Source organism: Mercenaria mercenaria, unplaced genomic scaffold (assembly GCF_021730395.1).
Source record: "Mercenaria mercenaria strain notata unplaced genomic scaffold, MADL_Memer_1 contig_3728, whole genome shotgun sequence".
Taxonomy (NCBI): domain Eukaryota; kingdom Metazoa; phylum Mollusca; class Bivalvia; order Venerida; family Veneridae; genus Mercenaria; species Mercenaria mercenaria.
Genome location: NW_026461895.1, coordinates 1 through 70,412, shown reverse-complemented (window position 1 = coordinate 70,412; position 70,412 = coordinate 1). Strand labels below are relative to the sequence as shown.

The window sequence follows — 70,412 nt, the reverse complement described above, 5'->3', positions numbered from 1 at the left end:
TATTATTTAATGGCAAAAAAAATCTTTGCAACGTATTAGTTGACGTCCGTCGACGTGATATTTAGCTCCATTTTTGTGCATCGAGAAATAGCGCTTTCAAATTTGATCAATATTTACTTAATTAAAGGCATGTTTAAAACGAAATGCCACATAACATTTACTGTCTTTCAACTGTTTTATATACACAAGGAGTTGGTTAATAGCGGCTGGAGACGTATTACCATTTCCGGTCCTGGCGGTACATGTATAAACAAAAATAGCACGACGACCTACCGTTTGGCGCTATACATGCGCCAATAAACAATTCTAACATATTTTATCTAAAGTTTACAATAAAAGATATATAGTTGAATCGAAATAATTTATAGCAAAACCATGTTTGAACACTATTTGTACGCTCGGGCGGTTATACGCCGTACGAAATAATTACGTCTGATGTTTAAACACCAATCGTGTATAGATAGTTTTTGAAATACAGTTTTCCTGTAAATTATTTCTTAATTTCATTACTCCCTCTCACCGGTGAATGGATGAAGTATCGTTACAATAAAACCTCTCGCTGGTGAAGATAAAGTATCATTTCAATATTCCACTGATGAAAACTCTAGTTTGCGGGTCAAATTATTACAATCATGGCAATATTCGGCTATTATAACTATACTTTCATTGTACTTCAATCACTATGTTGCTAAAACGTATTAAATACATTGTTTCAATTATATCAAAATACATTTCCTTCATAACAGTCTTGTGTTTAATGATTAGCAAATTAGCTTTTCAATATGTAATCTTACATTAACCACAGTGTTAAATACCGGCAGGTGTTTCTCATTTTCTGGAAATGCCAGTTAAACTGTTGTTAGGACTGTGTGATAAAATCTGTAACGAGTTAGTAAGCAATCAGAATACCGTCTTTATTTAAGAGAAGCAAAAGTGAATGAACGTATTCCGTAATGAACATTCTCATAACATGTGTTTGTAATAACATTATTAGTAATGAACCGAGTCTCATGGTCCATCCAATTCATTTCACTTTGCAACATACAGACAAACAGAGTAATAGATCTATAGTCGATATTATTCTGTTGTTTACTTTCGGTAAATGTGGAAACATAACGATAGAGTTAGACTGTCTAGATCGCAATACCCCTCAGTGTACCTATGAACCTTCTGCACAGACCAAGTCTGTAGAATTTCATGTTGTAGACATCCAGTTACTGCCTTTGTTTAGTTTCCAGACTTCCATAGATGTTGTCCTTGTTAAACTCACACATGCTGTCACTTCCAATTATGTATCCTCCATGCTTAACAAAACAGCCGTGCTGAATGAATATTCCCAGGTTTTCAAGGGCATTGTCTCCATTCCAGGGCAATGTTCTATATATCTGAAACATGATGCTAAACCTGTGGTTCACCTTTCACGAAAGATTCCTGTTGCATTAATAGAAAAAAATTAATAAAAAAGGTGCTAGATTAGAAAATACGGGTCATTACGAAAGTTAGTGAGCCTACAGAATAGGTCAATTCAATGGTGACAGTACAGAAAAAGTCAGGTGACTTGAGAATAGTACTGGATCCGGGTGACTTAAGTAAAACCATTCGACGTCCTTATCATCCTACGAAAACTTCCCCAGCTAAACGGCGGTAAAATTGTTCACAAAATTAGACGCTAGGCCATATATTGTGCAATCCTTTTTATTGCAACGTTGTTCATTTCCATATTCAGTACCATACTTGAAAGGTACATATACTTACTAATAGGTATTTCGTCGGCCGTGGACCTGTTCCGAAAGAAAATAGATGTGGTATTTGAGGGTCTCCCACGGGTAGCTGCCATAGCAGACGACATTTTAGGCTATGACAACACAAGAGGGTAGCATGATGCGAGTTTGAGAGCAGTGCTCCTAAGGGCACTAGAAAAAAAGGTATACGCCTTAACCCAGATAAACATGAAGTTGGGCAGTCCCAGTTATATCGATCATATGATATCTACATAAGGTCTCAAGCAAGATAAAGATAAGGTTTTTTGCAATTTGAGAGATGCGTATCCCAGAAAACAGGTCAACGCTCAAAACAGTACTCGGCATGAGTCAGCATCTCCCTAGATATGCTTTCTGGGGTCACTTTACCCTTAGTGAATTATTGGCAAAAGATGTAGAATTTCTTTGGGGCCAATCACAGCAGCAAGCTTATGATTAGTTTATTGATATCATAACTTAATTAAGCTCCTGTCCTTAATTTCTATGGCCTGGTCAAACCCTGTGCCAGTAAGAGTCTTACACCAAGCCAAACTAACTATGCTACAATTGAGTCAGAGTGTCTTAGACTGGTATTTTACTTGACGAAATACCCCCAGTGGGTATATGGAGAAAAGGTCAAGGTCGTTACGGACCACTTACCCTTAATAGCAATATGCAAGAAATCCTTCTTTGCTGCACCTTTTAGGTTACAGCGTCTGTTCTTAAGTATTTTGTAGTATGATAAAGATGTCACTTATAGGCAAGGAACTCAGATTCCTGTACCAGATTTGTCCAGATTTCCGATCGAGGTACAGACCCATCCCTGACAGACACTGTAGATGTCCAGGTAAATATTGTGAAAGAAAGCTTACCGGTAAGTGGCCCGAAGCTGCAAGAAATCAAGGTCAACACTGGCCGAGACGAACAACTTTGATCTCTAAAACAAGTCATTATTGAAGGTTTGCCTTATGAATGAAATCACTACAAGTCTGATTTGCTTGATTTCTGAACTACAGAGTTTACCGTCGTGGATTGAGTAGTCATAAGGGTCACAAAAAGTGTTGTTCATTACTCCCTAAGGACAGACTTGTTGTCAAAACTTCATTTTTCAAGTCATATAGAAATAGAGAAAACAATAAGTAGAGCAAGGGATATTGTTTTTTAGCCTAGAATCACCCAGGAAATTAATTAAAAATCTTGTTTTAAAATGTCCTGTATGTTTGGGACACTGAGACTCAAACCAGAAAGAATCTCTAAGAATGTTTTATAAAAATCAATTGGCAATTATTCCGTAAACGCGTCGAGAAATTAAGTACTAACCCCTTAATATTTGGAAATGTAATATTTCAATGGCCTAATAATAATGATAATATTTTTTAGAAAAGATGTTAGGAAACGGATTCTCATATATATTTGATCATCCTGAAGGCATAAATAAGCTTTTGTCTATGAACGAATTTAAATGTCGCGTGATTGACACTGTTAAACAAGAATTGTATGCTAATATTGAAAACAGTTCTGTATTGTATATGTATAAAAACGTTAAATATCTTTTTGAATATGAGGGGTATTTGGATATACTGAAAAGATGCTTTAGATTTTATTTTTGTAGACTAAGGATGAGTGGTCTTCCACTCGGAATACAGACTGGCAGATATAGTAGAAATCGAATTCCTCGTGAGGAAAGATATTGTTTATGTTGCAACAATTTAGACATTGAAGACGAATACCACTTTGTTTGTGTATGTAAATGTTACGCTAATATTAGAAAGAAATATTTAAAAGTAGAATATTTTAGACGTCCATCGGTGTATAAGTTCATACAGCTCCTTAATTCAAATAATAAAACCGAACTTATTCAATTATCTAGATATGTAAAAGAAGCTCTAACCATCAGAAATGCAATTCTAACTGTCGAACGTTGATATCTTATGTTCATTCTCCACACATTTTCTACTGTATATGTAATTATATTCAAGGATAAAATACTAAATATAAATGATCCATTATGCCATGTTAATTGTCACGTTGATATTATATATGTATAGAATATGTATTATAGATGTACTATGTACAAGTCTTAAAAAACTATCTGTTCTGTTCTGTTCTGTCCTTGTATACTAAGTCTTTACCTTACTGAATAAAAATCAACACATTTGTTATTGTCATGTGAAATACTCTTCATAGGTAAAACTAAGCTCACAATTTGCAATAATTTGCAAATTTATTTATCAATGTTTATTAATGAAAATGATATTTTATTTACTCAAACATGCATTTTCATATAATTATACGGGTACGTTTTCTATAAGTTTTTGTACGCATCTTAATTCTTATGTTTGTTTGAAAGCTTTGATTTTACTATAATTTATGATTGAAACTGACCTGTTTTTTCGAGAGGGCGTTTCAACAACACAAGCACATTCCGCAGTGCGATTGTTTTATATCCAGTAAAAGTTCTGGACGTTTATTTCCTGCTCATATAGTATCCATTAAATTAGTACCAAGTAATTTTTTATTAGCTAGATATTTCAAGATTTTTGCTCCAAATATTTAACTATCAAGCCGAAATTTCGACATATAAACTCAACAGTTTTAGTTATCTCTAGGTTCACATGTCCAAATCATTGACGTCTAAACACTGAAAAGAGTTCCCGTAGCATTTTTTTAGAAGCCTTTTACCTGCACCCTTCAAACTTAGTGGGGTGATTGGCATAATGGAGTAGAGAACCCCTATTGCTTTTAAGATCAATATGTTAAAGGTTAAGGATGCAACAGCCGGAATGATTCCTCTCTGTTTCTTCGTTTAAAAAAAAAGTTTCTTCAGTCACACATTCAGCGAGTTTATTCAAGAGGTTCCTCGGATGAGCGACCTAGTGCCATTTGATTTTCTTGTTAACGATCTTTGCCTTAAGCTATGGACAAACACAGAATACTTTAAAAGATTTTGGCTGAATATATGCCCTTGTTTGAAATAAAAATTGATTAAGTATTCCGTACCAGCCTGCGTTCTATAAATGCCCGCCACAACCCACCTCGATGTAATTTAATTTAAGCCAAATCTATATGGTGACCTATAAATTTTCTTTTTGTTTTAGATTAGGTAGACATAAGCAAATACATGTGCAGAGTTTGATTTAGTTCTGTTATGTAAAACTCGATAAAAAAGCAGAAATACCAACTTAGGATTGACAAAAATATGAAAAACTAACCATCGGTCTGCTTAACAACTATTGCTTTTTTGTTTTATAAAGTCAATTTCTTTTGATTTCTCTAAGCATGTTTCCACTAGAAATATTGTTTTCTGTTGTAAAAAATGCTTAGATTTCATATTTAACATAGTAATTGTACTTAACTGAAATACATGGTAGGAATATGGAAATTTTGAAAAATATTAAAAATAGGATCATATCTGAGGACAAATAAAAGTGAAACAGTGCTCGTGACCTAGTATTTTTATTTCATTTTTTCAATACATCATAACATGTTCTTGTAATACAGAACATTTCATCAAAATCTATTATTGCGAAAAGAAAATCACGAAACTGCCGCGAGCGTCTTTAAGCGAAAACCGTTTTCCTTCTATTTCAGTGACAGTGACCTTAACCTTGACTCTAGTGAACTTTTATGCAGTCCCAAACTCCGTCCCTATACCAACCACTTATATACAAAGTTTCATTGCAATCGGTCTCTCCTAATTAACGTTATTGGGCGGAAACCAAGGATTGCAATGCATGACCAACGACATCCGACAGTCTAATATAAGTACTGGAATACCGTTTCACTACTGTAAATTACACGTTTATTTCTTCAAATTATAAATTATATCATATAAATATTTTTTCTATTTCGTGTGTGAACTGTCGTTTACAAGGCAAATCAGAAATAATTTTGTGTAGAAATATTATGTACAAAATTTTTACAGGCCTCACAAACAAACGTTTATAGCATGGTGCATTTAAAACATTTCCGAGTGTTTATAGTATGAGCATTATGACAATATTATTGTTTCCATATCAAAATCAAACATTTGTCTATCATTCCGACGGAAATCTCTCGCTGGAATAAGGAGAAACAGACGTTGGTAATTTTCTTTGAACGATCCATTTCACAAAGAAAAGCTAATTATTGTTTGTCTACTTTTCTCGGTTAATGAGAGACCACAGTAAAGAAATAATAATAGATATTTTTGTCATACATGTGTTTGCAAATCACGTTTTAACAAAATATTATTTTTGTTCATTTCTGTTTGAGAAAATCACGCGAGCATTGTATAATTGATAAGAATGTAAGAAAATATTCCCGAGAAATTTCTCAATTTGCCTTTGGAACATATGCAAGCATGTTGCTAAAACTAATGCTTTTAATTTCTGAAGTGAGTTTATAGATGTAAATATAGATATTATAGTTCTTTCGTTTGCGCGTCCGATCAAACTGAAAAGTTCTATAATGTTTCTAAATGAAAATCCTCCATCAGATCTCCTATACATCACTCGGGGCACCAATAAATTCGGTTGTGTGAACTATATCAGATGTTCTCATTACGTTTGAATGTTCAACAACATGTGTACAGGTTTGAATTTATTAAGACATTTCCTGCATAGGTTCTGTTATTCTTGTGAAATTTTATTGTGTACATCTGTTAATTCAAGAATATACCTGGCAAAGCGTTTGTCTAAACATCTTTTTATCAATGCTTTGGTAACTCTTTTTCTAAAACTCCTAACAACACTGTTGGTCTGAATATTGCATTTGTTTACTTTGCTAAAAGTATTTAAATCAAAAGAACAAGATCATATAATGGGAACCCCTAACAAGTGCTAACCCGGGTTTCAATGATAATTATCATTATTTTCAGCATCAGTGCTATAGTTATTGCAACTGTCGGCTAGGGGACGCATCCAGCGTCTTGAATTATTACTCGGATTGTTCAGTTTTTATTCCAGATGCAAGGTGCGCGTTACTCTAGCAACATTATATATTTATATCGACACGTTTTATGAGCAAAATTGAATAGGTCAGGAAACTGTTCTGTGATCATTATCAGATTTGAACCTGAAGTTAATGACAACAAACAATACGTTTACTTTTCATAATACATGTACATAGAAAGCGAACGTGCATTTTTTGTAAATTTAGAAAGTCACAAAGTTCTGAGAAGTTAATTCAAATTATCTAAGTAAACCTTTGAATTAAACAGACAAATATCAATTAAGGATTTCCAGACGATACTAAAATAATACTACATCAGATCAATTTTGTGATTTTATGAACATATGCTGCACAGAAATAAAATGTCGGGCAAAGATTTTCAACAGGATACGGACTTGACGAGACAAATGAGTCAACTCTTTTGATGGCGGCTTAATTTAAATCTAATCATACATGACATGGGAAACAGAATATTATCATAGCAATATTTATTGAAATAATAAGACTAGAATGATGAAAGTTGTTGTCTGCTATATGGTAGATATGGGCTATCATTCAGTACCATTTAAAAGTTCAAAGCTTTTGTAGAAGTACTTGACGTTTTTGCCAATTTTTGTCCGTGGCAAATTAAAATTGGCGGCCATTACAATATCTCGTTATATTTCAACAGCGATTACTGGCAAAAATTTCTGCGTCTGTATTAAGTTTCATGTTTAGTGAAATATCAAACTATATGACATATTATAAAAGATATATTAATGGTCAATAATGTGCGATAAGAAATTCTATTTAGGTAATGGAACCGCAATGACAATTGATGAATTATGCATTCTCAGTTCGCAATCTCAGCATTTTCTGGTTCTTACGGCAAGGCCTGTGCGCGTTGAGGTACTTTTACGTCTGGGGAATGCTGAGCCGCCCTAGAAGAATACACAACCACACGGATATTGCCTAGTGTCATTACGGGTCCACCATCCCAAAGCTAGCAAGCTAACTGAAACTTGACATTATCTCTTTACACAAGACTGCCAATTTAAGTAAAGTCATTTTATTTTCACAATGCGTATCTTTCAAAAACTTAATTAGGATGTTCAGTCATCTACCTATATTTTTTTCTATCAGCATAAAAGTAAGAGCAATTGTAGAGATAATGTAATTCACCACCTAACAAGCTATTGTTAAATAAATGACAGAGTCTCCGTTCTCTAGCAGTAATATAAAATAATCTTATTTTTTACAGACAGTTTGTGATTCTTACACCTAAATTTACATAGTGTGACAGCAATATCAATTGGCAGAAGACTGCAAAATTTCTCAAATACCAATTATTGCTTATACATTCTGTAATTGAGACATTTACCAGAATTATTAACAATACTGTTCCAGTTTGAAACTGAAACTAAATAATTTGATTAAACGCCTATTTTTATGCAATGATATATTCAATGGCGTTGTGCAGAATAATAATAATAATTATTATTATAACAATATTAATAATGACAATAATAATTATAATAACAGCCTTATTGTAATAAACAGTCCTGATCGCACCCATCCCCTTGAGGTCATTTTACCCCTACTGCCAGTACCAGTGCTTAAAGCATCTGGTTCGCCCAGACGGGCTGCATACAGAGGTTCAACCCCCCCCCCCCCCCCACACCGGTTAATGTTGCTATCATATACTATTTAAGAAAGAAATACTACACACTTCTCTACCCGTAGAGCCTTACCAACAAGTGCGTTTATTAAACAAACCTTGAAGATATAAATGTTGAAATGTAAAACCTTTTACAAAAAATTAAGAACTATCACCTGCTGTTTTCACATGATAAAGAGTTATCAAATATTTAAAACAATGCCGCGAAATCTCTGAAATACAGTGTCTTAAGATTGTTTTTGAATGTGTCAAGTGATTTACTTTTGCGTAGTTCTAACGCAGTTCATTCCAAAGTTGTAGACCAGACCAATAGTACCGAAATTTCTATCATTGAATGTTTTGCACTTGTTGTATGGAACAACATAACGGCATTTCAGAATTTTCAGACGATCTCAAACCTTGCCTACTTGGAATATCCTCTGTAAGCAATTCTGTTAAGTACAGAGGTGCTCTGCCAGTGTGACAGCTATACATGAAAAAGAGTATCTTGAACTCAATTCTTGCTTTCACCGGCAACCAATGTAAGTGGTACAATGCTTGTTTAGAACTGTCAAATTTCCTCCTGTTAGGGACAAACTTTGCGCACATGTTTTGAATACGTTGAATCTTACAGTTTTGTATAAACTGGTTGTTAAGCCTAGAATAATAATCCTTTTTTTGTAAACTGAGCTTAACGATGGCGTTTTCTGTTCTAACCAATAATTAGACGTACCCAGATTATCCAAATTAGCTCTAACTAAGGAGATGTAGCTAAAATTGATATAGCAAAAGAGATGTACTGTGTATATTCATGTTTAAATCCGTTTTATCGGTTTTCCTTTGTCGTTCCTGACAAACCTGTCTCAAAACACTAATGGGGACTTTAAACTTGTTAATGGTGCGCACCTACCCTAATCCCACTTTTAACACACATCATTTAGAGGGCAGTGTAAATAAAGTCATCAACGCCAGCTGAATCAAAGATTAAAAAATATACACATATGTGAAATGGAAATGTAAACCACAAAAATGCCCACGTAAAAAAAGAAAAAGTAAAAGAACCATATCAATAGGCTTTGACATTGTCTGTCATGAAGCTTTACATCTTTTCTTCAAATACAATCAAAGAGCGTTGAATACATCAACAAAAGGGATAACACCAAACATACAGTGTGTCTCCAAATGGTTGCCTTTTTGCTAGACAAAATAATTTATAGCAAATCAATCACTTCCAAAAAATAACGTTTTGTCTACAATTTGTAATAAATGAGATTGGTTTCATTTAATTGCCTAACTTTTGTGAATGTTCCAATTTCACCTTAAGATCACAGTTTCTTTATTTGTTAAATCAGCTTTTATTTCTTTACCTTACTGCACATGTGGCATTTATAGCCAAACTCAAAAGCCAATAACAAGAAGGATTTCTGGTGATAAAATGTAACGAACTAGTTATTTACTGTGTAAACCTTTGGTTTTGATGCCAGGTGTTGTTTAAGTATATTATAAATGCTATTAACTTATTTCCCAGTACCTGCAAAATAATGATCCGTCATTATTTCATTCTTCACTTATGAATTATAAAAGAGATATATCACCAGGCAAATCTTTTTTAAAGAAAACATTATTTCCCGGGTGAACATATACTGGAAACTGACTCCGCGGTAGATAGCATTACATAATACAAAGTGGTATCATAAAACAATCAAAAGTGATGGAGTGTAACGCAAAAATATACGTGTTCTAAACATTATTTTCCCATTCAATGTTCGAAACTTGTTTCCTCCCGTATTCTAGTATTAATGTTGTTGTTTTTTACATTGATAAAAAGACGTTTAGAACTGAATATCATTTACAGATATTTGGCAGTATTTATTTGGTCACAGATTTCAATGAGTTTCACTTATCATCCCGTTCTGTTCGAAATGTCTTATGAATATTCGGAATAATACTCTAGTAAACTGTAACGAAAGAACGAACTGTCATTTGGAACATATAGCAATTGTCATCAAATACTGAAGCCATTTCAATGGAACAATATGCCATTGTTGAATAAGTCTGTTGGCCAATAACATTACAAAATAACAGTTTTCAATTCTTTAATTATTTTTTTTCGAATTTACAGTGCAAAATAGCAATGTAAAATAATTTGATGATTTAAATATGTAGTAAACAAAAGGTTCCTATCAACAACGTTTTATTTTTTCATAAATATATTTGAAATTATTTTATTGTTACAGATATCACCATGTTAAAGCCCTTGTTAAGAAAATAATGAATAAAGCATTACAAATATTAAACAGTTAAGTTGTGGTCCTTTGGAGCATGAAAGATAACCCTAAGATCATAGCACTAAATTCCTAGATTTTTGTTTCAAGATGATTAATCGATTTAGTGATTATAAAAGATAATTCTGTTAAAACTTGCAAAAAATGTCTCTGAAATTCTGGAAAGTTCACTGAACTGCATTCTTTTCGGAACTGCATACATTCCCCCTCCCCACCCCCAGAGAAATACCTCCCTATCTTAAAGGGCTGCCTAGGTGCCTGTAAAGACTACTGCACACATTCATCCTTTCCTACAGTTTTATAATACCAGAATACTTATGTTAAAAGGTCTTTAAGAAAATTAATAACTTACACATGCCAAATACTAAGCCTTTTACGATAATTCTTGGCAGTTTTTTAGAACTTTATGGTTTCCACATTAAAAAGCTTACACATGCATTTTGGACGGGAAAGAATATGATCAAGACCCCTCTCAGAATACTATGAGCTGCATTAATCCATACTATCAAGAAATATATTAGCCACGCCATGTTAAAACCAACACATCACAGACAACCATCAGGATCTATGCTGTTCGCTAATGGTTTCTCTAATTGCAATAGGCTTTGAAAGCGAACAGCATGGATCCTGACCAGACTGCGCGGATGCGCATGCTGGTCTGGATCCATGCTGGTCGCAAAGCCACTTTGTTGTTTTTCTCATGGCACGGCTCATATGATAATAAATGTTTTATGATGCTTAAGGGTAAGATACATAAACCATTATTAGAAACTGAAATTCGTACTCACAGATGAAAATTAGAAAGTAATCATGTGGATAAATGGTTTGTAATCTTAAAAGCTGAAAATATTATACATGTAGATATAAAAATAATTACTTGTACAAAAATTGGTCGGTTAGGTTATTGTTACCGCTGTTCCTATCTTTTTTAAGGTTATTAATATTCAGTTCCATTTCTAAATATAAAGGACTGAGAAATCAATTTCTAGGCCTTTGTCTTGTTCTGGTTTTATATTTTAGCACACTTTCTATAAATATACTTGTTCACACCTATACCCGAAAACAGTTCACAATAAAGATTATCTCGATCTATCAACTATCCTAAGTTTTATACATTTCAACCTGAAATCAGAACATGGACGAATTATTGTGTTTTTTTGTTTAAAGATGTTTCATTATTATGTAAACTTGAACGAAAATGTCTTTCAATTTGCTTGCATACATTTCGTAAGTGAAGCAATTGACTGGTCACGCTCCTTACATTTACAAATCAAAGCATCTTCTTATATTTCATTTTAAATTACTTCCTGTCATAGTTCTAACATGGTTAACTTCTCCTGCTTCCGAATGTGATAATACAGCCAGATAATCAACAGGTAGCAATCTATAATGAAAGCTCTCTGACTAGGAAATATGAATTATCAGACTAGCAGCAAGTTATTGAAAAATGCACACGAGAATTTGTTTGGGTTTTTTTCTGCGGACAGTCCACAAACTGGCCATCAACTGTTCTGCAAAAGAATCAAATAAATATGATGCTATAACAAATCAATCTGTTCAATCCTGTACCCAAACAAGTCATTTGCAGAAATTCATAACTGCCCTTACCGCCTGTAAAACATTTTTGTTTTCTACCGTTCATTCGTACATAAAACGTTATTGTTGTTGTTTGTTGTTTTTTTTTTTCAGTCAGAAAAAAAGTTAGCAAGTTCGTATAGTTTATATATTTATATGTTGTTGATATTGTTCGTATATTTTCGCGGGCGTCAAAAACCTATTCCTAAAGAGTGTGCCTTTCAACAAGATCACAAATACTATCATATATTTCAAAACATTATTTTTGGCCAAGATGCGGGGAAAATATGCAAGTAACACTGTTTCGGCAGGTCTGAAAATAACAATATTTCCAAGTATGTTTCATTCCCTTTTGTTATGCAGTTACGCTAACGCGCTTACTTTGAGTATGACTAAGTAGCCCGTTTTGTTGCACATCATATCAAATCGATTAACCTTTTAAATACGATTGACAGAAACATGTTTGAACAAGTATCGTATGTTCTCATTTCTTTTGAATATCCCAAGGCATTTGTACTTGTTCAAATTTATTAAGACATTTCCTGCACAAATTCTTCTATTGTAAGATTTTATTGAGGTAACTCCCATGAATTCAAGAGTACACCTGGCTAAGTGCTTGCCGAGATTACCTTCATTAATGTCGTATTATCTTTTATTTCAGACACTTCTACCTGAATACTGCACTTTTTTGCAGTTTGCTTATAATCTGAAGATTGATATAAGATAGTAACTACCTTTATTAATCATGTTCATACCTAAATTTTCGCAGCTGCTTTTTTCTGCAAATATTGCAGCAAATATTACCCTGAAACTGCAATACATTTGTTCGTACATCAATTTTAACCAGTCAGCTCACACATATACATTAGACCTGTTACTATCCAACAATTACTACATTTCCATTTTGCATAACAACAACTGATTTCTTTCTGTCGAAAAGGCACATAAAGCAAAAACAGAAACATTACCATTCTACTAATATAGGGATATCACCTTTGTATTTATATTGGAACATTTCCGTTGTATTTATATGGAACATTACCTTTGTTTTTTTATATGGGAACATTACCTTTATGTTTATATGGGAACATTTACTTTGTGTTTATATGGGAATATTACCTTTGTGTTTATATGGGAACATGTATACTTATGTAGGAAGATTACCTTTGTATTTGTATTTGCATTTATATTGGAACATTGCCTTTGTATTTATATGGTATCATTGTCTTTGTATTTATATGGGAGCATTGCCTTTGTATTAATCTTTAAAGGTGCCAAATAAAGACAAATAAAACAAGCAAATTCGATGAATTGGTATCCCCTCCGAAAGGGTTTGTGGTGAGGAATGGCAAAAAAATATATCCGGCAAAAAGTTAAGGATGTTAATAAGAAGCAAATACTTTCATTCGTCAAAATCATTTCAACAGAAAACAAATGTTTAATAAAAGAGTACATAATAAATGTATGATACTTTGATCCTCACTAAAGAATTTATTTTGAATGGGATATGCTTACTGTAATAAGCTTAGCTTTTAAAATTAAATGCAGTTAATTGAAATGTGAGCTTGAAGTTTAACTGGAACGAAATATTGTCTTTGAGTGGTTTGGCACCAGGTGTTGCTGTTTAACATGTACATTTGAACTTAAAAGAACAGATGTTCTTAAGAGAACACAGGTAAGATATCTTGAACATGGCAGTGAAGTTTAACTGGAACGAAATATTGTCTTTGAGTGGTTTGGCACCAGGTGTTGCTGTTTAACATGTACATTTGAACTTAAAAGAACGGATGTTCTTTAGAGAGCACAGGTAAGATATCTTGAACATGGCTGAGGACAAGGTTTGTGCAGTCACAACTTAATATATTTATTTTTTTAGGGGGTGGGGTTGCGGGGGAACGGGAGAGGAAACAAAATTTCACATGTTGATTATAAATATTGATGGAAAATTAAAAATTAAAAAGGGTAAAAAGGTGAAGTTGGGGGGGGGGGGTAGGGGGGGAGGGCGGGGGGGCAGAGGATGCATGATCAGTGGTGGGCATGACTGGGTGGAGGAGTGAGGTGGGGGAATGGTACAACTTGCATGTTGATAAATAATCATGGAAGGTTTGAAAAATATCTAAAATAAGAAATGAAGAAAAAAAAATAAAAATTTGGAGGGCGGGGGGGGGGGTGGGGGGGGGGGGGTTGGAAGGAGGAGGGGTGTGACCAAGGCAAGTGGGTGACCAGGTGTGGATGCGCAACTTCACATGTTTATAATAAATGTTCACAGAAAAGAATGAAAGAAATTTAATGAAATTCTGCCAAATGGTAAATTTGTTATGTACAAATATGTGGATTTTTAGAAAATTAAAGGACAATAACTCTGAAGTTTCAAAAGAAACCCGTTCGAAATTGTATGTGCACAACCACATTATCGTGCTTTAAATTCTGTTAAAGTTTCATAGTTCAAGGTCAAATATATCAAAAGTTATGATGCAGAAATTGCCATATCAATAGATCTATAGTACCCTATATAGTTAACACTGGAAACTTCTAAGGGCCATAACTCTGGCGTTACTTGGGCAATCTGTCTGAAACTTGATGGGCCCCATAACATCATAGTGGTGGACATGTATATGAAGTTTGTTTAAAAAAAAATTAAAGAAGGATTTTTTTTTTTTTTTTTTTGGGGGGGGGGGTGGGGGGGCGGGGTCGGGGGATAGGGAGGGGTGTCATCAAGGTAAGGGGGTGACCAGGTGTGGGTACACAGCTTCACATGTTTACAATAAATTTTCATGGAAAAGAACGAAAGAAATTTAATGAAATTCTACCAAATGGTAAGTTTGTTATGTACAAATATGTGGATTTTTATACAATTAAAGGGCAATAACTCTTAATTTACATATAAATCCGAACGAAATTGTGTGTACATAACCACATTATGGTGATCTAAATTCTGTTTAAGTTTCATAGTTCTAGGTCAAATATATCAAAAATTATGATGCAGAAATTGCCATATTTATAATACCCTATATAGTTAACACTAGAAATTTCAAAAGGGCCATAACTCTGGTGTTACTTGAGCAATCTGACTGAAACTTGACCGGCCGCAAGAACTCATAGTGGTGAACATGTATATGAAGTTTTAAATAAATATTCCCAACCATTTCCTAGATATGGCTCCGGACGGACGGACGGATGGACGTCCGTCCTTCCGTCCGTCTTTCCGTCCGTCCGGACGGTTTTTTTTGTTGTTATTTTCTCAGACTGGCATGGGTGGTCATTTTGTCCAACTTTCGCTTTTCCGTAATTTGTCCGAAATTCTTCGGGATCATGTGATTTTAAAATTATATCAAACGAATATCCGTTTAAAGACGCACCACAAAATAACAGCATTCTTTTGTGTTTCCATGATGGTAATATTACATGCTTTGCATGACAAATATGAGATATACAAGATTTAAGTTTCAAATTGACAGAGACATATATTCATATATTAGGCCAAGACAATGTGTTTAATGTCCAACATTTTATCGAATAAATGTAACAATATGTACATAAATCAGTGTTTTTAGTTAAATTTCAATCACATTTTGTTTCTACAGTGTAAGATAGTTATTCATCTATATTTTTAAAACTATACTGAAAAGAGATTTACTGAATAAGTTTGCAGATGAAATTGTGAAAACACATTTATTCGGAAAGGGCCTTAATTGTCCACCTGAAAACTTGTAGTATAGCTGTATATTACCTGTATCATAAGAATGATTTTTGTGAAGTTTTTGTGGGTGAAATTGACTGCAATGAGCTTCGAACCCACACGGCAAAAGATTTGACCAGTTACAAAAGTCTTTAATTCCCTATTCTATGTTTGTAAACATCACATTATCGTTGGGGCATATAATATATTTTGCATCTATTTATAAGATATAGCCTCGTTTTGGAGGATTCTTCCGAAAATATCCGATGATGCGCGACGGGTTCGTAAGCAGTCGGAAAACATACTTTCTGTTTGAAACAGGCAAAAGGCTTTTGTTTATTTCTTGTTTTTTCTTGAACATATTCATGACTATTTGTTCAGATCAGACGCGGTGGGTCACATTTTCAGTTAATATGAAGTCTCGGTTCAAACTCATATAATACTCGTTGGGCCTTAGTAGTGGAACTTTAAAGACACTGATTCTTGTATGCCTGGTATGTGGTCTATGGGGATGATAAGGTCTGCGTATTGGCGGTAAGGGCCAATACACAAGTCTGGACCATTGATAGACCTGCTTCTGTTTATCATAATAAGCTACTGTATAGCTACTGTGCAGTAAATAAATTCCAGGTGAAATGTCTCACCTTTATAGCAAATCAGTTCTAACCTTTATTACGAGTTTAGAAAGCTTGATTGAATTTGGGCTAAATAAACAAAGTGATAAGATACAACAGTGTTTTTATCATATTTTTAATAAATCAAGTTTTTTAACAATTACATCTCATCATTGCTGTTTTTTTTTTAAACCAAATATATAAAAATGCATTCAGGCACGTAGCTTTTAGAAATAACGAATTATGTGTATTTTGAACAATGATATATCTTTATTGCTGGATTTTATTATACATAAAAGAAACGTTATTTAGACAACACAACGGGACTAATGCATTTTTAATATATAAAATCCTTCTGTCCATTTTCCTTTTTTATCTATTAAAAATGCAACTGAATACTTCTTTAATTTCTAATAAAATCCAGCAATTATCATTTTTTCTGGTTTTTTTTTTTTGTTACTTTTGATAAAAAAAATCATAATCATTGAATAAACAAACTTGTAATTTCTCTTATTATTAAGTTTTTAAAAATAATTATTTTATTGTTATGGAGTGAGAATTGCTTTGCTATAAGAGTTATAATTTAATTGGCCAGGACATTACTCAACATGACTGAGCAATCAAAATTAGTATATTATCAATTACATGTAAAATAATTTTGTGTACATTCTGAGAAAAAAACAGCATTTCAATCAATAAAATGCAAAACACAGGAAATAAACAATTTATCTGTAGGCAATAAAATTTATGATTCTCTGACAATAATTAGGCTACATGTCAAGTCTACAGGGATTTTATGGACCCTTATCAGACTGGACCAGACAGGATCTTGTATATTGGGGATTAAAAAGTCTGGTATTTGGGGGGTGGGGATTCACTTATAAAGGAGATTTTTTTGCCTTTAAGAGCCGTGTGGCGGCCTTAAAATGATTCCACATACTTGGACTAGGTGTTGTTATATTTTCTGGTACTTTGGGATCATGGAGTCCATTTAGTATCTTTGTACATTTTTGTAATACAATTTAGCTTAACCTGATTCTAGGGGACGTGGGGATGTTGCATTTAACATTACCTCACATGAACAGACTCAACCAAACCGAATCTGCTATTAATTCCGTTGGTTGATTTCTAAGCTTCCAAAAAGAGATTAAAGTCATCAGAATTATTATAGCGTTTACTGTGAAATGACGGACAGCATGATGAGTAAACTTTAATCTTATATATAAAAATCAGTCAGGATTTCTTCCTGGACACTCCACTGTATACCAATTTGTACACATATATAACCAGATATGTATATCTTTAGACGAGAAGAAAGCAACCTGTATGGTTTTCTGTGATATATCGAAAGCTTTCGACCCGTTTGGCATAAAGGCCTTATATTGAAACTGAAGCAGTATGGTATTTCAGGAAACTTGGTCAATTGGATAACAGATTACCTGGAAAATAGATCGCAAAAAGTATTCGTAGGGCAATAGTTTTTAAATCATACAGTAGGTTATTAACTGCAGGCGTACCTCAAGGATCGGTCTTGGGCCTCTCTTTTATTTCTTGTATACGTAAATGATATAGCTGGTTCTGTTATAAGTACTGCTAGACTATTCGCTGACGATAGCCCACTTGCTATATCTTCTCCAGACTCCGTTTATATAGAAACTGTTTTAAATTCAGATCTAGAAAAAATTTCCAGTTGGGCAAAACAGTAGCTAGTAAAATTCAATCCTTCTAAAACTGAAGTCATGTTTTTCTCCTTTATGCCAATGCTCGTCGATTGTTATTTATTATTAATTTCATCCTCTTAGTACTCACAAATTACTTCACGGAATTGATTCACTAACTGTTGAGGAGAACACATTTTTGTTTTTAGAAGTACAAACTTATATAAAAAGAATACACATCGTTTCTCTAGCACTGCCTCCTGATCATTTGACTATGTATCTGTTTTGAAGGCTCTGAGTTGGGCTGGGTGTGGGGATTCGGCAGCGGATGCGATGAGGTGCACTGATTGATTTTACGCTTGTCTGTGTTTGTTTTATTGTTGTTGTTTTTTTTTTTCGATTGTTTTTTCCCGCTTTTCTTCTATTTAATTTACTATCTTAACTCTTCTACTATATAAGTAAGTTTATATCTGAAAATTATATTTTTGTTAAGCACATATATATATATATTTCCATTCTAGTCCAAACAAAAATCCGCCATTTAGTTTATTTGACAACCAGGTACGGACCGATTTCTTATGTTGCCAAAACTTGTGGTCCAACTATTTTGTATTATCGCACATTTACAAAGTTACTGAATATTTCTTAATGTACAGTAGTATTATATATGTCTTGATGTAATGATAGTTTGCTGTTGAATATATATATTTACATATGTATCTATATATTATTGACTTGATGTACATTTACCATAATGTTTTGTGTGATAATTACAATAAAGTATGATTAAACTAAATAAATATTGCAAATATCTTTTAAGTAAATTTTAAGCCTCTAAAATAGCATTTTTGTCTGATGGCTAAACCGTTCAGAATAAAATTTTTCCATTTTTACAAATACTGTATTTATGCTGGAATATTAATTTTATTGTTCACACTTATTTTTATGTTAATTTTATGTCTTTAGTACACTAGATCATTTCTGCACAAAGTATGATAAAAAGCACATCAGTTCCAACACGGATACCTGTGAGCACTGCCAGTAATTGTTTTCACGTTTTATATTTTATATAGTTGTCACCTTGTATTCTACACCTCATTTTTCGTTTATGGCATGGTGTATTTATGGCAAGTAAGTAAATGATTCTCTTTGTCACTCGTCCTCGCACATATCTTTAATATTATAAATATATTCTGTTTTAACTGAAAAAGATATATTTAATTTTTTTAATAATGGTAAAAGTGAAAAGACAGACAAAAAGTCAGTTCTGAACCGGAGTAATTATTTGTTTTGCTTTTTTGAGGAACGGTTTGGTTACAAATCCAGAAAACAACATTTTAAACAACAAAGCAATTCCAGTATAATTGATGTTTAGAAAAGTAAATAACAGGCTATATAAAGTTTACACTGACACATATTCTTCTTTTCGATAATATGGTAAAATTGAAAAAAAATAGCCAATTGAATGAAGTTATATTCTGTTCAGTCACCACGTAACTGTATTTCATTTCAGAAACCTTACTTTTGGAAAACAATTGAATGTTGGAGGGACTGGCCAGTACAGGTAGATACATGTATATAGACTGGTATTTGTGTTCGCTGGTACAGATAAATATGTACATATTTAAGTGCTCAATGTCAAAAATGTCAGATATATTGTTACAATGCTAAAAACAAGACAAAGTTGAAACATGTAGCAAAGTCGTATACAAACCAATGAAAATATGGTTTGGGGTTATTCTAACATCATTAATGAACATTTTATTACATGAAAACAGAAATAAAGCTGTACTATAGTTTTTAGTTATTTGCTGCCCCTCGAGCTACTGGACCTACCTTCATCAATGTTTTAAGTCTGAAAGACATTTAAAAGCTAACTTGTCTTTTTGCTATGTCATTGTTTATGTAATACATACTGTGGTGTACTTTTAAAACTAATGTAGAAATAATTATCTCGGCAAATTTTCAGCAGTAGATCTACGAATATTTTATTGTTAAAAGGTCTAGTAGCAAGACGGTCTGTTTTGATGAACACAAGCCCTGCACTCTAACGGTTTCTGTTTGTTTCAGCACGTTAGTAAAGATATGTACTGGCACTATATGATAGAGTTAGCCTTCTACTGGAGTCTCGTCTTCACCTTGTTCTCCGATAATAAACGCAAGGTATGTATTATATAATGTGCTCATAACGTATAAGGAGCAAAACACCTAAACAAAATTTTTGAAGAATTACAACAGCCTAGACATGTTTTGTAGTTATATACGATTTAATCAACAAGAAGCGACAAACACCGCTGGCTCTTCACTGAAGTTATTGAAATGTTCGTTACTCAAGTAACATGAGGTATACATGATGACTTGATACTGGTCATTTCTGATACGTTTGCTTGATGCTATTTATTCATTCTACTTTTCTGGAATATATTACCACTGTATGATTTAAGGTGCATAACACTAGTATATACAGAAAAATAGACATGATTATTATCATTTCCATTTCAAGATAGGGATACACCTGAAGCATAGGAAACTACAATATATTATCTTCTATATGCTATCAGCTTAAACAAAGCAATAATTGTTTTAGCAATAAATGCATTTATTTGTACCAGTTTCATAGTTATGGTTTTTACAGAAGGTTGAAAAAGAGTACATTTTTGCAGTCACGGATAAATTAAACAGTAAATTATTATAGGCGAAAGTATCACCTTACATTGATATAATCATGTGAAACTATATCATTTATATACTTTTAATACATCATTTATTTACATTAATACACCATATATTTTCCAGGACTTTAAGGAGATGATTATTCACCATTTTGCCACTATTGTGTTGATGTATTTCTCATGGGTTCTCAACTTTGTTCGGGTAGGAACGCTCATGCTTGTCGTGCACGATGCAGCAGACAATTGGCTTGCAGTAAGTGACATTTTCATTATGGATAAAATCATTAATTTTGCAGATAGGTAAATACGTTTTAAAATTTTGTAACAGGTTTGAATAAGTCATAACCAACTCATTTCTTTTGCGTATTTTCAGTTCTTTGTTTTCACGTCTGCGGACGGGAAGTAACTACTCCACTCGCTTCGTTTTTCAGGATGAATGATAAATATTTTATCATTTTTTTCAGTTGGCCAAGATGTCTATATACGCAAAAAACAAGACAGCTACTGATATCTTCTTTGGCATATTCCTTTTAGTGTGGGTACTGTCAAGACTGATTGTGTATCCCTTCGTGTAAGTACATGTATCATTATCCAGTAACAAAAAAGTAAAAATAGACCGTTAGATTTTAGAAACCATTTCTTTAGATGTAGTGTATTTTTAAAAAAAGACTATAAAACTTTTTTGGGAGAGCCTGTAAAACCCACCAACCTTCAAAGAATGCCAGACAGAAGGACGTCGCGGTGGAACAAATTTATAAAATTGTCTACTTTTATTTTGTGCTAGATAAACAGTTTAATCTTAAGAAATTTAACGAAATATGCTCTTTACTTGCGAGCCTACCTTATTAATCATTTTATGATTAGTAAAATTAAGTCAAAGTTTTTATGGCAAATTGATTATAATCCTTGAGATCACACTTGATATTGCTTTCATGCAAAACTTGACTAGTCTTTTAAATGTTTGCCCATGAACTTCTGTGATGTTGTAAAGCATAATTGATTTACTATGTAAGCATTAAACATAGATTTAGTGATAGCACTAACATCTTTTTTTCTAATTTTATACAAGCATAAACTTTTAAAACGCAATCAGTATTGATTTAGCACAAGCTTTTGCAAAGTTTTTCATCATGCACCAAAATTAAAAAGAACATTGAAACCTCGCTTAGGGTGAAGAGTTGTTCTATGTGATGAAGCCATCTAACCGGCTTACCGGAATCTAACTGGCTTACCGGAGGTCAGTGGTTCTATTCAGATGCTCACCATTGTCTGACATGTTGCAGGAAAGGGCACCTGGATTCTTCCCGTACCAAAAATAACTAGGAAGTCGACATATAACCCATAGTTGTATCAATGTGACATTAAACCCGACAAAATGAGAAAACCGATTAAATTCCTACTAACGTATGGGTTTTCTTGACTACTTTATTACTGCGTTATATAATGTAAAACTGCTCTTTTTTTTGCAATTTCAGTGTGCTGTATTGTACCACTGTTGAATCATTCACTATTGGATTGATAGATTCTACATTTTGTGCTCATCAGTTTTTCAACTTCTTCCTCTATGTTCTGTTGGTGCTACACTGTATATGGACTTACATGATCTTTAGAATTGTCTACAGAAAAATGGTGAAAGGAAATGTATGTATCTCAAAGTTTCATAAGAGTTAAACGTAGCAATGTCTTTGAATAAACATACTTTGTTTTGCTAGAAAAACGTAAATTAAAATATTCGATGAGATAAAATTTCAGTTAAAGATGTTAAGATCGTAGATTAATGTAATATCTAACGAGTGAGATCTGAGTTAAGTATGCTTTTCATTTGTAACATTTTACTTTTGTTATGTTCGGTTTTTGTATGTCTTATTTTCTACTGTAGAACATTAATTTGGTGTGATTCTTGACTTTGCATTGATCGGTCCGTTTTTTCATTGGTTCACGCTTCTGAAAGTAATTTTAATACCATTTTACTTTCTGTACTGAACCTATGGTTGATATTATTTTACAGGTCGAGGATGTGCGAAGTGACTCTGAAGACTCGGGTGAAGAGTCAGACAATGAAGATGATATAGATGATATTGATCATAATAAAACAGAACAGATTAAAGAAAATGGCAATGGAAAACTCGCGAATGGTCCAGTGAAGGCATCTAATGGTACAAAAAAAATGGAACTGCGGAAAGAAATGGAATATGAATGCTGTCATGTGGGCAAGGAAATGCCACAGACTGACAACAGAGATTAATTGAAGAGCGTTTACTCGCAGAAGCATTTAATACAGCTGAAACTATAACGGAAGATAGTGTAATTTAGATAAATGTGTGCATGAGACGAGTTAGATGCAAACTTAAATATGCTTTGTTTCCCTTCTCATTAACTACACACAAAAAACTGGCGCTTCCCAAAAACCTTTTGTTCAGCGATGTTGTTTTTGGAATGAGTATAGAAGATTATCAATTCATTTTTGTTAAACGGGTGATATATATTACCAATGTTTTACAGAGCTGATTAGTGAAAATTGATGTTTCTTAGCTATGATAGGGACACATTAATTTATACCTCGCAAATCATGTTTTTTAATGGTGGGAAACAATAATTCTTTTGAGAAACAAGATAAAAAGATTAATGATGTAGCAAAACTAACAGTCTACCATGGTGTTTCTGTTAATGTCACAGTCCCAGTTTGAATTTGTTGTAGCATAATACACCACTCCCCGGTCTGAATCATTTATTACGAGCCGAGTATGAGAAAATAATCATCATTGTGATGGGCAAACATTAACGTTAATTTAATTTTTTAATGGTCTTTTATTGATTTGCTTTACTCCGGTTTGTACATGAAGCATATCTGTCAACCTTTCTGTAGATATTTCTCAGTCGGTTATGTATCTTTTTATACGTTTTTCATTGAATAGGGACCAGAAATGTTAGAATATATGTCGCAGTGTACATGCTTTTCATATGACACAAGTGTATGCTTTAGCAACATTTACTTATTTGAAACAGTAGTATGTTTTGAAAAACCTTTGAACTACATGTATTTTTCATTGAGGACTAAAGAAATTGTCTTCTTGTGTTTATCATGTGTTTATAAGCCATGTGCTCATAAAATGTGTTAGTTTAGCAAACATGCAGCATCATTCATCAGCATTTGTATCCAGGGTATAAGCGTTCTACTCTCTTCTTTTTTTAAATGCATGTATGTTTTTAATTTGATGGCGACAGTTTACAATAGGAAGGAAGTTAAACGCTAAATTGTTATGTCTAGGTAGTACCTCATTAACATATTTACTAATATATACTATAAATGTACTAATATCTAATATGTACTAATATTACTAATTTTGTCACCCAGTCCATGAACAGTCATTTATCAAAACATTCTGTATATAGAGGGATGTTCAACAATCTTACGGAAAGCGTAACTGTTTTACCGTCTAAGAGGAAGTATTGAATTCTGTTTTACTGCTATTTCCTTAAGCTTGCATATGAACAGTAATACAGTATATAATTTGTTAATTATATGAAAGCATTTCATTTAAGGTGCAGAATGGTATTTATCTTGCACAGTGTTTGTTAGCATTTAAAGAACTGAGCCTTCAGATTGATTTAGTCTTCTAGTGTGTCTCATGGAATGCGGTATCTCAGTACAAAAATATGATAAACATCTTAGATTAAACGTAGTAAACAATCCTTGTGTTTTAGAGCTATATACATACAATTTAATTTTCAGTAACATGTTAAGTTTTAATAATTTTGTGCATTGTTCAGTGTTCTTCCAGATACAAAGTATGTTGGGACTATACTGGGTTCACGCATGTCCGTCCGATGGGTTCGTCCGTCCGGCCGTCGGACAACGATGTGCAGACGGCAACCCAGGTCAGTCAATCGTAGGTCAAGTCCAAATCTTCTGAACTACTGGAAAAATTAACACAAAACACATTAATTGTTAAAATCATCAAGACGACACGTAAAGTTCACAGCCAAGTAAATAAGGTTTTAGGTCACATTTGAAGGCCAACGGTCATTATCGCAACTTTTTACTTAGTACACCCTGTATCTGAGCGGCGTCTGTGATTAATCACCTTAAGTGTAAGTTCTAGTTTATTATAATGGTAGTTAGTATTTACAACCTGAGAAGCTGTTTACATTTATAAGTATTGATGCCTGCCGTCGCTGTTGTTGCATATGAACATTAATACAATATATTATATGATTGATATTTGTTAATTATATGAAAGCGTACTTTTTGCCACTGACCGTTCCAAGGCGGTGCCCCACTGTGTTCCTTTGTTTGTTCGTTTTGTCCTTGTGTGTTGACTTTGTGTGCGCGCGTGTGTGTATGCTTATTGTTCGTCTTGTCCTTATGTGTTGGCTTTGAGTGTGTGTGTGTGTGTTGTTCGTTTTGTCCTGATGTGTAAGCTTTGAGTGTGTGTGTGTGTGTGTGTGTGTGTGTGTGTGTGGTGCACGCGTTTGCGTGCTGGGGGTTCGTTTTGAGGAGGCTGCGCTTTTGGTGCGTGGCATTCCCTGTTTGATAGTTTTCTTTGTTTTTATCTAACTTACAGAATGGTATTTGTTTTAGCATTTATGAAACTTAGCACTCAGATTGCTGTAGTCTTCTCGTGTATCTCATTAGTATTTATACATTTAGAGTGCGCTATCTCAGAATGATCAAAATCATAAGCTTAGATCAAAAGCAGCTGATAATCTTAGTGTTTTAGAACTATATACATGTAATTTGTTTTCAACAACTTGTTAAGATGTAATGTATTATTTGTATTGTTTTACGTTAAGCGTGCATTCTCTTGGAAGTTTAAGACGTCGAGCTGTGTCATAGTAGATCTGTCGATTTGCAAACTAATCAAACAAACAACACCATCGCACCCTGATGGGATGCCTTTCTTACATCTGCTTGAAAAAAAGCAGTTTTTGGAAATAGAAGTTATCAGATATTGTCAATATTCAAAACATGTATTTTGATAAAAGGTGTAGGGGTATTCTCTGATTTCCTCGTTGTTTGATCAATGAGTAATTGTAAGAAAATACTTCGTACCTGTTTATATGTTACTCATCAATTTATGTAAAGAATTTGGTTGTGTTAATATACGTAATGGCAGTTATTATTCACATCTGTCACCGCTGTTAACTCAGAAGAGACTGTATGAATCGAGAGATTTTACGTTCGCTCCCTTGGCTCAGCATATGATTGACGGTTTTACAGAAGAAATTGTGTGTGAGATCTTTGAGTTATGTTGAAAAGTTGTCACTTCAATTTTATGAGGAAGTCAGTGCTGGAACAATGACTGGGTCAAGTGGTTGCTATTGTACAACTGCATTTCTATTGAAATGCAACATAAACTAACCAAACATACCCGACAATATAGCCGCACGCTGCATGACGATATTCGAATGTCCGATCTTGCGTGCGCTAACATTTGTTAAACCTCGTATTAAATAATTCATCATATTTATCATCATCATATCTTGTGTACAAATTTAATTTATGTCTTATTTTAAACTGCAGGTATTGTTTTTAGGGTTGTTAATTTGAAACTGTATTACCAGAACTGTTTCAACAAGTATCCATTTGTCTCGAAATTAAAAAAGTTGGTTTTGAAACTTTTTTCTTATCCATTTCGCACTGGTTATGTTTTTCTACTGTTGTTTAAAGAAAATATCGCAACCTTACTACAATATTTATAACCTGTAACTGAGAATGTTTACTTTATTGCTTTAATGCCAAGTACATTTATATTAAAGTACGTGTGACCGAATAAGGTTGTATTGTATTTAAAAGTCTCTTAATAGTTTCCTAAAGCTTTTCCAGTCATTTCATTGTTCCTATGTTCTTAACCAATTGGGCCTCCGTGGCCGAGTGACTAAGGTTACTGACTTCAAGTCACTTGCACCTCACCGATGTAGGTTCGTTCCCCTCAGGCTGTTGAATTCTTCATGTGAGGAAGCCATCTAACTGGCTTCGGAAGGTCGGTCGTTTTACCCAGGTGCCTACCCGTGATGAAATAATACACGGAGGGGCTCCTTGGGTCTTCACCGACCATCAAAGCTGGAAAGTTGTCATGTAATCTATAATTGTGTCGGTGCGCCGTTATAACAAGAACAAAAAATCTTAACAATTATTCATTTAATTTTCGAATCTTTAGTTCACTTTGTGCAGAAGAGAATATATTATAACCCATGTGGTAGTTGTTTTGTAACGTTAATTTATACCAAAGGATTTTGAACTCGTGATTCAAACTTTGTTTTAGAGCTTCTCCTTTGTAGAGCTACATTGGATTTTACCTCAGTATTATGTTATGTTTGGATTCTGCACAAATACTAACTTTAAGTTTTCTTTGTGCTACTTGATGTTTACTGTTCTCCGTTCAGTATAGTGACTAAGTTTATGCTTAAAATTAATAACATGTTGTTTAAAATATATATTTTGTGTTATGTTTGTTTACCTCTAGTCTTGCATCTCAGTATTTTTCTTAAGTATATATTTTCTTGCCAGTTTAATGCTTCATTTTGGCCTAGGATGACAAAATCTCCCTTAGAAATGTTCGCTTTAGATTTTATAAAAATCACTAATTTCTCTACATGTTAATATAATTAGCAATCAACTTTTTATAGGGAAATTGTTTGGAGTTTTGCCTTACAGATTGCAAGGTATGAACTTGAATTTTATTCGCATTTGAAAAATTGAGGTCTGGAATCTTCACGTTGGTCGCCGCTTTTCGATCTATTCTGTTGACTGTATTTACAGGATTTGTATTTATTGTAACTGATTAACTGGTGCTTTTATTTTATATGCTAATTTTAACTAACATCATTTATTATGTTATACATACGCCACTGCAAAAACATCATTTTGTGTTCACGTTTTTATATGGATAAATGACGGTGGTGTGTATATATATATGCCTAGTCAGTGCTAACATTTTTGTGTTATAAGTTATGAACTGCGCGGTTGTCATCATATAGTGAATGATGAACAAACAATTATACATTGTCGGTAAAAAATAGTTTTATCCTGTAGTTAGTGTTGGTAATGGACCCGTAGTGACAATTGACAAATAACGTATTTTCGGTTGACTTTTCGGCATACCCGAAGAATGTCGAAATGCCTAACGAGAATAGTGTTACGTAATCACTCGGAAATTGCCGATAACTCGAGAACGCTTAAGCCTGTGATCACGAAAGTTGATAGGGAGGTTGATTATGATCAGCAGATGACTCCTATTGAGGTCAGTGAGCCAAAGGTCAAGGACTCATGGACCTGGAACAGTAAAATCGTTTCCAGACGATAACTTGAGAACGCTTGGGCTTAGGACCACCAAACTTAATAGGGAGGTTGATTATGACCAGCAGATGACCGCTATTGATCTTGAGGTCAATGATCAAGGTCACAGTGGCCTGGAACAGCAAAAATATGTCCGGAAGATAACTTGAGCATGCTTGAGCCTAGGATCACGAAACTTAAGAGGGAGGTTTATCATGACCAACATATGATCCATATTGATGTTGAGGTCAGCAGGACAAAGGTCAAGGTCTCTTTGCCCAAGAACAGTAGAATTCTTGTGCACAGTGACCAAATAATTTCTGTTCCGTGTGCAATTACAGAACGCAACAAGTGGGTTGGGGATTTTGTGGTCGACGAGCTCTTGTTTTGATAAATGACTTGTCATTTTAAAGCAGGTGTTTTTAAAACGAAGCTACATGCTTTTATCATTCCTCGTTAGTCAATGCGTTAATAATATTACTGCTAGCTTTAATATGACAAATAAACCTTTGTCTAACACAAGATCCCATGTACGTGATTTTATGTGTAATGCTTACCATACCGGATGATATAAAAAACGTTCAAAGCACAACATCAACTGGGTATGCTTTAAAACAATTTCAGTGACATTAGACACGTCAATATAGGAAGGTGGTGTTGCATCTCGGACCAGTAGTTTTCTTGTCTCATCCGGTCATTGTCATGCGACTAAACTGGATCTCTCTCCTTACTTATATCGCCTCTTTAAGAAAGGATGCATACTGTTATGTCCATCCATCTGTTTCTGTTCTGCACCGTAATATTCCATTAATGGAAATCTTTTCTGCAGTTCTGTTAAAACTTTGAAGGAGTAAGGAGCACTGAGTTTAAATTAGTTCTGCATAGATTTTATTCCCTCTAGATCTTCACCAAACCTGGCCGGAATGTACATTGCATGAACTTATGTCAAAAATTTAAAATTTCAGCTGCACGCTTGGATGGCCAAAGCTCGAAATACTGTAACCGACTTCTCAACAGCTTCGGCTTCACCAAACTTGATTTTGTGTAAACGTGCTATGTAAAAGTTTGTCATTTTGTACAATGTCTGCTTTTACTAAAGAGATACTGTTTCTGTCTATCAAAGTGTTTTAAATACCGTTCTTATGCTGCATGATGACACCCCAATGTCTGATGGTGCTAAGGATGATCATAAACACTATGCATTGGGCTTTTATTATATAATCCTATATAATAAATGTGTTCAATATATGTATTCATTTTAGATAAATCTTGCCATCCTGTATCAATAACAACTATATTACTCAATAAATTGAAAAATAATGTCTTTTTGTTTATTTTGATAAATGACGTGTCATTTTAACGCAGGTGTTTTAATACGAAGCTATTATAAGTACTACTCTCGCACGGTATTTGTAACAATAACATGTTAAATGTTACAACAGAAAAGGGGAATCGGGTAGTATTATCCGTGACAAAATAGTTGTACTACTTTTGAATCGTTTTGACTATAAAGAAAACCCTGAATTACCAATAAAGACATAATCGACTTTTCCGATAATGTTTTCGTTATCGTTCTCTATTTATACTGCACAGTATTATGGCGTTTTTATTTTTAGCAACATGTAAATAAACAATCCGTACTTAGCAATCTCATTTAAAACGGAAGATAATGAAAGTAAGATCAACAGTTGGCTTAATGGCGCAGTAGGCTGAGTGGATAGAAATGTTATCAGTTTTGATGGTTCAAACCTTGCATCCATCATTTTTTAGCTCACCTGAGCACAAAGTGCTCAAGGTGAGCTTTTGTGATCGCCCTGTGCCCGTCGTCATCCGTCGTCGTCGGCGTCGGCGGCGTCGTCGTCAACAATTTGACTGTTAACACTAGAGGTCACAATTTTGGCCCAATCTTAATGAAACTTGATCAGAATGTTACCCTCAATAAAATCTTGGATGAGTTTGATATTGGGTCATCTGGGGTCAAAAACTAGGTCACCAGGTCGAATCAAATGAAAAGCTTGTTAACACACTAGAGGCGGCATTTATGACTGTATATTCCTGAAACTTGGTCATAATGTCTGTCTTGATGATCTTTAGATCAGGTTTGAATCTGGGTCATGTGGGATCTTAAACTAGGTCACCAGGTCAAATCAAAGAAAAAGCGGGTTAACTCTCTAGAGGCCACATTTATGACTGTATCTTCGTGAAACTCAGTCAGAATGTTAATCTTGGTTATCTTTAAATCAAAATCTGGGTCATATGGGGTCAATAAGTAGGTCACTAGGTAAAATCAAAGGAGAAGCTAGTTAACACTCTAGAGGCCACATTTATGACCATATCTTAATGAATCTTGATCAGAATGTTAATCTTGATGATATCAGGTCAAGTTTTAATCCGAGTCAGATGGGATAAAAACTAGGTCATCGGGACAAATCAAAGAAAAAGGTACTTAACACCCCAGAAGCCACAGTCATGGCCATATCTTTATGAAACTTCGTTAGTATATTAACCTTGATAATCTTTAGGTCAAGTTTGAATTCGAGTCAGATGGAGTCAAAAAGTAGGTCACCAGGTCAAATCAAATATAAAGCTTGTTAACACTCGAGAGGCCACATTTATTACCACATCTGAATGAAACTTGGTCAGAATGTTAATCTTAATGATCTTTAGGTCAGTAGGTCAGGTGAGCAATACAGGGCCTTCGTGACCCTTTTATTTTATTTTGCATTTAATTTATACACTTTGTGTAAGTTTGTGTTTTTGTCTGGTTTCTAATTTATTCACGAAAGCCTCAAAAACATTAGAGCGTATTAAAGATGAAGAGCATTTAAATGTGATTACCTGTTAATAGTGGGATATATAAGTTAGGGGGCAAGTTAGTACTAGATTAACAAACTTGTGTTGTTTTTGTTGAATCGTATTGGAAAAAAAAACAGAAATTAAATACACTTTTCAAAATACTATTTCAAGGGTCCGGGAATCAGACGCCCGACGAAAAAGTATATTTTTTTAAAGACGGGTACCATTACCGCTCGGCCAACGAGGAATTACTGTTGTCAGCGTAAACATTGTGTATTGACTTAAATTTATGCTTTTGTTTTGTTTGTTTACATTTCAAAGTGCCTTATTACTGTGCGATACCTATACATGCTTTTATTCCTCGTTAGTCTATGCTGCTAGCTTTACTGTGAACCCCTAAACTTATCCCTGTACGTGTGCTCGAATTTAAGAATAATTAATTCCCCGCCACGAGTGGTGAGGGTGTGAGGGGGAGGAGGGGGCGGGTAATAGGAATAGGGTCTCTGTCCGTCCGTCCGTAACACTTTCGTGTCCGCTCCATAACTCCTAAACTCCTTGAATGATTTTCATGAAACTTGGGTCAAATGATCACCTCATCAAGACGATGCACAGAACTTACGAGTCAGCCATGTTGGTTTAAGTCAAGGTCACAACTCAAGGTCAAAGGTTTGGGCCTTTCATTTCGTGTCCGCTCTGTATCTCCTTAACGCATCGAAGGAAATTTATAAAACTTGGTCAAATGATCACGTCATCAAGACGATGTGCAGAATTCATGAGTCAGCCATGCCGGTTCAAGATCAAGGTCACAACTTGGGGTCAAATGTTTGAGCCTTCTATTTTTTGCCTGCTCTCTATCTCCTAAACCGCTTGAAGAATTTTCATGAAACTTTGGTCAAATGATCACCTCATCAAGACGATGTGCAGAACGTATAAGTCAGCCAAGGTCACAACTCACGGTCAAAGGTTTTAGCCTTCCATTTTGTGTCCGCTCTATATCTCCTAAACCCCTTGAAGGAAATTATAAAGCTTTGGTCAAATTATCACCTCATCAAGACGATGTGTAGAACTAATAATGAGTCAGACATGCCGGTTCAGGGTAGAGGTCACAACTTAGGGTCAAATATTTGTGCCTTCCATCTTGTGTTCCCTCTGTATCCCCTAAACCCTTTGAAGAATTTTCATGAAGTTTGGGTCATATGATTACCTTATCACGATGACGTGCAGAACTTGTGAGCCATGCAGGCTCAATGTTAAGGTCATAACTTAGGGTCTAAGGTTTGAGCCTTCCATTTTGTGTCTGCTCTGTATCTCCTAATCCCCTTCAAGGATTTATATGAAACCTGGGTCAAATGATTACCTCATCAAGACGATGTGCAGAACTTATGAGTCAGCCATGTAGGTTCAAGATTAAGGTCACAACTTAGGGTCAACGGTTTGAGACTTCCATTTTGTGTCCACTCTGGATCTCCTAAACCCCTCAAATGATTTTCATCAAACTTGGGTCAAATGATCGTCTCATCAAGAACGCATAAGTCAGCCATGTCAACTCAAGGTCAAGGTCACAACTCAAGGTAAAAGGTTTGGGATCTATATCTCCTAAACCCCTTGAAGGATTTTCATGAAACTTGGGTCAAATGATCACCTTATCAAGACGATGTGCAGAAGGTCAAGGTCACAGCTCTAGGCCAAAGGTTTACCCTTTCACTATCCATAACAGTGGCGTGGGATTTAACTGTCTTTCAGACTGCCTTGTTCATGTTAATGTCAAATCACTGCCCCAAACTTATCATACTGGATGTTTTAAAAAACATTCAAAACACATCAACTGGTTATGCTTAGAAACAACTTCAGTTACATTAGACACGTTATTATAGGGAATGTTGTTGCATCTTAGTCCCGTATTTTTCTTGTCTGATCCGGTCATTGTCATGCGGTACATCTGATCTCTCTCCTTACTTCTGTCGTCTCTTTAAGAAAGAAGACATACTGTTTTGTCCATACATCTGTTATGCACCACATTTTATTCACTGAATTCTTTCCTACACTTTTGTTAATAATAAACCTCGGAAGGAGTAAGCAGTTTAACTTTTCATGGTTATTATTCACTCTAAATCGTCACCAAACATGGCCTGAATATACATTGCAAGAACTTTTGTCAAAATTAATGAAAATTCCTCTGCACACACGGATGGCCATAGCTAGAACTATAGAAGCCCTGGAGGGACAATTGATTTCCGTACTTCCCACTTCTGACTTCTAACTTTTGCACTTCTCACTTCCAACTTCGTGTGGAAGATGGAAATCAGAAGTCGAAAATCAGGAAGTTAGAAGTCAGAAGTGTGGAAGTCAGAAGTGCGGAAGTTAGAAGTAGGAAGTAGGAAGTCAAGAAGTTGGAAGTGAGAAGTGCAAAAGTTAGAAGTCAGAAGTGGGAAGTAAGGAATGAAATAATTTCACTTGGGACTGAAAAGGGTGAATTGAAAAAGTCGAGTATCTACAATATTTCCTCTTTTGTTATTTCTTTGGAATGGTATGAATTTGTATTAAAGGATAAAGTGGAACGATTTGAATGTGTAAAATGAAAATGCCGTAGTTTTGTGAAGCTCCATCAAGCAGTGCACGAAATGTACTTGAAAGCCTAGGTCTGGAAACACATGTGCGCATCGAACTGCGACCATCTTGAAAATCAAGTTTAGTAAAGAACACAGCGGGCAGTTAATGAGAAGAAGGCGGTTACAGTATTTCGATATGGAAGCCCTGGAGGGACAATTGAATTCCTTATCGGCAATATTTATTATATTAAAAATAAGTTATAACACAATACTGTGTAATTTTGTTATGGAATGGTACAGTAACGATCACCAAAATCTCAAGCAACACAGAAACTAATCATACAAAAACAAATATTGTTTTGGTTTTTTCTTGGGTTTAACGTCGCACCGAACCAAGTATAGATCATATGGCGACTTTCTAGCTTTGATGGTGGAGGAAGACCCAAGATACCCATACGTACATTATATTATCAAGAGTGGGCACTTAGGTAAAACCACCGAATTTCCGTATGACTTCCTCACTTGAAGAATTCAACGTCCGAGTGAGGCTCGAACCAACATCAATAAGGGCTAGTGATTCTAGCGACTTCTACCATTCGGCCACGGAGCCCCCCATACGAATGAAGTATGAGAGGGCCGATTCTGGCAAGGTAGGTTCATCTTTGACAACTGATATTACTGTCGTATTTATCCGTCTGAATGTGTACAGAAGAGCTTTTACCAGAGATGTACGGAAGATAAGATGAGTTTGGCTTTTGAATATGACTTTCGACATTTGCACACACTCTAGGCCTACTACAGCTATGAAGTCCGTGTCTGCGAAACGACAATGAACATTGTTTCAGATAAGGGGAATTGTTACATGTATTTTTGATTTTGAAATCGCGGGACTGCGAGGCCGCGGTTAAAAGCTGCTGGCGAAAGTGTACGACAGAGCTAAATGAAGCTGGTGAAAAATGTGAAAATCGGACTAAAAACACAAAGGATATGCAAGTGATAAATATCAATTTAATGAAACGGAGCCATTCTGGTACGGTGAATTCATCGCGTATTTTTCGTAATATGTAAATTGTTCTATAAAAGGAATCGCATTATCTTATGGCCAAAATGATTTCAATGTTTGTCAGGTTTATTGTGTCACAGACCTCTTTCTAACATGATTTGTTACAACCATGCAATGTTTGTCCTTCTGGGCTTCTTAGCCTAATGGTATATTCCCCTTTGAAAACAAGTACAAGCATGTAAAATATTATCTATTTTGGTTGAATAAATTAATTACTATCACGCATAGGCGAAAAACTTAAACTTGTCCTAGAATTTTATTTTCATGTACTTTATTTTCATTAAATAGACATGATGCATTCATCTAGATATGTTGACCAAGAGCCATGTAACGCATGTACATTTTTTCGAAATCCCCTAGAACAATTCGTTGATAGTTTCCGACCATAAATAATTCTTAACGAAACAGAATTATCTAGATAACTTGAGAGCATTATGATTCAAACATCAAGATAACGTTTGGAAATTTCGCCAGTTAAAGTGTTTCAATGTGTCTCATTTGTTTGAATGTAGAGATGGTGCTTTACTAAAAAGAAATTGCAAAGTAACGTTTTTTTCCTGATAAGCCAGTTCCGCCTTCTTTGGTGTAAACGAATTATATCATATACATTTTGAACAGTACAAGAACTCAATCTTCTTCTGAAAGTTTGCCTATTGCAAGGCGGACTCCGCCTAAAAAATAATTGTATTTCGTATTGAAACCTCCAGAATCTGCATATTATCGTCTACTAAGCCTACTGTATAGGAGGCCTGCTTTAAGGCGTGCTACATTGGTTGCATTTGGTGTACTTAATGCTTTCAGAGATTCGACTCTTCCCTTTTGAAATTTGTTCAGAAATCAGCGCGTAAAATCTTTAAATTTCCATATTTCATTTTTATCCGATTTTTTGTTAAGCTTCTAAGGGTAATTCTCTTCCATCTCAAATGACTTGAAAGAGGCTATAAAAATTTGATAATTATCAAAATTTGGAATGTCACCGGAAGGCAACTGCCTTCTTGAAAATACCAGTTGAATGTAAAGACATTAAGTCACGTTGAGAGTAAACAAGCAAAATGTCGGGACGCTCCCTAGACAATGCTATCAAACCTGAGATTTCTTGCTAAATCGCGGCAATAGTAACAACGGAACCCCAAATTTAATACAAATTAGTAAGGTTAAAGCGGAGGTTTCGTCATCATTTCAGGAGTGGCTATATCGCAAATCAGACAAAAGCGACTCTCCAGTAATACGAAATGAACTGCTAAATATTATGTCTGGAGAAATAGAGAACAATTGGCTATATGTTTAAGATTGGTTGATTACAAAACTTTATACTGGAAGGTCCATTTGATAGGACTGTATCAAACAAATGCTGACACTATAGCAAATTAAAAGCATTAAAGACGCACTTGGTCAAAATAAATTAACATATGTCAAACTGTCAAGTTTGGCGTTGTACTTAGTCAAACGCCTTACACTTCTATTAAAGGACGACTATTTAACGAAAAGATATGACAGCGGCAGAATTTAAATCAGTGGCTATGAAAACTACAAAATTGTTGACTGTGGATTACCCAGTCCGAGTAGGACGTGTAGACGGTATGCACAATATGGCTTAATGGCAGTGACAGTAATTAAACCCTGTTAATGAAGCACAGACAAGAAACTATGTAGTTTTTATGTATAAAAATCATAGAATCATAACTCTCTTGAAACGTAAACATGGTATAGTATGTGCGACAAAGCTTGTAATTACCAGGTCCTATGTAGTTTCATTCAATGAGCAGCCTTGACAAATTTTATTCCAAAAATGACCTTTAATATAAGTGAAGAGTACCAGCTGTATGCAAAACGTTTTGTAGTAGTTTTATTGAAACACGGTAAATGAATTTGGAGACCTAAATGAACGCAAACTCAACATGGGATCATAATTATAATAATAATTATTTATTGTCTGATAAGTGTCCTATATATCCATTTTTACCTTCAAATTAAATTACAACACAGACATGTGTGCTATTATTAAAAAAATAGCTTTAGCCTATTTACAGACTCAAATCCGACTCAAATTTATATTTCGGTCATCGCGATTTTTCTTATAATTTGAAAAAGGTTCCTTTCGGAAAATGAAATACAATTTAAATGAGTTGAATAAGTATACATAATGTATTAACAATAACAACAGAATGTGTTAGAATACCTGGTTTACTTATATTCTTTCATAATAAAGCAGTATACACTCAAATATAAAAAAGATTCGTTTCTATTGGAAAGTTCACAAGACAGCAAACACATCATGTACAGTATTCAGTCATGAAAATATTCATATGCTGACATAATGTTGATACAAAAACCTTATTTCATCTCACACGTAAAAATACAATATATTACAATACAATCAATTCCAAACAGATCAAATTCTGAACGCTTAATTAATTGATCATAAAATAAATTTTGATAATTAGCATTCTTCGAATGAATGGTATGGATCTTAACATGCTTCTTATCTGGAACAAATTAGGCAACCTTTTTGCTTTTAACCGATATCCATGGATAATCTCATATTGTCACTCCAGCACAAAAACTGGGTAAGTACTTCTTTACCTCAAGGCAAATATACACTATGGCGACGATAATTATACAAAGAAATAAACACGGTTCTAGTCTAGGTTAATGTACACGGCAGAAATGTGTAGATCATTATGTAAATTTGTATGTATTTTCAGGGCCATAACTCTGGTCAGACTTAGTAAACTTTCAAATCTTAAAAAAAGCAACAGGTACACAACTTCAGGTGCATAGAAATATTCCTGTACAGGTTCACGACTCCAGATCAAACATGTTTGGGATACTTGTTAAACAAACATTTAGGCCCTTAATGTATAATTTTACCTCATGAAGGACCTTAACTCTGGCATTACTGCGTGAAATCCCGAACAAAATATTGTACAATTTCACATACAGAATAACATTCATATGAAGTTTCAATAGTTCAGCTCAAATACTTTTGAGAGACTCGCCAGAACATATTTTATATATGAACAATTCTATGCAAAGAGCCATAACTCCGGTCTCTTACTTTGTAAAATCCGACCATAAAGGCAATTTAACTTTATGACAGTTCCAATAGAATCTTTGCAGAGCAATTTATGTCTCAAAAACAGACACATATTTGACATGAATAACAGCTTTACTATAACAGGACCAGAATTTAAAGGCATAGCAGTTTCCCGGGCTGATTCAATAAATTCAACATCAGTGGTATACTAACGATCCAGTTCGCTGAGAGGTAGCATCTACCTTAATATATGTACAAGTTACTGAATTTGAACTAGTTTTGTTTTTTTGAAAAATCACAGTTATATTACAGAGACGTTACACATAAAAATGTATGAAAATACATTAACCAAAATATGTATGGTTTGGGTTTCCAGAAAAAAAGTGTGATGAATTGTTTTCGCATTTTCAACGTATTGAATGTAATATAAAAGAAATGTTTGATAGATTATGTATTTTCCGTCACAGCAAACAAATAAAATAATGTGCATACAAACAAATGAAAGCAAGACATACTGCAGACGTTCAACACTTTTGGCAATATTATTCAAAACAATTTTCTCCCTTCGTTATCGGATATAAGAAAGTAACATTGTATTTCTTCTTGAAATGCCGGCGAATTTTGTTGATTCTGTTTCACATTCTCGAAACATTATTTAGCTCATATAACTGATTGTCACTGTCATTGTCAAAACTGCATAAATGAAAGCAAAAGCATGAGAACAATTACTAATAAGTCCGATGAAACTGTAAGCAACACAAAAAAACGTAGCCAGCTAAAGCAAAAGTAGTAAGTTTGATCTTAAGCAGCCTAAAATGCATAACTACCTTGTATGAAAATATTCATAAGTATAGATCTTGTGCACAATGATTTAAATGTCTTTTAGTCCATCATGTAAAATTAAACTGATACGTCTTAAAGGAAATCTGTGACTACGAGTTTCCAACATTTTTTGGTTCTTACAGAGAATTGGTTTTAATGTGTGAAATATTTGAATCTAAATTAATTAACCTCTTTTATTTCCGTAGCAAACTATATAAAAAATTAAAAATAAAGCATCACGGACTTGAAAATTGAACTGACGTCGAAAAAGTACATCATATCCGAAAACGGACTGCGCTACCTCTCGTCTACAGAGAAATAACTGTTTGTACATGAAAATTGTGTATGGGCTTTATTTGATGTTATTTACATTTCGAAACGCCTTTTTACTGTGAAGTATAACGAAACAACACTTTTTCCAATTAAGTTATATTTCAACTTATGACGAAATCAGTAACAATTTTGTTAAGTATTGTAAATAAACATAAAGGCAATCAGTTATATATCAACTACTGCTACTAGAAAAGAATATACATTGTACATAACATTACAATGACTAACTTTACGGCTATTTTAATATTCCTGAGCCATTGAAAAAAGGAAGGTCTGAGAAAGGTACAAAAAGAATATATTAGAAAACTTGGTCAAGTTGATATTTTACCATAAAATTACCGACAAAAAAAGAATAATAGAGAGAACTGTAAGGTATGCTTTAAATTTATCGAATTGAAAACGTGCCTGTTAAACATGATATCAAATACATTTACCCAAACAAAATCATCATTTTACTAAAATTTATACCTAGTGTCGCAACAAAATCATTTTGAAGTAAAAATTCTTGTATCCTTTTCTACATAATATCATAATAATATATATCATATATAATTCGATTTTGCTCTGATGTCAAAATGTCATTTACATTGGCATATAATATATATCATATATAATTCGATTTTGCTCTAATGTCAAAATGTCATTTACATTGGCATTTTCGAAATGATTGTACAATTTTATAGAAGTTTGATAAAAGACATTGATTAAATGGTAAATATCTAAGTATTACTTTAAAATGATTATATATCAACAGTGTAATACACAGTCATATACTTCACAGCATTACATTATCTACATTACAAAATGGCAAAAATGAACACACACAAGACACTGCTTTATGTTTTTATACATTTCTGCTCGCAAACCATTATAAACGCATTTGTACGGTTTTCCGTTTGGACAATCGTGACCTTTTTTTATTTAATACTAAACCGCGATGCACGATGGTACGATGACGAAAACGCGATGGCACGATGATAAAACAACGATGGTACGATGGTGAAAACGCGATGACACGATGATGAAATCGCGATGGTGCGATAATACGATGGTGAAATGTCGACATCGTGTCATCGCGTTTTCATCATCGTACCATCGTGCCATCGCGTTTTCACCATCGTACCATCGCGTTATCATCATCGTACCATCGTTGTTTCACCATCGTACCATCGCGATTTCACCATCGTACCATCGCATTTTCACCATCGTGCCATCGCGTTATCGTCATCGTACCATCGTGATTTCACCATCGTGCCATCGCGTTTTCACCATCGTACCATCACGTTTTCACCATCGTACCATCGCCTTCCGGTTTGAAATGCGTAGACCCGTACACTTGTATTTTGTCAACAATAGATGAATGTATCTCAGTGTATACTGTGAGAAGAAATTTACCATTTAGATTATGCTGTTTTGCAAAATGTTTTACAAAATGTTCAGTGCTCAGTTCATTAAAACTGTAAAATCTTCAAGGCCACGTCCTTTGTATTTTATGTATGCATGAAAGTAAATAAAAAGCTGGGTGTAATAATCACATGGTATTATTCAAATTCAGCTTATTCTTTTTAAGATGTAGAAGGTAAAAATGAGATTGTATAAAGCCTGTATTTTACTGACACATATACTGTATCACTGCACATGACCACCGGAAGGCGATGGTACGATGGTGAAAACGCGATGGTACGATGGTGAAAACGCGATGGTACGATGGTGATAACGCGATGGTACGATGATGAAAACGCGATGATACGATGGTGAAAACGCGATGGTACGATGATGAAAACGCGATATTACATCGACATTTCACCATCGTATCATCGCACCATCGCGATTTCATCATCGTGTCATCGCGTTTTCACCATCGACCCATCGTTGTTTCATCATGGTGCCATCGCGCCATCGCGTTTTCGTCATCGTACCATCGTGCATCGCGGTTTAGTATTAAATCAAAAGTCACGAATGTCCAAACGGAACACCGTACATTTGAATATAATAACACCATTTTAAAAACCACATCTAAAAATCTAAACAAGAATGTACTTGCGCCAGGTCAGAAAGATAAACAAAATAACACATATAACAATGTAACTAGTACAGGTTATAAAAAGGATTGGAATAAACATTCGCATATATTCTGAATTGTTATTTTCTTATTTTCAGTTTTGTTTGTTACCAGTGGCAGTGATATTGGCTACAATAATTTCAGGATTAAATCGATGCCTTGATGTTTGTAAATCATCATATCACGGAAATAACTATTGAGTAAAATATAACGATTTTTCCTGGAGAAGCACAAGGCAAGTAATCTTTTGCGTCATGTAATTGTATATCATATGCAATCAAGATACATTGTTGTAATGGCTACGAAGACCAGAATAAAAATGAATGTTTAGAAAATTTAGTCAGAGCCAATTTCGAGCATGTTTCTGTACACCTTTGTTTTTCTTCAGAATTAAGAGGCTTTATAATCTATGTTACAAAGTCGCCAGGTACTAACCTCCAGAAACAGTATACTCTTTATAAAAACAAAACCATTTTTTGTTTAGATTTAAAACCGTTTGCAGTATATCACAAAAGAAAAATATGCTGTTTGTATACTTTGCTGAAAAGAAGTAACTGTCCAACTTAACACAGAGCTATACAATTCATTTCATTTTAACAAAACATATAAAAGATCTAAGAACATAATATCGGATATTTTCACACGTTGCAGATATCTAAAATTTCAAATACTTCTCCTCTGTAGACCGTTAAAGAAAACAAACTTGAACCAAATCTAGTCTGCTTGAACTGTATATTCTATGTCAGAACTAAAAGTGCCAATTTACGTTATAATGTTCCTATATATCTGCATCCGAAACGAAATGTAAGTGTAGAATAAAAGAAGTAAACATACAAGCAACTAAATTAGTTAATGAAATGACACAGTCTTATGTGTTCTGGATAACACAATCTCTCATGTTGCTAATCACCAGTACTTATCAATTTTATTCGTGGAAAATTCAAACTGATAATCGTCATCCCTTGTGACATGAAATTTATGTCTGACCCTAACATACATACGAGCTTTCTCGAACTTGGGACATTCTGACGTTCTCACATATAGCATAAAAGTTTCATCATTTTTTATTACCAAACCTAGCGCTTTCACATGAACTATATTTGGTATTCTATGAAGGCTGCCAATAAATTCTCTCCACGTCTCCATTGTCATAGTGACCACAGAAAGATCAATACGTTTGAGACTGAACAATCGAAATGGGAGTGTAAGGATATTGTCAGTTATTTCAAGACTGTCTAGTTCGATAGCACAGAGATAGTTCGACATTGCAAAGAGTGAACGCAGTTTATGCGTAACAAATTGAGATATGGAAAAATCATCACGGTTTCCCCATAAACTGACATATTTCAGTTTGACCGATTCCAGAATACGAAACAGTAGGTTGATGGACGAATCATCTGCCCATTTAATCTTAAACTTCACTGTCATATCATGCTCTGTGTAAACATTCTTTACTGTAAAACCGTCTCCAATTTCCAGATACTGAAGAGTGTTGTGCGTTGACATATCGATCTCGTGGTCATCTTTATCCTCACACTCTACATCGAGAGATAACTCTTGTAATAGAACCTGGTCTGCTAGATATGATTTAAGAATGTCACACTGATCGTGTGGCAGGTTGATACCGTGCACTCTTAACGAGGTCAGCTGATTCAAATTTGGAATAGATGCTATCAAAGGTTTAAATGATTCCATACCTTTCAAGCAAAACTTTACTCCCAAGATATAGTCCACTGAAACCGTCTGTAAACTTTGTAAATTCGTCTCTAGTATTTCTTTAACCAGCTGTATATGTCCATCGTCTGTTTGCAATCTTTTGTCATTAAGCTCTAGCTTTGTCAATCTACGACATGATGAGAAATGAGTCAGTAATCTGCAGATATCACATTTAGAACGCCCTCTAAATAACGGACAAGCCCGAGAAAATGAAACAGACAAAGATTCAATACTGTCAGGAATTACATGCTGTAAAGTGTTACTATTCAGACTTGGCAAAACTGATTCCATATCATCAAAAAAACAATCTCCCAAATAGATATCTGAGTTTGCTTCGTCGCAACAAGCGGATATACATCTTTGAATATCATATAAAAACTTACAGTTATCTAATGTCTTTCTGTGCTGAACTACCAGCGTGCTTCGGTTAACAATATTGTATATATATTTTGAAATACACGTAGCAAGTCTTGGCTGTAGCCCAGACAAAAACACGAAGACATTTGCCATCTCTAAAATGTTTTCAATGGTTTTGATTCGAGCACAATACTTTTGTATGAAGTATTCGCAAACATCTGGCCACCCTGCATATTCCCGCTCCGACATAACTTCTCTCTTTGAACGAGGATGTGAAGACACTGTATCATTTCCTTCCGAACGAGTATATATAGACGACATATCACCCCTTAGAGAAATTGAATGTGGAGACGTTATATTCTCTCGCTTCGAACCAGTTTGCGGAGACATTATATCATCTCTCTCCGAGACATTATGCAGAGATGATATCCTCTCCAGTTGTGAATTTGGATGTGGAAACGCAATATCGTCTCGCTCTGAACTTATATGTTGATTCGTTATATTTTGCATCCCTGACGCAGGGTGTTGAGGTGCTATGTCCTTCTCTGATACAGGACGTTGATACGCTGTATCATCAAGTTCCGATATATGACTTAGTGACGTCGAATACTCTTCTACTGGCATGGGTCGTGAAGGCATTGTTTCCTCCCGTTCTGACGCAGGTAGTGACCACGTTTTAAAAATATCGGCAATATGTACAGCTGTAAGAAATTCTTGGATTGATTTATGAACAAAAGAAAACGACGACTCAATCTGTCCACCAGAAGTAAAACCAATAGTTTTGTCTTCAGAGAGAATTCCAATATTTACACAGACCTTTATGACATCCAATGGTATTTGCAGACGTTTACAAGTTTGGATATCGAATGAAAGGGTGTTTTCTTGTCGTTGTTTGAACAGTAACTCAAACGCTAACTTTGATGCATTATCTATTGTATTCCTGTAATCAGGGTATATTCTGTCTTTATCTAATTCATGTGGACTTTGCAAAGACAGAAGATCCTTTGTCTCTGATCGACCCTTTATCTCTGATCCATGATTAGACTCAAGTTTCTCGCGCTGTCTCTGATCAAACCATTTGAACGGAAGTTCTAGCATACCATTATATAAAGTACACCTGGAAGATTTTGATAAGTCATTGTTTTCATACCATAGGCAAATCAACTGCTCTAATAATATGGGGATATGCCGTATGTCTGACAAAGGACTCGTTTTTAAGTATTTGATAAATTTTTCCGGACTTCTGTCCTCTTCAAAAGTTGCATTCAGCAGTTTGATTGTTTTCTCTATGAGTATCTTTGTTGCACTTCTGTCAATCCCACGAAGCATTACTTTCTTGTGTATTTCATTTGTTTTCATTTCAAGTAACCCAATTTTCCACGGCCTAGATGTTGTAACGACGGTGTAGTCCTTAGCGTTATCCCTAGCTGGTAATCCTTTTATTTCGATCTGTGAATGAGATAACGATTTTGGAATCCATTCATCAAGGCCATCAAGTAAAATAAGGCATTTATCTGATTCAATATCCAGTATTTTCTGTAATACAGGATGACGAAATTGGCTGTCTAGCATCATTTCAATAGTTTGCTTGTCTAAATGGTGACGGAGTAAAATAAAAAACAAGAATTCGAACCTTTTTATGATTCGTTTGTCCTCACCTGTGTAATATCCCCCATCTGTATGCACTTTGCACCATTTATGCACCAAACTTTTACAAAACGTACTTTTTCCTGTGCCCGCTTCGCCAAGAACATAAACAGTTTTGATAGGGTTATTGCCTTCCTGGAAGACTTCAAAAAATGACGAGATTTCTCTCTCCCTCACTTCACTGGTCTTTCTTGACGGGTCATCTTCCTCTATAATGGTCATCCAAGGTTCAACGTACACGTCGCCGACATCCTTTTGATTCTCTTCTGGTTGTACAGGTAAAGCAGGTACTTTAACACAATTCTCCCGGTAAAGTTTTACTAACCGCTTCTGTATATCTAATAAATATGAAAAACGACATACATATATTAAGAATTACGAGGTTATTTCTCACATTATTAATTCAATATATATCTATATTGATAAATAATAAATAAGTCATTTATTTTATAATAGTCATGATAGATATGATGAAATTTATATGTGTATAATGAATGATATGAACAAAACATATAAACAACAAAAAGCTAAAGGGTACGGGTAGATTTCCAGGAAGAACAGAGCCATGAAACCAAAGGAACATACTAGTGAACAAGCTTTGTTAATGAAAACAACACCACTGGGGTGTTCAAACCGGTTAACTGTTCACAAGTATTTACTATTCATCCTCACCATTTTGCAAAATCTGTCTCTGTTTTAGGATAATTCTTTCGTATGTAACTATGTAAAACATGCGGAAATCTGATGCGGTCCCACATTTGGTTCTAGGGACCTTGAGTAATACTAGACAATTCTTACAATAAAAACATCTTTTCATTGGCCTTGTGATATTCTGAGAATATTTCTTTTTTCGGTGAAACAAAATTACGCTTTGCCGTTGTTGGTGGCTTGAGGGGGTGGGGTGCATATTTCATTACCGTTTATGGACAGTTTAAAGATGTTTTTCACAATTATTTCTAGCGGACAGATTTTTCTATAATTTTGCATATCTATACATTGATGTTTCACAAGTTAAGATAAAAAATAAAAATGACAGCTATCCGTGCTTCTTTTTTCAATATTCAAAGTTTATTAAGAACACCAAATTGGTACTTTTTTCTGATGAAACAATAAATACATGTTATAATAAAACAAGTGCAAACAGCTATTTACTTAAAAATTCATTCTGATGTTACTGTTTTTGCATCAAAATTAATTAATCTACTATAACTATGCATAAAATGTTAACATATAGATATATAAAAAAAACTTAAAAAAATACTCTTGACAGATGTCGAAAGTATCTGAAACTGAGAAAAACACAAACTATTTTCTAAAGATATGAAAAATCTAGCGGACAGAATTTTACCAAATTTTGTATTATATTAGCTAGAACTAGGACAAAAAATACTAAACCAAAAAAAAAAAAATATCAACCCGTGCTTGTTTTCAAGAAAAACTAAAAATTGTTCACTCAACCCACAAAAAGAATTTTTTCATTACCTCACCCACCTAAAAATATGAACTTTTTTCCTTACACAACAAATTGCACAATGTTATAAACAGTTTCATAACTAATTTTCTTACTCACATGCTGAATAATACCCCTCTAAGTTTTCATGCCTCTAAGTCAAACACTTTTTGTGATACGTACTACACAAGCTTTCATGCCATTAACGTATATATTTGACTAAGTCAAGGGACATAAATCTGTTTTTACTGAGTGAAACATCAAATAAAAGCGCTGGTGCACAACTTCGCATGCTGAATTAAATTCTTGTATGGTTTCATGACTCCAGGCCATATAGTTTTTGAGGTACATGCGGCACAAAGTTTTAGGCTCTTTATGTACATTTTGACTGTCAAGGGCTATAACCCTGGTATTACTATGTGAAATCCGGGATAAGCATGGCACAAAAAGTATAACGACATTTTAAGCAAGTCAATTTGAACTTGAATGAGATTGATATACATTAAGATTTTCTAGAATGTTTAGTGACTTAGAGTCGGCTGAATCATTGCTCGACGAAATATTTTAACTTGGCTGTCCACAATGTTTTTTGAAAACGAACATCCTACGACTACTCCTCCTATAAAACACCATCACTTTTAAAGGTAAAATATGCATGACCTATATTGCCAGTATATACGATAGTTGTGCGCTGCATATCCGACAATTATGCACCTTCGGCGGCGGATCCTTAAATGATTACAGTGGTTATCGCTTGCTGCGCATTGAGTTGCGCACAAAATATTGTAATGAACTCCTTTAATCAAACCGAGACTGCTATTTAATTTGCATGGTTGCACTCTCTCCATCTAAAGGACCTTCTTATAGACTTTATTAATCCTGTATGTTCAAGACTGACAAAATGTAGTGTTACTGAAGTGTTTTTGTTTGCTTTTATTCGTTTTACAAGTATTAAAGTAAAACATATAATAGTAACTATTGAGGTAAATTATGTACAAAGAAGTATGAAAAAGATATTATGCGGATAAACTTCAGTCCAAATTCAGTCCAATTTATACTTGATGAGAGCGTCGTCTGTACCGATTAACGGAAGTAACAATAAGCTGGAGTTTGTACCGGTGTAGGGTGAAATGGGTGGACATGGAAAAAAGTGGACACAAGATCATGTGCGCATGCGCTAATCTATATATAGTTAATGGGCGGAGCGCGCTAAATATAATCTCAGGGTACATCTCAAAACCTAATATGACTGGTTTGCCGATTGATAAAAACGGCCAGTAAGAAATAAATATCCTCTGGATTCAAGACATTTAAGTTTCCGTGTAAAAATTGTTCTATTATTTTATAGCTGACTTATCTTAATACAACGGACATTGGTATCATCATAAGATCCTGTGTTTTTCCCCGGTTATATTTTACCTATATATAATGCGCAGCATGAAATCTCCACCGAATATTAATAGTTGTGGGTTCGAGTCCAGTCAGATATTTTTTTTCATTTTGTCTTTTACTTTGTAATTGTTTCATGATCTTATAATAACCCAATTATATAAAGAGTAGATTTACAGCAAATATTCGGTTTAAAGCAATAGTAATTTTGCCCATTTTGTCTTTTACTTTGTAATTGTTTCATGGTCTTATAATAACCCAATTATGTAAAAAGTAGATTTACAGCATATTCGGTTTAAAGCAAAAGTAATTTTGCCCTGCGGGTATCTATATTTAAATGCCATTTCTCTCTACTGTTTGAAAGTTTTAATGATATGGCATTTAGATGAACAGAGTAATGTGAGAATGGCTTGCAACTAGAATATAAATGTACAAATAATATACGTGTAAATGCATAAGAAACACAGCTTAGGAATTAGTAGACATACTAACAATCCACTGGGATATAAGTGGATATAAGTGGACGTGTGAGACAGAGATGAGAAATTGGTAGATATACTTATAAATTCCTGGGAAATATGTGGACACAACACATATGAGACACAGCTCATAAAATGGTAGACACAGTAAAAATCTCATGGGAAAGAAGCGGACACGACATTGAAACACAGCTGAGTAACTTGTAGACATAATAAGAATCTTCTGTGAGATAAGTGGACACGACATATATGAGACACAGCTGAGGAATTAGTAGACATACTAACAATCCACTGGGAAATAAGTGGACGTGTGAGGCAGAGATGAGTAATTGGCAGATATACTAGTATTCTCCTGAGAAATAAATGGACACAAGACACAGCTGACGAAATGGTAGACATAGTAAGAATCTTCTGGAAAATAAGTGGACCGCAAATAAAACACGGGAGTAACTAGAGACATTATAAGATCTCCTTGAATAAGGGGCCCCGAATATAGGAAAACACTCTGCGGAATTGGAGCAAAATAAAATATACTGGAAAAAAGGGGCCTTTAATACGAAGCACCCCGGGAAAATTTGAACACAAAACAAGACTCCCCAAGGAATAAGTGGACCGTTTTAAAAATTAGACACCGTTAACATGTTTACTTAATAAGAATCAGGGGAAATTAGGGGAGGATTATTAGACGTGGGGAAAGGTGGGATTATAAATACAAGACATAGTATGTTTAAAGTGTAGGACGTCAATTTTTCCCTTACATAAACAAAAACATTTCTACCATAGCTTTTTTCATGTTTGAAAATTTTGTGGACTATCAGTTTACCTTACAACTTTAAAAACAGTTCTCTAAAGTATGTATTTTCATGTTTGAAATGGTTTTTTTGTTTGTTTTTGATATCGGACGTACGTTTGCTTTTTTGGGAAAATAATTTCTTTTTTTTTTAAAATTGCGACATTCCATCTATAAATGCTTCACCCGGTGATGATGTTTAAATCAATTTACGATTTTTTAAAAGCCCCATATCAATGCGGTATGTTCCCATGACATAAAAAATAAATACATTATGATAAAAATTTGCGACAACCTTGTTGTTGGGGTCCGGTGGGGGGGAGGGTGGGGGCGTGAAATACGCGAACCCCGAAGATAATAACTGATAGTGAAAACAAAAAAAGAAACTCTGTGAAAAATAGGACCGTTTAATGACACTTAGAAATTTTGGTAATTAAAAAATAGAAACAAACAAAATTACGGCGAAATAATTAAAACTATAATTCGACACAGGCGAGAATATACATACATAAAAAAATCACCTTGGAAAGAGGGACATTGAGATACAAAAGAAAAAATGGTAGACAAAAGGAGAAATTCTGGGGAAAAAAGTGGGCTGATATCCAGCTAAAGGGAAATTTATGACATGATGAATCTTCGGGAAAAAAGAATATGATATTTATGAACACAGCTGATAACGGTTAACTAATACGAACCGCTGAAAAAAAAGTGGCAAGAAAAATATTAGCACGCTGAGGAATTGGGGATAAATAGGGGAAACACCTAGGAAAAAAAAGACTATGAGACCAGCTGCGGAATTGGTGACTAATAAGAAAACCCCTGATAAAAAAGGGCAGGATATATGAGAAAAACTGAGGAATTGGTTGCATATAAGAAACATCTGAGAAAATATGGATATATATTTTTGAGAACAGCGCGGGGATGTTACTAATAAGAACCTCCTGGGAAATATGTGGGGACGAAAAATTGGACACAGCAAGGGAATTCGTAGATATATAATATACCACTGGGAAAAAAAATGGACACAGAGACTCAGTTAGAAATTTTACACAATAAAAACTTTTGGGAAAAAATGAAATTTATAAAGATAACGCCCAAAACTTGGTAGACATAATAAAAATTTTGGGAAATAAATGGAATATGATACAGGCTGGGAAAATGGTAGACAAAATAAGAAAAATTGTGGGGAAAAGTAACATAATAAGAGTAAAAATGGGAGAATAATAAGAAACTTTTGGGAAAAAAGGGCATTGGGGAGAGAAAAGAATGAGGAAATTTTTGGGAACCAAAAAAAGAATCCCCCGGGAATAATAACAAAAGCGACAAGTGAGGAATAGGAAAAAAAATTTCCCTTCGGGAAAACCGAATATATGAACAACTGAGGAATTTTATAAAAATAAAAAACCTATGGGAAAAAATGGACATCGAATGAGGAACTGTAAAAAATTAAGAATCCCCCGGGATATAATGACTATGAACAGAAAAGAGGAAAAGGGAGACAATTTAAGAATCCCCCGGGATTAAGTGGCAAAAAGGCAAAATGAGAATTTCAACAAAAAAGAATCCCTGGGGAAAAAATGGGGTATGAGACAGAAAATAGAAATGGTAGACAAATAAGAAACTTTTGGGAAATAAATAGACATAATACAAGCGAAAATGGTAACATAATAAGAACTGTTGGAAATAATGGGCATTGAAAAGAAGAGAAGAGAAGGGAGAGAGAGAAGGGGAGAAAGAGGAAATTTTGGGGAGACAAAAAAGAAACCCCTGGAAATAATGACATATTCGCAGAGTGAGAATAGGCCCCTTAAAAACTTCTGGGAAAAAAAGCGAAATCGGCGGGAATTAGTATGCAAAAAAAAAAAATTAGGGGAAAAAGTGGACATACGAACTGAGGAAATAACAATATAAGAACCCCCCGGGATTAAGTGAAAATAAGACCAGCTAAAGGAATGATAGACATAAAAATCTTCGGGGAAATAAATGGATAATATTTTTGGCATAGCTGATGAAATGGGTTTAAATAAAACGAATCCCCTGAAAATAATGGCAAAATTATTTGCACACTGAGGAAATTGGGGAAAATTTAAAAGGGAACACCTAGGGAAAAAAAAAGACATAGGACTCAGCTGCGGAAATTTTGGAGAATAATAAAACCTCTGATAAAAAATGGACAGGATAATATGAGACAAAAATGGGGGAATTGGGTTTACATATAAAAATCACCCAGAAAAAATGGGTTGATATTTTTGAGACCAGTGCGGGATATGTATACATAAAAAGAAATTGGGCCAAATATATGAGACAGCAGAGGAAATTCTAGTATGATAATTACCCCTGGAAAATAAATGGCCCCCTAACTCAGTTTTAGAAATTTATACCATAATAACAAAATTTTTTGGGAAAAAGTGAAACGTTATATATGATCCCAGCCGAAAACTTGGTAGACATAATAAGAAACTTGTGGGAAAAAAGTGGACAATATAAGACTGGAAAAATGGTAGAAAAAAAAAAACTTTTGGGAAAAAGTAGCATAAGAACAGACTAAAAAAAGGTAGACATAATAAAATTGTGGGAAAAAAGTGGAATATGAGAGAGAGAGAGAGGAGAGAGAGTGAGGGTTTTTTAGACAAATAAAAATCCCCGGAAAAATTTGACTTGCGACGACTAGGGAAAAGGAAACAAAAATTAACAACTTTTGGGGAAAACCCGCGAAAATATGAACAGACTAGGGGTTAGTTGCAAATAGAAACTTATGGGGGAAAAAAGTGGACATACGAAAATGAGGAACTGGAACAAAATAAGAATTTCCCGGGGTTAAATGGACTTTTAGACGAACTGAGAATTGGTAGACAATTTAAGACCCCTGGGATATATACAAAAGAGGCAAAAAGGAAATTTTCAGACAAAATAAGAACCCTGGGAAAAAGTGGACATATAACGAACTGAGGAATTGGTAAACAAAATGAAACCCCTGGGGTTAAATAGACTATGGGGAGAACCAGGAATAGTCAAAAATAAAGAATCCCCTTGGAAAAAAGTGGCTACTGACGAACTGGGAATTGGTAAAAAATATAAGAATTCCCGGGGTTTTGGTGGATATGAGGTAGAACGAGTGTTGGGGAGACAATATAAAAATCCCCTGGGAAAGAATGGGCAAGAGACAGAGCGAGGAATTGGGAAAAAATATAAGAACCCCTAGGAAAAAAGTTACATCTGAGCGAGTGATGAACTGATGACAAATACAGTCCAATGGGCAAAAATGTTTTTTTTTTGGTAAAAGGTATTAAAGTTGTGTTTTTCACTCTTTTATAGAGAAAAATAAGAACTTGTGGGAAATAATGGGCAAAAGACAGAGCTGGGAAAATTTATAAAAGAAATAAGAAACAAAGGGAAAAAACTGGTTTTTTAAAGAGACAGAGCTGAGGAATTGGGAGAAAAAAAAAAAACCCCCTTTAAATAAGTGGACATTGGGCGGCGGAGGGAATTGGAAGAAAAAATAAGAAAATATGGGGAAAAAGTGGAACAGAAATTAGGAATTGTAGAGAAAAATAAGACACTTGTGGGAAAAAGTGGGCATTGAACAGGCTGAAAAATTGGGAGACAAAATAAGAAACCTGTGGAAATAAATGAACAAGGGACAAAACTGAAAATTGGTAGCAAAATATGAAACCTGGAGAAAATAAATGGACATAGGGACAGAGCTGAAAAAATTGTAGAAAAATAGGAAAACCCCGTGGAAAATAAGTGGGCATGGGGCAGACTGAAAAAAAAAAGGTAGACAAATAAAAACCCGTGGAAAAAAAAGTGGAATAAGGCAAGCTGGAAAAAAAAGGTAACAAATAAGAAAACCCGTGGAAACAAAGGGACATTGAACAGAGATGAGGAAATTTTTTGGGAAAAAATCGAAATACCCTTTGAAAAAAAGTGGGCAATTTAAAAACAGCTAGGAAGTAAAAAAAGATAAAAATCTTTGTGAAAAAAAGTGGGCTATGGACAGGCTGAGAAATTTGTAACCCCAAAAAAAGAATCCCCTGGAAAAAAAGTGGACACGATATATATATGAAAAACCGAAATTGGTAATAAATTGAATCTCCCGGGAAAACATAAAAAACGTATTTTATAAACACAGTGATGAATTTGGAAATGGACTTCACTGGGGAAATAGGTGGACGCGAATATATGACCTAGATACACAGCACAGGAAGTAGCTTTGGGGGAAAAACTGACTTTTAACAAAAGGTGGAAAATTGGGAACCCAAAAAAGGGAAATTTGGGAAATAATGGAAACCCATAAATGGTAATTCGCCGAGGTAGGGACCCCAATAAGTCCACGGGGGAAAAACTGAACCGATATCCCGAATAAGTGGAAATGAATACATAAATCATAGCTTTAGAATGGGGAAATAAGAATCCCCGGGAAATAGTGGGCACGATAAAGAAGAACCCAAAGGCGAAAAGGGAACATAATAAGAACTTCGGGAAATAATGGGCATCATTATATGAAAACACAGCGGGAAAAAATTGTTGACTAAACAGAACCCTGGGGAATAAGTGGACACGATTTTTGGCCCGCCGAGGGGTTTAATAGAATAATTGAATCTTCTGGGGAAAAAAGTGGACACGACATTATAACATACGCCCCAAAATTAGATAATTAGATATAAAATGAAAAAAATGTAATCCCCTTGGAAATAAGGGGCCAAAAAAACCATAATTACAGAAATAATGACACCAGCAAGGGATTGGTAAAATTAAAAGGAACACCCTGGAAAGTAGTGGAAATTAGACACAGCCTAGAATTGGTACCATAAAAAAACCCCTGAAAAAAAAGTGAAAACCGATTATAAGAGACACCGAGGAAATTGGGAGACAATAAGAAAAATTTTAAAGAAAAAATGGGCAGAATAATAACATAATAAAATCTCCCTTTAAATAAGTGGTATAAGAAAAAACGCCAGAGTTCGTACTCGTTGTCAACCTATTGGTAATGGTGTTTATTTCCTTGTGGAGCTGACTTCTTCTACAGTTTTTGCTGTATTTTATTCAGATGTCAAAGAAGTGATTGACATGTTAAGACGCAGTGTCAGACATAAATATTTTTGATGGGATACAAAATAGCCAACTGGCGGCCGTATTAGATTTTATAATTTCTTTGTGCAGCGAACTACTTCTACAGTTTTCATTGCATTCTCTTCAAACATCACAGAAGTGACCGACATAATAAATGCGCAGCGCGTGACATAAAAAAGTTCTTATAAATGTTCCCTTGGACATAGAATGTGTTTTCTGGTATGAAATGTCTTTATCTGATGCAAGATAGCCGTCTGTGTCAATGTGCCATTTCGTGGGGTAATCTTCCATGACTGCTCTAATGTCTGCTAATTCCACATCTGTACCTCATATATATTGTGTCCACTTATTTCCCAGAAGATTCTTTTAGGTCTTCCAATCCCTCAGCTTAGTCTCATATATATTGTGTCCACTTATTATCCAGTTTCTCAGCTACGTCTCATATATACTGTATTCACTTATTCACTCGGAGATTCGTACTGTATCTACGATTTCACTTATTTCCCAGTAGATTCTTATTATATCTACCAGTTTCTCAGCTGTGTCACATATATCGTATCCGCTTATTTCTTAATGGATTCCTTTCAGCTTCTCCTCAGCTGTATCAAATACATTATGTCTTATTATGTCTTCCCGTTACCCATCTCTATCTCATATATTTCGTGTCTCCTTATTTCCGAGGAGAATCTAACTAAGTCTTCCATTTCGTATGTATCTTGTATGTATTGTGTACACTTATTTCCTTGGAGATTCTTATTATGCCTACTGTTTCTTCGCCTGTGTCTGGTATATATCGTTCCACATAATTCCCAACATACTCTTATTTAGTATAGTATTCCTTAAGAGTGTCTCATATATATCCTGTCCACTTATTTCCCGGCTGGAGAGTCTTATAATGTCCACCATTTTCATAGCTTTGTCTCACATATATCTTGTCCACTTATTTCCTAGGAACTTATTATGTATACGAAATCAACAGCTGTGTCTCATATTTGTGTCCAATTATTTCCCAGGAAATTCTTATTATGTCCACCACTTCGTAAGCTGTGCCTCATAACTATTGTGTCCACTCATTTCCTATGTGATTTTATTATATCTACTGTTTCCTCAGCTGTGTCTCATATTTATTGTGTCCATTTAGTTCCCATGAAATCCTTTTTATGCACACCACTTCGTCAGCTGTGTCTCATAATTATGTATTGTGTCCACTTATTTCCTATGCGATTCTTAATATATCTACCGTTTCCTCAGGTGTGTCTCATATATCGTGTCCACTTATTTCCTACAAAATTCTTAATATGTCTTGCATTTCATCAGCTGAGTCTCATATGTATCATATCACAATACATACGAGATACAGCTGACGACATGGGAGACATAGTTAGAACTATGTCTCCCATTTCATCCTTATTATGCCTACTGTTTCCTCACCTGTGACTGGTTTATATTGCGTCCACTTAATTCCCAATAGCCTCATATTGAGTATAGTATTTCTCAACAGTGTCTAGTATATATCATGTCCACTTATTTCCCGGCTGGAGGGTCTTATCATGTCCGCCATTTTCTCAGCTGCGTTTCTTATATATCGTGTCCAGGGGGGCCTCAGTGACTGAGTGGTTAAGGTCGCTGACTTCAAATTACTTGCCACCTATCGATCTGGGTTCGAGCCTCACTCGGGGGTTGAATTCTTCGTGAGGAAGCAATCCAGCGGGCTTCGGGCCCTTAAGGGTGTTTCTCTTGTTGCTCTGTCTTCTGCAAAGGCATTGAGTACATACGTTTTTGGTTCTAAAGGTTTGCTTTTTATATATTTATACACGAGCATTTTTGTGTTTTACATGCCATGCCTTTTTGTTTCCATTACGTGTGTTAGAGATTCACCTGGAGGGGATAACTTTTATTTACACTGTCCCGTGTCTTTGGAACATGGTGGGGGTAAGAGTGAGGTTGGATGCGCACCATAAACCGGTTTAAGCTCCCCAGTGGTGTTTTTGCCACTGACCGTTCCAAGGCGGTGCCCCACTGTGTTCCTTTGTTTGTTCGTTTTGTCCTTATGTGTTGGCTTTGTGTGTGTGCGCGTGTATGTGTGTGTCCGTGTGTGTGCTTGTGGTGTACGCGTCTGCGTGCTGTGGGTTTCATTTTGGGGAGGCTGCGTTTTTGGTACGTGGCATTCCCTGTTTGATATTTTCTTTGTTTTTTACAAAAGATCAGTGGTTCTGCCCGCTCGTGATGAAATAATGCACACGGTGGGGTACTTGGGGTCTTCCTCCACCATCAAAGCTGGAAGTCGCTATATGATTAATAATTGTGTCGGTGCGACGTTAAACCCAACAAAATAAATAAATATATATCATATCTACTTATTTCTAAGTGGAATCTTATTATATTTACCATTTTCTCATTTTCTGATCAGTGTCTCATATACATCGTGACCACTTATCTCCTAGATAATTCTTATTATGCCTTCCAATCCCTTAGCTGTGTCTCACATATATAGTGACCACTTATTTTCCAGATGATTCTTGTAATAATGTCTTCCAATCCCTCAACTGTGTCTCATATATATCGTGTTCAAATATTTACCAGATGATTCTAACTACAATGTATGTTTTCCAGTTCCTCAGCTGTGTCTCAAATATATCTTGTCCACTTCTTTCTATATTCTGTCCACTTCTTTCCCAGAAGATTCTTATCATGTCGTACAATTCCTAAGCTGTGGCTCATATGTCAACTTATTTCTAAGGTGATTCTTATCATGTCTATCAGTTCCCCAGCTGTGTCTCATATATATCGTTTCCAGTTTTCTCCGAAGCTTCTTATAATGCCTACCATTTCCTCAGGTGTGTCTGCTATATATCGCGACCACTTATTATTTTCAAATAAATAGTATAGCATTTCTCTGCAGTGTGTCCACTTTTTTCCCAGGTGATTCTTATTATGTCTACAATATACATGTATATATCTATACCATAACTGTGTCTCATATATAATTATATAATATGTGGACCGGTAGTCTAGTGTTAACACACTTGACTGTCAATCCAGAGACCTGGGGTTCGAATCCTGGTCCAGACACTGGACATTTCTGAGATGCTCTTGAGTGTCTACCACCTAACTAAGACGCCTGTACTGGATCTTCGCAGGGAAGACGGCTTCGCGTGTATCGGTGCTGTACACCGGGCACGTCAAAGAACTTGACTGTCTATTCGCAAAGAGCTAGACAGGCATGTATCTAAAAATGATTTCTCTCTATCTGTTCTGGATGCTTTATCTCACTCTGTCCCTCTGTCAGATCGCTCTGTGTCTGTGCTAGTAGAGCACGAATTTCGCGCCATGTGCGGTTGCGTTTGTTTTATGTAAAGCGCATTTGAACGTGTTTATCATGAAAAGGGCGCTATATAAATGTAGTATTTAATAATAACATCGTTTTCAATTATTTCCTAGATGATTCTTATTTTGTCTAAAAATACCGCATTTATCTCTCATAGTATTATGTCCACTTATTTTCCAGTGGATTCTTGGTATGGCTATTAATTACTATGCTGTGTCTCTTATATGTGTATATGTAGAGTTCATATCCTTGTATATTCCTGCTGCATGCCATTCTTAGACAATAAAAATAAATGGCATATAGCTCTTAATGAACACCTGATACCCACTGGGCAAAATCACCATTGTTTGAAATGAAAATTCTGTAAATTTTAAGCAAAATGCCAGCGCCCTAGACCACTCAGTCACAACGAGTGTTTAAAATACAATGTCGTTAAGAAAATATGTCCCGAAAGAATAACAAACAGAAACCATTTTTAGTCAGTCATACCAGTATATTAGCCCAATTTATTCACGGAAGCTTAGAAAAATATCATAAATCCAGTGGAGATTTATTCGTTACTGGGCGTATTATCAATCGGCGAACTAGTCAATTTAGGTTTTGAGATGTACCCTGAGGTTATATTAAGCGCGCTCCACCCATTAGCTATATATAGGTTTGCGCATGCGCATATGGCCGTCTGTCCACTTTTTTCATGGGTCCACTTATTTCACCCCACCGGCATAAACTGAACTCTATCATAAAACATTGTGTAGACTATGATTCTAAAGGACAAGAAATACATATACACCGAGTCAAAGTTTATTTTTTTAGAAACAAAAGACTTTTAAAACTTTCCCCATATGTAAAATCACGAAAGTCTGTTGTGGCCCAATATTTGGTTCCCGGAACCAGACTTGAAGAGACGTGGTTTGGACCATTAGGTTATGCTTCATATAAACCATCTTAGCATTATACTAAACATTGTACTTTTAGAGAAACTGATTTCCAGTTTTCCTGATCCATTTAAACCATCTAAGCTCTATACTAAGCATTGTACTTTTAGAGAAACTGATTTTCAGTTTTCCTTATCTGTCACATTGTAAAAATTTTGATACCTGTGGTTGCCAATAATTTAATTCGGACAGGTCTAGAATAAATATGCCATAATACTATGAGTAGACACCTTATACCTTATAAGTATTTTAGAATGTAAGTAAAATAGAACGGGGACAAAAATGGGTTCCGGAAACCTACTTTAAATAAAAAATTTGCAGAAGACAACAAGTTTATGCTACATCTATTATTAGGCATTACCATAATTATTGCGTTTTTAGAAGAAGCTTTAATAAAGCCGTCAGTAGCTAGTTCTTTGAATGTGGTTTCTCATGTTGGACTTCTGTCCTTGTTTTTTTTTTCGTTGTTATGCTTCATTAAATATATTGCTTATAAACCGCGAACTCCTGTATTAGAAGAATTTTCAATGTTTTCCTTTTATAAGTTTATGTCAAAAACTGTTCCAAATGTGACAAATAAAAATTCAGTTCCAGGCCCGAATTCGCGAAAATATTTTGTAATTACTCAGTTAAGTCTGTTATTTAACATCGTGCTATTACTTAAATAATAGGTACTTAATGTTGATGTTTTCCCTGTTTAATGTTCATTCTTCCTCCGCCATCCTCCAACATCCGACCTTTTTGTCTACCCCTTACCACACAACCCCCCATTTTCTGTATTTTGTATATACTTGTAATGTAGTTGTTGTTAGATTTTTGAAGCAACCCGTCTACAATATTTTTCCGTGACAGCTTCTTTCGTTGTGGGCACACTTTGCGATCTATGACTCTATGGATGTGTTTTGGGTGTTCTGTGCTTCCGGGAAATCTACCCTTACCTTTTATCTTCTATATTTATAGCTCAATTATACTATGGTTAGTAGTACTTATTTCAGTCAGGCAAATACGATATTTCTATTTAAGAATGATGTAAGAAAATATATGTTTAAGTATGTTTCTTATTTCTGTGCTTCGTTTTCTTTGAAATTCAGAATTGTTTTGTTATATTTTGATCTATGAAATCGTCCTATGCAGTTCTGATGAAGATGCAAAAGTCAACAGAAGTATCTAAGCAATTAGTTTCTTGAAATTTGGACGAGGGCTTGAGTGTATTTGTTAGGGATAACATGACAATGCATTATGTACAATACTAGTATGTTACCCGCAAACCTTATACGTTTAAGAAAAGAAGTTTTCTCACTCTTATAATTTTCTAAAATAACCGGTTTTTAGAGCGGTCCTATTTATGGTCCCACAGTCAGCAAAACAATCTAACAAACTTAGTAGAGGTTTACCGAAAAATGCTACTGGGATATATGATGTTGGTCAAGCGATTCATGAACAAAAGTCGATTAAAAGTATTTTGTTTTTAAATTACAACCTCGGCGGAACGTATGTTCACTGGCGCGAAAACATTTGAAAAGAAATATTTGATAGCCCCATTTAAAGATGATTTAAACGAAATCTAAATCTTGGATGCGGGGCGATGAACGATAGACGGCGGACGCTGAGTACCTATCCTTACAAATTGTTCCATCTAAGCCTTTCCATTTGTTTCAACGTGCACACAGTAAATGAAAAACAATGTACTATTACGTTGAATATCGCAGTCACGTAGTTTCCATTTTGATAGCAATTACACTGGTTTAAAGTGTATGCAGGCCAATCTGTCAGCTTTTTGTACAGTTGCCATTAGAAACCCATATGGCCGGCTCTTAGAAGACTGTTAGTAATTTAAGTGTAAGACACAGAAGACGCACCGGCTAAGAAGCTTCGGTAGTTCTTTAGCGTGCTAGGTGTAACGCAACAATACACGGGACTCTTAACTAAATGTTATTTATTATTAGTTGGAGGATGTTGGACTCGAACTAGCAATCGCTGGTTTCGTAGTCAGACAACAGGCCCGGATCCAGAAATAATATTTGTCTCGGAGGTGGGGTGGGGGCACCAGTTCAGAACAAAAGCGTCATCGGCGAAGTGATGCTCCGGGAGAGGGCAGGTACGGCGGAGGGGATGGGGGCTGTATCCGTGATGGGGATGAATGGGGTCTCTCCCAGAAAGGTTTTTATATATTTGTATTAAATGATGGCCTCTGGTGCATTTTGGGGGTATAAATATTCAGGTACTAGGGGGGTATACGCCGTCACTTTAAGGGGTGGATGGAGGAATTTTAAAATTCAGGTATGAAATGCTGGACTCTTGTGCATTGTTTGTTCTAGATTTGAGGTGCGTTTTAGGGATCTAAATTTTAAGAAAATATTATTCCTTTTCCAAGATTGTTGGGTGCAACTTCGATGAGTATAGGTCATTTCTAAACCAAATGTGTGTGGGGTGGGGGGATGGGCACGAGTCTCCGTTGTCCCTGGTTCCAGGCCTGGACAGTGTATCACCAAAGGCACTCACTTGTACTTATTACTCAACAGTATCATAATTATTTCCAAGCTCTAGATTATTTTTACGCGAAAAAACATGCCCCTACGAAGACTTCGCGATACCTATACTATACCTAGGGAAAGGGTATAATATGTACAATATTTTTTCTTTCTTGCTCGCCCGGTGCGAGTGAACCGAAACACCTCATTCATTTAAGACAAAATATCTTTAGGCAGCGATTCATTTATGTGCCGATCCATTTTGCATGAACTCTTAAATGAATAGTGGAACCTCTCTAAACCTAATGGCCTCCGGACAAAGTAAAAGTTCGAGTTCTGAGTGGCGTTTGCTTTAGAGCGGTTTTGTTTGTAGTTATAAAATCATCCAGCGATCTGATTACTTCGAGCTCCTGATCTTGTTTAGCTACTGTGTAAACAGCATCATTTAAGATTTTATGGACATATGCTACCAAATAGAATAAATTCTGGTAATCATGATAAAGGGCATGTGCCATTCTGATTGCCTTTTAAAATTGTTCACTTTTCATGGGTAATTTTGCGCTGATAAAATTACAGAACAAATAAGGCGGCCAACTTCCGGCGGGACTGCAGAATTGGAGAGTTTTCGGCATTCAGGGGTTCCAGTATAAAGTGTTTCACTGTATTCAAAAATATTTTCAAATAAACTATTGCAATTTTTCGATGGTATTCATGTAATTTCTTGCATACCAGACGGGGATTTCCGGTATTTTTACCGGTGCTGGAAAAATCCATCTTACATCCCGGGGTGTAAGATGACTCTCGTGCTTTAAATGACGTATTACGAACTACATATATGTAGAAGATTTATGTAGTTATTTATATTTTATTTCGAAAACGGAATAAAAATCCAATACCTTGACAGATCCTCTTTGCTCCTGAAAGTATATTTCTCGATTCAAAACACGTTATTTTATCAAAAATTCATAACGTTACGCTGGAACTGATAAAACAAAACCGGAACTAATCATTGTTATTTGTCTTTCAAACGTCATGACGTTTTTCCTGTTTACGGACGTTGTTTTCCCGCGCTTTGTTTAAATACGCTGCTATTAGAAATAGTTCTAAAAAGAAAGCCGTTCGACTGATTTTATTTTTATTATTATATCTTGATATCGATATGCAAGAAAAAGATTCTGTCACTGGTTATAGGTGCAGATGGGAATATCCGGCTCACGGGTAACTGTTTAAGCGGTAACTCGGTAGGAACCTCGTTACCGCCTAAACAGTTACCCTCGAGGCCGGAAATTCCCATCTGCACCTATAACCAGTGAAAGAATCTTATAATATTAAAAGTACTGTTATCTGGACTTTGTAATTTGAATTAAAAGAAAAACGTTTATACAAAAATAAAGTTGAATTTTGCAACCTTTGTCGAAAATAAGGTCACTCACACATAGTTATCAAAAATAAATCACTTTTGGTACCTATGAAAGCAAATGCATCGGGGAATTCATTCAAACTGTTACAAGAAGAATGAAACCGAGGCATTTATCGACATCAGTTTTATACTTGACTGTTGATATTAGATGATAAAACAAGATACATACCAATTTTACTATCAATGTAAGCCATTTTCTCTCTGTGAACTGAAATAAGTGTCTTGATCTTTTCAAGTTGGGTCTTGTAGTCCTCTATATCCTACAAAACAACCATGCATTCTTTTTATTAGCTATGAATACGTAATATTGAAAAATGTTAAATTCAAATATTTCGAGATATTCGCAGTACTGTCGTTTAAAAACTATTGCATCATCGGATGATTAACTGTACAATATAAAACTAAATCAGTAAGTAACAACTTTCATGCAGTACCTAAGAATTAAAAAAAAAAAATACATTCTATCCAATTAACTCAAGTCATTTATTATAACTGAAGTGTATCATTAGAAAAGCAAGGGTACAAAGATATGTTTAGGGAGCTAGTACTTTGACTAAATTTTTCATCATAATTATATTGAAGCAACCACTGAAATGTTGTACTGAACATATCTTAAAACGACACAATGTATTGATATATTCATAAAGAATTTAGGTAATTAAAGCGTTTCATAGTTATGATACTGATAATAAGCACGAACATTTCGTATGTGTGCAGTTCAGATAGACTGCACACCCATCCCTTATTAAGATTTTAATTTGTTTGTGTGTTTGATTTATATTCGTGGACATGTTCACGTATTCTGATAAAGGGTTTATTAAAGTTATTTTACTTCTAATTATGTTGTCACAAAAATGCTATTAGCACACGTACTGTACTTATTAACTAAAATTTCTAATATACTCTTTTTTTCATAGAAAGAGTACTTGAATAACTAAATCATGAGTGAGCTTTAACACGGCAGACAACGAGACTGTAACTCCAGTTCAAATGACATATGATGAGGAGTGTTTGTGCGTGCTTGGATTTAACGTCTTTTTCAACTATTTTTCATATAAACGACGGTGGGTACGTGTAGCAGTGAGCACAATGCCCAACTTGATAGTGCTGCCTCACTAGAATATCACGTCGTTCATACGTTATATTGGCACCGGTCTGACCAGTCTTAACACTATCCTCTTAATGTGAAGCGTCAAGCGAGGAAGCTACTAGTACCATTTTTACGTCTTTGGAATGTCGCAAACGGGGATCGAACCCACGGCCTCCTGTCCCCAAAACGGACGCTCTACCACAACGCTACCAGGGCGGTCTAATATGATGAGGATGACAAATTGAAATGAAATGTACACAATTTTCAAATAGCACTGCAATTGCCTGTTGTTGCTACTTGATTCAGTGGATATTTATCATATAGTCCGTTTCCGTGTGAACAAGAATACATTAATGTATAAACTAAACAATCCCCGGATTTCGAAATGGGAGTAGCGGAATTTATTAGTCGCGGGAGGCAGGCGATGCTATTATATTTGAATAGTTTTTTCATCACATCTGTCGTTTTGTGTTTTTTTATGAATAAATGTTGCGCGTTACGTCCACATCTAGTTTTTTCTCAACTGAAATAGTACAGACATATTTCTTTTTGAAAGCGACGCGGCTTTCAGTTCAGTAATAGTAAGATTACTTTTTCATACTTCGCGAAAATAATGTGATACTGAATAAACAAAAGCAATTTGATGGTAACTTGTCACCAAACTTGCTTAATTCATGCATTATAGCTAACTAAAGAGAGTTTTACAACAACCGCTTCTTTCGTTGTTTCTAATATAAATGTATTCCGTTGAAATTTCTTTACATTTACATGAAATTATTCACACATATTAATATAGTAACTTTCTACACTATTTGGTACAGACAGCATGTGTCTTTAAGAACAAAGAATAACACGTTTTCTTACATAATGCATAATGTATTTTCGTAGCCTAAAATTATGAGCGAAGTTATATTAATCACATCTTTTAACTGAAACGTATCAAATTTTACGCCAGAGCTATGTTTTATAGCAAATTATTTTATGCCTAGGACGTCACTCTGGTGACATATTAAGCTTCTAAACGACCATATCACCTTTTGGGGTTCATATTCCTTTTATTTTGCGACCTATATCTAATGTTTTGCGGAAAGCATCATGCAGCTTATGTGCCACATAGCACTGTATCATTGAATACACTAAAATTGATCAATAAAATCTGTAACATTTTGTTTCTCTCTCTGTTTATAAAAAAACTAAAACTGAAGTACATAATTATATGTGCTACATTTCAATAAGTTTGACAAAAATCTGGAGGTGTGATACGTGAACATGACCTATGCATTTGATAAATGAAAGTAAGCTCTAAAGCATACCATTTTTAATATATCAGGCAAACATAATGTTTCATTATTGATGGATATATTTGCTTTGGGTCATTTTTCTTGGGTTTGTTTACATGAAGAAAAGTACACCACACGCTAAATTTGAATAGAACGCGAATGTGATCTATAACAGCTCCCACCAGGCGCAACAATACACACTGTGCAACTTCTGTATTGCACGCTTAGCTCAGTAGGGAAAACGTTGGTCTACGGATCGCGGAGTCGCGAGTTCGATCCCCGGGCGGGGTGTATGTTCTCCGTGAAGATTTGATAAAAGACATTATGTCTGGAATCATTCGTCCTCCACTTCTGATCATTCATGTGGAGAAGTTGGCAGTTACTTGCGGAGAACAGGTTTGTACTGGTATAGAATCCAGGAACACTGGTTAGGTTAACTGCCCGCCGTTACATGACTGAAATACTGATGAAAACGGCGTTAAACCCAAAACAAACAAACAAAATTTTTGCATTGCGCACATTTTGAATCACATCGCGAATGATTTGCTATTGAGCGGCGTAAATTTTACATCAAGGTACAAATCGTGTTCATTTGAACAGCAATTTAAATGTTTCTTTAATAATTACAATTGTCAAATTTCAACTATCTTATATTTGATAAATAAACAGCGGGTACCTCAACTGAATGATCAGTTCGATAGGACGTGGTTGGCTCTTGTCCTACTTCAGACTCTGTAGGCATATTGATTGCATACGAATGTCCGTATATCGTCGATTCAAGTCTTCTTTTTTTCTCTGGCACTTCTTGTCCAGAAATACCCGGTTTTAGTCGTTCTACTTTAGACTCTTGCGGCAAAAGTACTGCCTGTAAGGATTCCTTTAATATCGAATCAAATCTTCTCTTTTTTACGCGAACTTCTTTATCTTCAATTTCTTTTTCACTTAGGTTAGTTTCCTGGCACGAAGTTATTTTTTGCTCTAGATATTTTGCTTCCTCACTGAGTGCAGCAATAACATCTGCATGAACTAAAGCTTCATCTTTCGACGTTACAATATAGTCATCATCCGGGAACTGAAATTATTAGATATATGTGTGCATTTTACATATAACGGGTCTTGTGAACCGGTCTTTTGAACTTGTAATACTCATAATAATGTAATACAGGTATGTATGACATTTCATCTAAAAGGAGATCATAATCTGGAACATCGTCCCTTGTCATTTATTCTGATTGTAATCGATTCAATTATTTTGCATCACCTTGGAAGACACTATAGTGAACAAAAGTTTACAATGTCTGTTGATGTTTTGGGACTACAAAGTGCATTTAATTACACGATGTAAAATGTTAGAACAAATAAGATTGAATATTTCATTTTTTTACCATCCAAATAGAAATGAGCAGCATGTTATACCTTAAATCTGAATTACCACATAAATCGGAAATTTTTCTCTCACCGTTCAGCTATATATATCACACGTTTAGTGATAGTAAGCAGAGCTTTTCAACATTTAATGATGTTGAATATTTTAAGCAGAACAGAAAAGTTGTAAATTTCATACGGTACAATAGGGTTATTATGACAGTAGCTTTTTTTCTGGGATGGTGTGTCAACTCGAATGGAATTTTTTCCAGACAAGATCACACAGGCCCTTCCTAGACTACTTCAACATCCCAGAACAAGCTAATGTTATAAAAACACTTTTATTATATTCCTTGTACTATTTGTTTGTTGTTTTGAGCAAGGTGACTAAATCAACATCTGCAAGAATCGCGCAGAAATATATATACGTTGCGATTATTCATTGCCACCCGTTCAAAACCTTGAAAAGCACTGATTTCCAGCCATTCAAACCCGTTATCATTTAAGAACCTTATTTTGGATTCTAATATGCTTGTCTCTGTTAAAACACGCTAACACTAGAATGACGTCACGTTAACGTGCGGAGACGTTTAAGTTTTTGTTGCGACCAAGAAAGAGCGCTGCTATATTTTATCTACTGTTTTAGATAAAAGACATATTAAAATTAAAATAATAATACAGCAAAACCGTGTCTTAACACTATTTAATACGTCGTGCAAATAATTTCACTCCGGCTGCGCCCTCGTAAAATTATTACGCTCAACGTATAACCGGCCGCCGTGCATAAATAGTGTTAAACACTTTTCTGCTATAAATTATTTCTAAAATAATAATCCAAAAATACAAATTATGATAATCTTTAAAATTTAAAACATGATAAAAAGTTTTGATCAATGTGACTGTCTATCGTTGTTGGTGAGCGCTGTTCATATACCGTGTCAGGTCATGTATATTAATTAATGAAAGTAGTCCGCAAACATGCAATACAAAAGGTACAATACGGAATTCTTGTCTGTCTGTTTGTATTTAATTCCAAAGTACAAGCCGTATTTTTGACAAAATTTAGTGGGTATATAATAAAACCTGTAACTGTCAGGAATTATATACATTTTAAGATGACAAAGTAAGTTTATTTCAAAGGATTTTATAGTTATATTGATCTGTAGCAAAGAAAAATAAACATTTCAAAATTATTGTAATTATCTCCGATACCTCTGCCATGAAAATTAGCCTGTCAATGAATGCATCTCTGACTTCTAAGCCTGTAATCCAGTCCAGCTCCATTTCTTTTGAGTAATATAATCTGTCTCTGCATCGACACATCTGGTGAAGAAAGGAACATTTATGTATACATCAACATGACTACTAGGACAGAAATATGATTACATTCATTCGTAATATTGTTTTTATGAAAAAGTGTCATGTAAGTTTCTTTAAAACTACTATTATTCAAAATAGATGATTTAAGGTTATTGCATTTGTTACGCAAGTATCATACATACCCGATTTCATCTGAGTTATTAATCAGTTTACATAATTTCACACACTATTGAATTATTTGAAATAACTGTTAAGGGATGATCAAAAGCGTTTTATTCAGTCATATCTATGTTCATATATATAACTTTACATTTAACTTTAGCAGATATTGAACGACTTAAGACTCAGGTTTTATATGATTTCTTGTTTTACAGTAGCTACTGAACCCTGCAACGTCAATACACGCGATACTCGTTTATACTTTATATATATTCTCTTCATTAAGAAGCTGTAGATGATTTTTAAACTTTGTAATGCATATTAGGAGTACAGCTTATTAGAAAATGTCTTTTTAAGAAAGAGTGTGATATTTCATGACCATAGTCGTTGAATTATCTCGGATCTTCTTAAGTAATTACGAGCAAGACAAATAATAAATATGGACTATGTGGTTACCTAAAGATCGTTCAACGTTAAAAATAGTTTTACAAACTGGTATTATTCATCGTTTTTTTTTTTTTTTGTGAAAAATCATCGAACTGTTTCAAATTATGCAACTTGACAAGTTTGATCAATTTTGTCCACTGCAATTTCTAATAGTTATGTGAAAAGATGATCATCAAACTTTTCGCAGCAAATTGATAGAAAGCACGCTTTGGTTGGCAATGAGGCGGTGTCCATACAAAATCCGTCGACCAGTTTTCGATATTTACGCTGTGTTTATAGTATCTAACATCGAAAGTGTCGCAATCATTGCGCAATTTTCATTTCATCAACATAATTGCTTTATTTATCATTGTTTATAGTAAAATTATTGTCATGTGAGCTACTTTAAATTGCACACGATAACAATTTAAATTGTATAAATAACATATACAGAATGATATCAGCCTATGAAGCTAAATCCTTCTAAATAAAACTTATTTCAACCAATATACAGGTATCAAACTCATTACATTGAATAAGTGAAATATAGTGAAATTATGTTATTCATACAACGATAGTTTATATTTGAGAATCTAACGGTTTAAAACTGTATAATAGGATTCAATTTCTAACGTTATCATTGAAATATCGAAAAAGTATTTTGCCATAATCAGTTTAGAAATCATGTAAATGGTCAAATCTTAATCTTCTGTGAAACAAAAAAAAATCCTGGCGTGTTCAGATCTAAGCACACTTTACAAAACTCCATTGCAAAGAATCATGACTACATGCAGGGATAAAATAGAATTCCAGACGAATAGTTTTCACTTGTACATTTCGGACGGAGAGAAACTATTTAAATGAAATGGTTGTGTACAAAGCGCAAATCACAATTTTTGTGTAACATTTTACATTTCACGGTGTAAAAGTGTTTGATAAACGTAGATGAAAATAGAATTACATTATAAATCTTGCCAAAACTTTAGGAAATGATACATGTGTGTTGAAAAATCAGGATTTGAATTTTCATGATATTATCTGTGTTACAGAGAAATTAGTGGAAACAGTCAAGCGGCAAATATGAACATCTTACAAAAATATTAATCTGCAGCCAGCTTGCAAACTGATATGTTTAAAAGAAGTTTGTCTGTTTTATGGGTGATGATATATGAAATAAGATTTATTTTAGAACATCATGTATATTCATTGTTATCTTTACATGTACACAATTTGTAATCATAGAAGTCAAAAGAAAAGGCTAGTACGGGATTTTCAAATACTCCTTTTTATGGCCATTACAGGGAAAGCAAGACAGCCTTGAATTTTGCCATATCTCGGCCAAAACAAATGTTTCCTGAAAAAATGGCCGTAAAGAGAAAATACTTCGAACAAGTAGCCATTTGTAAGTGTGTTAGTTAGAGAAGAGAAGAATGTTATCGAGGACTACTGTGTTTAATATTCTGTCTGCTACCTTAACGTAATAAACGTATTAGCGTCTGATGTCCCTTTCACGCTTCGGTAAAGCCGATATTTATTACACGAAATTCATTTTAAAATTATTTCTGAAATGTCTAGGTCTGCACATTTGAGGCATATAATGACACTTTCAGACAACATAAAAAGGACCTTTTGAACGATTTGACAAAGTTCCAAAAAATCCATATACCCTTGCTCCGATACGGACCCCTGTGGAATTTGTCTTTACTCTGAGTTCAAGTATCTTTAGATATCATTAAACCAATGCTATGGTGGTATATTTCTGCATACGAAAACCATAAAGTTTTCATGAAAATTTTATAAACTTTCGCGAAAAAACAACACTTTCCGCGTAAACTTGAATAAACTTTCGTGAAAGTAGGAGAAAGTTTTCGTGAAAATATAATCTGATTATCGAGACAATATGTCAAAATAGTGCCCTGAACTGCATAAAGATAACCAAATAGTCCCCTCTACGGAATGAAGTGTGTTATATCCACCTCAATGCCCAACCACCATCCCTAAGAGTGTCTTACACTTATAGATGTTTAATTATAACATTCAGAATGGTTACAAAATCAACGTATTTTTAACCCCCTTTATTATTTTTGTTCATTCCGTATCTGTTATCGTATGCAATAGTAGGATTTTTTTCCACTTAGAACTGTTCTGTGTTTTCAAAAACAAATGCATGCCTGGCGAGATTATACATAACAAGAGGGTCATGATGACCCTATATCGCTCACCTGTTGGCCTTGGAATCATTAAGATAAACATTCTGAACATGTTCCTTGAAGATTACGTCATAAATGTGGCTTCTACAGTGTTAACAAGCTTTTCCTTTGATTTGAGTGATGACCTAGCTTTTGACCCTATATGACCCAAGTACCAAGTTTCATGAAGATATGGTCAACAATATGGCATCCATCTAGAGTGTTATCAAGCTCTCTCTTTGACTTCAACGTGTGACCTTGTTTTTGACCTAACATAATACGTTTTCGATCTTGACATTCTGACCAACTATCATAATATATGATCATAAATGTGGCCTCTAGGATGTTAGCAAGCTTTTCCTTTCATTTGACCTGGTGACCTAGTTTTTGACCCCACATGACGCAGTTTCTAATCTGGCGCAGAGATCATTGAGATAATCATTCTGTGCAAGTTCGTATCATATCATCATATCAAAGCATAAATGAAACCTATATATGGCTGAAAGGGCCAAAATAGAAAATTTTGCCCATTTAAGGTGCAGTAACTTTAGAAACCATGGTGGAATCTAGTCGGTTTTCTTATTGTGATTTAAGATATGTATAAGTGTGGTTAAAATCAAATGTGAAATGTCACTTCTATCATGTTCACAATGTTAAAATTAACAGATTTTGACTTTTTCGGGGGTCAATCAGGGCTATAACTCCGGCACCTATGATTGGATGTGACGGACTCATCATGCAAAGATATTTTGCAAGTTTGTATCAAATCAAACCATATATTCAAGAACCCATGATGG

General features: G+C 34.7%; 2 protein-coding genes across 2 annotated transcripts; one reads left to right on the top strand and one right to left on the bottom strand.

Annotated features, from left to right (window-relative positions):
• Positions 1–1,010: 1,010 nt before the first annotated feature.
• On the top strand, positions 1,011–23,841 carry LOC128553351 (uncharacterized). The gene is made up of 7 exons (XM_053534492.1): positions 1,011–1,409; positions 2,500–2,613; positions 20,189–20,281; positions 20,915–21,043; positions 21,255–21,361; positions 22,266–22,431; positions 22,799–23,841. Exons 1-7 carry the CDS (start codon positions 1,011–1,013, stop codon positions 23,033–23,035), a joined length of 1,245 nt encoding a protein of 414 aa, XP_053390467.1. The 3' UTR covers positions 23,036–23,841.
• Positions 23,842–36,647: 12,806 nt separating this feature from the next.
• On the bottom strand, positions 36,648–66,844 carry LOC123543892 (uncharacterized; the record flags this gene model as incomplete). Its single annotated transcript, XM_053534491.1, has 4 exons — positions 36,648–44,789; positions 61,956–62,046; positions 64,833–65,228; positions 66,734–66,844. Coding segments are annotated over 4 exons (3,750 nt in total), but the record flags the coding sequence as incomplete, so codon positions are not given.
• Between the last annotated feature and the right edge of the window lie 3,568 nt (positions 66,845–70,412).

What these genes read in the sequence shown, in the direction of transcription:
- LOC128553351 (XM_053534492.1), top strand. Translation starts at nt 1,011, where the DNA reads ATGGTCCATCCAATTCATTTCACTTTGCAACATACAGACAAACAGAGT. An exon ending in TTGTGAAAGAAAGCTTACCG is followed by an intron (nt 2,614 to 20,188) that starts GTAAGTGGCCCG and finishes TGTTTGTTTCAG; the next exon opens with CACGTTAGTAAAGATATGTA. An exon ending in CTGATTGTGTATCCCTTCGT is followed by an intron (nt 21,362 to 22,265) that starts GTAAGTACATGT and finishes TTGCAATTTCAG; the next exon opens with TGTGCTGTATTGTACCACTG.